The sequence below is a fragment of the Felis catus genome, chromosome C1, assembly GCF_018350175.1.
Source record: "Felis catus isolate Fca126 chromosome C1, F.catus_Fca126_mat1.0, whole genome shotgun sequence".
Classification (NCBI taxonomy): domain Eukaryota; kingdom Metazoa; phylum Chordata; class Mammalia; order Carnivora; family Felidae; genus Felis; species Felis catus.
In genome coordinates this window covers 109,707,317-109,779,405 of record NC_058375.1, presented here as the reverse complement: position 1 = coordinate 109,779,405, position 72,089 = coordinate 109,707,317, and positions in this window count along the sequence as shown.

Below are 72,089 nucleotides of genomic sequence, written 5' to 3'. Positions count from 1 at the left end.
ACAGGAACTGTTTCCCTTTGGGATTTTGTCCAGGGGATGGGCAAGGGAGACAGGGCTTCCCAGCACCTTTGTTCCCCACCAATCTGAGCTCTGTCCTCCGTGGCTCAACAACTCTCCCTCCCACTCTCTGAGCAGAGCTGTTAACTTATAACATTCCAGATATTAAGTCCCACCGGCTGTCAGAACACATTCGATCTGTCCCCTCCACTTTTGCAAGCCAGACTTGGGGGCTCTGCCTTGCCAGGTGGGCTGGCTGCCCCTCCACTGCCTTGGCTCCCTCCTGCCAGTCCATGTAGCACACACTGCTTCTCCGCCCTTCCTACCGTCTTCCGTGGGCCTCTAGTCTATGCTTGGCTCCGGAGAGTCCATTCTGCTAGTCTTCTGTTGGTTATTGGGGTAAAGTGGGCAGATGTGGGTGGAATCTAAGCGATCAGCAGGATGCGGTGAGCCCAGCGTCCTCCTACACTGCCATCTTCTCCCTCTTCCCACACTTCTCAATTTCAAAATTTACTACAAATCTACAATGATCATGATAGTACAATGTGGCATAAGGATAAACCAATAGATCAGCACAATATTTGAGGGTCCAGAAATAAACCCTTACATTTATGGTCAATAGATTTTTGACAAGAGTACCAAAAAAATACCAAAAAGAAATATAATAGTCTTTTCAACAAATGGTACTGAGATAATGAGATATCTAATTGCAAATTCACACCTTACTTAAAAATTAGTTCACTCATATGTGGATCCTGAGAAACTTAATGAAGACCATGGAGGAGGGGATGGGGGAAAATTACAGAGAGGGAGGGAGGCAAACCATAAGAGACTCTTAAATACTGAAAACAAACTGAAGGTTGTTGGGGGATGGGAGAGAGGGGAAAGTGGGTGATGGGCATTGAGGAGGGCACCTGTTGGGATGAACACTCAGTGTTGTATGGAAACCAATTTGACAATAAATTGTTATAAAAAATTAGATTGTGAAACTTGGTGTCATATGTAGGTGATGAATCACTGGGTTCTAATACTGAAATCAAAACTACAGTGTATGTAAACTAAAATGTATTTAAATAAATAAATTTTTTAAATAGCTAATGGAACTAAATATTCCAATATTTTATTCCAAAAAAAAGATAAAACAACTCAATTTCAAAATGGACTTGAATAGAAATTTGTCCCAAAAGGATATACTAATGGCAAGCAAGCATATGGAAAAATAGGAGGCTTCAGATATTCCTAGTGGGGGGTACAAAATGATGCAGCCACTGTGGAAGACATTGTGACAGTTCTCCAAGAAGTCAAACAGAATTACCATATGACCAATAATATTACAATATATTCAGGATAAATAAAAATATTTGTACACACAAAAACCTTGTACATGAATTTTCATAACACCATTATCATAATAGCCAGAAGGTCAAAGCAACCCAAATATCCTTCAACTGATGAATGGATAAATGAAATGTGGTGTATATCCATGTAATGGATTATTGAAGTTCTGAGGCAGATAAACATGGGTGAACCTTGAGAACATATGTTAGTGGATGGAGGCAGTCACAAATGACCACATATTATATGATTTCATGAATATAAGATGTTCAAAACAGACAGAGCCATAGAGGCAGAATGCAGATTGCTATTTGCTTAGGTATGGGGAGATGTGGAAGTGACTACCAATGGGTTTCTTTTTTGGATGCTGAAAATGTTTTAAGTAAGTTGTGGTGAGGTTGCACAGTTCTGTAGATATACTAAAACCACTAAATGTACACTTACCTAGGTGAATTTTATGGTATGCGAATTATATATCAATAAAGCTGTTAAGACAGAAAGAAAAGAAGGGGAGGGGATAAGGGAAGGGAAGGGAATGGAAGGGAAAGGAAGGGAAGGGGAGGGGAGGGGAGGGGAGGGGAGGAGAGGAGAGGAGAGGAGAGGAGAGGAGAGGAGGACCCAGGTGTCAGTGGTTATGCCCAGAGTGGCAACTTTGCAGATGGTGCCCCAATGCCTATCTTTAACACCTCCTGTTGACTTGCAATGATCATTCCTCTTTGCTTTCTCACCACCTCAAGAAATGGGTATGTGAGGATAATCAGAGTGCCCTTCCTGCAACAGCACCATTGGTGACATTTCATTTCAGGATGCATCTGGAAATCCATTAATTAAATCTGCTGGTGCCCTCTGGGACACCCCCCACCCCCCACCACCGCTGCCAGCTTCCTAAAGGCAGCCCTTCACTGATTTTCAACTCTCTAAAGTGCCTTAATATTTCCTCTTCCTTGATTGGCACATACCTAACCAAACTTATCCCAGTCAGTGTTTAGTTTTTACTCTTACATTTTAGCAGCAAATACATTTATTAAATTTTAACAAATTCCTGAGTGACACAATGTGAAATTTACTGATGAGGTTATAAATTTAAGTACACAAACTGTAGAAACAGGATGACTTTTCTCATAATGAAACATGTTTGATATTGAAAAAGACATGAATTTCGTAACTAGTACCTATTTCAGTAAATTTTTGCAAATGAAATTATATTATTATGAGTGGGGCTATGTTACCAGAGAATTCTGTTTCCCAAATCCTAGTTTTGTGTGTATAATTAGGTGGCTTTGTTATAACATCTTTGTGGCCCTTTATGTCTTCATTTTACATACAATATTAATTACAGTGCAGGCACACAGGCTTGCTAAAGAGACACTTTTCAGCTGTCTTTGGGGGAAATTAGGGAATATCTTTGAGGCAATGATCATGTTTAGTTACTAAATTATAATCCTTACCAGATTAAGCATTTTGCCAAATAGCTTTTTTTACAATTATTTATTTATTTTAAAATGTTTATTCATTTTTTAAACTTGTTTTATTTTTTATTGTTTTAAATTTACATCCAAATTAGCATATAGTGCAACAATGATTTCAGGAGTAGATTCCTTAATGTTCCTTACCCATTTAGCTCATCACCCCTCCCAAAACCCCTCCTGTAACCCTCAGTTTCTTCTCCATATTTATGAGTCTCTTCTATTTTGTCCCCCTCCCTGTTTTTATATTATTTTTGTTTCCCTTCCAAATAGCTTTTTAATGTTTCTAAAGTTTTACTTTATTTTTAAAAAAATATTCTGGTCATCAAACAGTTGAATGCTTTATCACATATATGCAGGATATCACTGTTTCGAAAACACTTTCATATTGATGGTCCATTTCACACCTTGTCTGAGGGCCTCCAGGGCAGTGGCGGGGCATGTGTCTCATACCTGGACCCTTCCTCTTTCCCTGAAGCACCTGACTTTTCAGCCTGGCTGACCATTCGAGCTGCCTTCTCCAAAATCATCCTGCTGGTCTATGGCTGAGAAGGACTCCAAGCTGGGGAGTGGCACAAGCTAAGCTACTTTGAAGAAGAGGACAATTATAAAATAATTTGCAATATCCAGTGCCCAAATTGGGAGTTACAATTTTATTTCCTCCCTTCTTTACTTTCCTCCTCCCACCAACAAATACATTTTGAGCAGCTGTGCTATGCCAGGAAGAGTGCTGGGTGCTGGGGAAATTGTCTGGCTCATCTTCTTTAAACTAGCTTCAGCTTTATGGTGGGCACACCACCAGAGGCTAGGTGCCAGATCACTCAGCAAAAGCCTGGGCCCCTCCAGCTTCCGTCTAGTACAGTTTATACAACTACTAACCCTGCTCTGTCCTAACCTTGGGGGTTGCTAACAGCCTTGATTGTGACCCCTAATCCTTCCATGCATGAACTCCCTTATTTGGGCTTCAACCTCAACTCCATTAAAGTAGCATGTTCCTGGGTTCCAGGTCATACCTAAACACTGAGGATATCTGTAGGTGAGAACTATGAATCTGCGTTTTTCATAAACTCAGCAGGTACATTATGGTTTGAGAACCACTGGCTTAGACAGGAAAGAAAAATATAAAAATAAATAGAAACACTGCTTATAAGTCTGTTGTGAGAAATATATGGCTCTGTCTCTTCATTGTGGCTCAGTAAACTATAATGTATATAGCACCTGTATATCCTGGTGCTTGAGAAATATGCACTCATTTAATCCTCAAAGTGCCCCTAAGGGGATGGATTGTACCTGTGCACTGCCAGAATGTGGTGTGTGAGAAGCCACTGTTATCCATAGTGCCCAGGAAGGCCAGAATTCTACCCCAGAACAATTTTCTTTCCCCCAGAGCCACAAAAGCACAAGGCACCAAGGAAAGACTAAGGGACCCTGGATCCTTACCTGGAACTTTGATACCCAGTCAGCTGGGGGACAGGTGTGTGTATGTGTGTGTGTGTGTGTGTGTGTGTGTGTAGAAAATGCCATTTTTTCCTAAGCTAATTAGGCTTAAATAACTTTAGGCCAAAAAAGTGTGTCAGACCTGCTGCTCTGGCAGTGACCACCACCACTGACCCACACGCCTGCTAGACACAAATTTCACCTGGAGGTGGAGAAAGCTGAAGGGTAGATGCACAGAGCCAGGTGTTAAGCTGGCCTAAGACAAGACAGCCTTTAACTACCCAGCCCTAGCTCTAGTTGGTGTCATTGAGGCAAGATAGAGACCACAGACAGGTACCATCTTGCAAGGAAGTGGCTCCTGGCCCTTACAGTTCTAGCTGAAGAAGGAGAGGATGGAAGAAGAGCCGTATTTCTACCTGAATGCAATGACTTCCATTGCACATCTGCTTCCGTCCATAGGTGCACAGCCCTCTCAAGGCCCGGGACATGAACCAGCTTTCTGATAATCAGAGTCACCTAAAATCCTTGTTAAGACCCTGGGCCACTTTTCTGGAAAGTCTTATTTGCTCTATCTGTAAGATGTTCTGGAATTTGATAGGGACCAGCAAGTTCCTACCATCAGGGAGATGTGGCTTGGGAAAAGGGTGAAGAGGGTGATGAGGACAAGAGCAGAGAATGGCTTCAAATCCCTGTGACACAGGGCCCACTTGGATTTACTCCCCTCTCTCCCAAATCCCTGCTTCTGTATTTCCCTTTCTGCCAGCCTCCACTGTGCTGGAAGAAGCTCCAGTCCCTCCTACACAGTAGTTTGGATGAGCAGACACTCAGCAGTGCTCAGGAAAATGTTGGAAATGCAAATCCAGAGGGTCAAGGGTATGGAGATGATGTGGGAAGCATGGGGCCAGGGCGCAGACATGCCATCTGTGTCTGTAACGAGCATCCCAGGAGAGGCCCAAGGCAGGCCCTGGCATGTCTTCTTTCTGAAGAATAGGGTGGATCTACTCTTCTTCCCTGGGTCTGTGGGATGATTCCTTCTCAGGAATACAGAATAAATCACTCTGAAGTTTTAAGTAGCTCCTTCCCAGCCAAAAACCCCTGGCAGTACTTTGTCCACTGCCCTGTGGGGGTGGGCAGAACATGACAACATGGGTTCAAACACAGTTCAAGACATTGACATTTCCAGTCACCTGAGGCTTATCTGTGCCTTCATCTCCCTCCTTCCTGAAGGCATTAACCTGCATCCTTCCTAAGGCCTGTTTTGGAGACCTCATGCTTGCTTACAGGGAGATTGGAGTATGTCTCTGAACCACACTGTCCTCTGCACATCATTTCAGGGCCCATGCAGCTCTGGGTGAAACACTCAGGATGGAAATATTTGTGGTAACTGGGATCCCTGCCCCATGTCACTCACTGGCCCTGAAGCCATGGAGAACACCTGAGCATCTGGGTCTGTGCTCACCTTCTGCAACCTTGGGCAGTCCCCAAGCCTCTCTGAGCCTCAGTTTCATTATCTGTAAATGGAGCATACTGGGTGCATGCTGGCAGTCCCTCATGCCTTCAGGCATGCCATCAGGGGTTTGGGGACACTCAGCCTGATTTTCTCATGTCCTCCTTCACTGCCGGTGTTGGATGGCTATTGCTCAAGGAAGCTACTACTGCTCAAAGTGATTCTCCTCGCTGTAAATCATGGTGACGCTTGCAGTTTATGTTGTACGGTGTTTATTTTTTCTTAACAAATAATCCGTTTAAGAAATCGAACTAGAAGTCAAAAGAGGACAGGGGAAAAAAAAAGAAGCGGTGTCTCATGAAAAGTCATAATAAAAGTAATTGTTCAGAGGACTTTGATCAATGATTTTCCATTTTTTTACAGAACAAAAGGCCCTATGGTGAATTAGAAAGAGGCTGAAGTGTGGGGAAGCCTGGGTGTGCCCCCCTCCCCCCCGCCTGGGACTTGCATGTGACTCAGGGTCAGTCCTGTCCCATCTCTGCAGCTGCAAGACTGCCTTCTCTGAACCCCATTGTTCTTGATCATAGGGCTGGAGAAGATGAGCTCAAGCCATGGCATAGGGAACTCAGCTGGAGATTCCAGTTAGCAAGGACTTATTGGACGCCTGTCATGGCTAGGGCACTCTGTGCATGGTGGGGCTGGCTGACCTGCACATGTCTCCATGGCAGCCTCCCAAAGCACACACAAAGGGAAAGGTGCAGCATTAGCAATGTATGGTGAGTGACTGGTTAGGTGTATGCTTACGGGTGTGAAGAACATGCAAACAAAGAAATTCACCTCAGCGGAAGACAGCAGCATGCAGACCAAGCATTTGAGGATACAGGGGGCTTGTTTCCAGTGTGGAAGAGAAAAGGCCCTGTGCAGGAGGTCATGTAAGCCAAGAGAAAGGATGGAAAGCCAGGATCTGTAGATCCGGTGCCTGATGGTTTGCATCAAGCTATCTTCTAAGCAACAGAAAGCTACAGAAGATTTGGTGGTAGTGTGAGGGGGACAGATAGTATGCTTCTTTATGTTACCTTGGGGCAAATCAAGTCAGATTTTCCTCACTTTTTACAGCTGAGGTCTGGAAAGTGTAAATGATTTTTTTTAAAGCTGTACAGCTCCTAAGTAATAAAGAAAATCCTTCAGCCCTCTTTTTCTGACTGGTAATGCTAGGCGATATTCTGCTCATGAGATCAAGATGATTTCGGCATAAGGAAGGGGTTTCAGAATGAGATGGGCTTGAGATGCAAACAGCAGAGTGTGCATTCCTAACTCAGGTTCAGGTGTCATGCAATTCAGCAGGTTGCACATTCTGTCTTAGATGCTTGTATGAGTGCTGGGGACAAAAAGAAGAGATAAATGGCTCCAGCCCTCTGAAGGACAGAAGACACAAAGAAATACTCATTGATTCATCCACTCAACAAGATTTTGCTCTTCTTTTCCCATGTTGCAGACCCTCTGTGAGATTTGGAGGACAGTGACATGACAAGTTAAACAGTGGGGTCCCTCCATATATGTGTTACACCTAACAGGGATGAGTCCCATGAAGGGGAGACTCTGAGTTCACAGTGAGGGAGACCCAACCCCAACAATGACAAGCTGGGAAGAGTTGAGGATAAGGACCTCCAAGGACACTTAGCTAGGTGATGAGTGGGAAGGGTTGCTTTAGGGTGAATGAAGAATAAGACCTAATGGAACATAATCTGTGCACGTAAAGACCATGGCAGACTATGTACTCCTGCTTCTGGTGTGGACACTGGTAAGCTATGGTTACGTGTGTTCTGGAGAGGAGGAGCCACAGTCTCCAGGAGGCAAGACCACCAACAAGAAGCAAAATCTTATAAATGCAGGAAAGTTGACTTAAAGTTCCCTTTAAGCAGGATAAACCTATAATTTATCATCCAAACCAGGGCATTTTTGAGCATAAAAGGATATGCGGTTAATAATTTTGATGGATCAACTATCAGGCAAATGGGAATGCTTGGAGCCCTACTTATAAGGCACCCCCAGGGCTGCTATGGAGTGATGGGCAGCTGTGCAGCTGGCAAAGGCTGAGCAGCTGTGATTCCTGAGATTGGAATTTCTAAGGTCATTTGCCCCAGGGGATTTGGTGAGTGGATTAGGCAAGGTTCTTATTCCTTGCAGCTAGAGATTGAATTTTAGTTCCAATCTTCTCTCCTCTTTACCTGGATTGTCCTTTCCCTCTGCTTGGCCCTGTGTGGATGTCCCTGTTGTCAGTAATGGGAGCTGATGAGGGAGGAACAGATATTCAAAGTTAGCATTCAAACCACAGCTCTATCTTTACCTCCTGTGTGATCTTAGACACATTGTCTGATGGACTAAACCTTCTTACCTTTGAAATGGGGTGTTAGAATGCCCACCTCAAAGAGACATTGGAAACATTTACCATGGGCAGACTCCAGTCAGTTACCTCATTTGGCCTTTTATGTGAAATTGCTTTTCCTCCAACAAAATTCTGATGTCTCTGCAAGAAGAAAGTCTGATATTTTGTCTTCAAGTCATTAAGAGAGGGCATGAGAACTCTGCATTGGAGCTGGTGGGGAGGAAGGCACAGGTTTAATGGTGAAGGCATTTTAAGGATGTTCCACTAAGTCAGGCTGATTTGGAAGTCCATAGTACTGGGTGTGTTGTTATGCACAGGCTGTAAAGAAGACCTGATGAATTTGAGCCTCCTAAAAAGGGGTGAGAGAGAGAACTGCTGGCCATCATGTCACAAGACCTGTCCAAGAAAGGAGTGTGGGAGTTCATTGGAGAACATTCCTGGGGCCCATACCAGGACTCCTTCAAACAGAAATCGTGTTGCAAGGGGTTTGCATGAAAAATGTGCTCACTGGTGAAACCCAACACCACTGTCTAAGGCCATCATAATGGTAGGTGTCCTTGCATAAGAGCAGACATATTGAAGAAAAGGGTAAATTTAAAAATCCCAGAGGGAGGATTTCTAGGAAGAATGCTGGCATTGAGAAATTCATACATGAGCTCTCTGCTTCTCAAGGTTTGTAGCAGGAGCCTTGGCGAGCACAAGCCCCCTTAGAAGATCTCACATGAGGAGGCCCCAGTTGGACTTTCTTTTCCTCAGCCCTGCTCACAGTACCTCTGCTCTTGGTCCCTGATGCAACCTGCAGCTGTGCTACCCTCCTCTACAAGATGCCCTGGTTCATCTCTCCTCAAGAAAACAGTTTATTCAGAACTCTGGATGTGGAAGGAGATATAGTATCCCCAATTCCCATTTGCTCTTAAGCATATAGATTTGTCATGCTTCAAGGGTTTTACTGCTTATCCCTGAAGAAAAATGGACAAGGACTTAACAAAACACAGACACAGAAAAGAAAATAAGAAAATTTTTGACTCAAAAGACTTTCTCCTCTTGGGATCTGAGATTTGACTCCTTACGAAAGTTCATAAGAATTGAAGGGTCCCAACTTTGAGAGTTTAAACCTAAGGGCAGAAATCATCCAATGTCCCTCAGTTTTTCCTCCCTTAGCTTACCCCAGCCCCTGAGATTCTGCCATTTTGAGAAGTGCTTTTGGAGATGTGGACCATTAACATTGTTAGACATGCATGTTTTCCAGGACCCTTCAGGCCTGCTTTGGTATGGGCCCCTATCATGTGTGTGGCTCTTACATGTACAGAGTTTGAGACGTTTTGACTTAGCTTATTTCTTTGTGTTGAGAGTGTACAAGTTGCTGTTGGCCAAATAATGTCTGCTAATTTATGCAGACAACCAAAATGTTGCTTAGCAGGTGACAGACCATTGGATGTGAGGGAGCAATAGAAAACATAGACCTGCATCATTATCCCACAAAGAAGGAAAGAAGCTTAGGGAGGGAAGGGTTCCCTAATTTCTCCTCCATCCTCATTATATCTTCCAGTTGATTACAGTCCCACTGACTCCCTAGTGATAGTACCAATGCCCACTCCCCATTTCTATTGTCAGTGTCATTTCACCACTTCTTCTCTTTAGTCATCAACTCAATAACAATTGTTATGTGTCAGGCTCCGTGCCAGATCTGGAACATGACCCTCGTGCTGCCTATTCTAGACAGCAGCCATGGGTACTCTTGGGCCTTCTGGCTCCAGTGCCACCCTCCATGATTCCTTCTTCCATTCTGTGAGTAAGGATGCTCTCTAAGACAAGATATGACTGCACTGTGCCATTCAAGATGAAGTTGCACACTCTGAGCAAGGGGCAAGGTGCTTGCAGGTGTGACTTTGCCTACCTCTCCAGGCTCTCCTCTATTTCACTGCAGCTCATAACTAGCAGTAAGCTGAAACAAAACTATGTGCAAGATGGCACACACCTGATGCATTTCCTCACCTCTGGACCTTTGCTTAAACCTCTCTTCCTACTGACTGTGTCCTTCCTTCCTGGAGAGTACCAATTCTACCTTTTATGATGCTATTTGACAAACTACTCTTGAATACAATCCCCACCCTGTCCGTGGGCAAGAGTGCCTCCAATTCTGCATCTCACTATGCCTCACCACTGACACCTCCAGGAACACCTCCTTGCTTTCCCACTCTAAGCCCTGGAAGGTCAGGGTGCTGTCTGCTGTACTTTGGGTCTGCCACTCCTGGTCTTAGTGTCTGACCCATGCTGTTCCATGATATGTTCCTGCTGAGAGAATGCAGATACCTAGATTTCCTCCTGGGGCACCTAAGTGAAAATGTAAATAGTTATTGGTAAGAAGAATAAAAATAAAATCAGCCCAGCCGTTATTTGAAGTCAGGACTATGTCTTACTGTCTACATTCATGTCTGACACATCACATGCTCACAAAGCTGTTGCTGAATAAAATAAAAAGATGAAGGAATGATAATTCAGGCCTTCTAGCTCCCATCCCAGGGCTCCTCTTCCCCCTGGAAGGAAGGCATATTTAGCATTGTCTTGGCACCGTTTGAGACAATCCTACCCTTTAATCACAGTTGTGACCTGGCATAGGTCCTAATAGTACATAGGAGCAGGCTCATTGTTCTCTATCAGGTCATGTTTTTCTATATTTCTGCTTTCATGTGGTGCAGACTAGGAAATGTCTAGTCTGTCTTCCTGTATCAGGGAAGGCAAATTCAGGGCTGAGATGTATGTGTGCCTTGACTCCCCACTCCTTTACCCTTGGTCCCACGTGGCTCTTTTTTTTTTTTTTCTGCTGAGCACAGAGGAAGTACAGAATCCTTCTTAACACAATGATATAGTCAATCACTCCAAGTCAACTACATGTAAGGTGAAGTTTGTTTAACATCCTTGTCCAAGAGCTTCCCAGCCCCCCCTTTTTTTTGATAGATTTCTCCTTCTCCAGCCTCAGACATCCCTGTGAAAGTTCATGAACACCTTGAAATACCTTAATATGGCTTCACTGTAGTCTACAAGGTATTGAAGAAAGCAAAGCACATCTTGTAGGACCACCAAGCTGCTGCCTGCCTGGGAGACAGGAGACCTGGCACGGTGAGCAGCTCAGCTTTGGCTTCGAGCTTCTCCACCCAAGGTTTCAGAGTTGTCCTGGCTACTGAAATTGCAAACCTGGGATAACATTAGCAATGTTAATATGCTGTAAAACTTTCTATGTGTGAAAATCTCACCTAAGAAGAAAAGGAGATGAACCCACAATGGCTGGCTTTTCATCTTCTCGATGGATTTTATTATAGTAGTAACAAGAGCAATTCCACTTAAAAGACTCTTGTCAGATAACAGTTACAGTAGATTATAAATCAGAATGGGGAACAATCTCTACCCTGTACACATTTGGAATGGCCAGAGGGAAAAAAAGAGCATCAGGAAATAAAGCTCACTGGTACACCCATGAAACTTTTTCGGGATTCTGGGGATGGGCATGAACTGGGGGTCAGTTAATTAAGGAGGCAAATCACATGACTCCATTGTCAGGCATCAGCAGAAAACAAAATGGACTTTTAAGAGGAGTCTGGAATTATAATTTTTATTACTCAAAAAAATTCCACCTAAGACTAAGGCAAAGAACCTGCCAGGCTTTTTATAAAAGCAAATTTGGCACTGGTAATTGTCAGTAGTCAGGACAGCATACTTACCTTGGAAGGGGAAAGGGGATTTTCATCACCAAGCAAATGACCAAACAATGTTATGGAGGTGTCTCAACAAGAGAGATAGTGTCATATTCCTGGACTTCTCTGTTGCCTGGCTGATGCACATCACCTGTATTCCCTGTGACATGTCATGTCCTCTCTTGATGCCAATCGAAGTCCAGTGGCATTAGTCCTGTGGTCTGAGTCCAGCCATTGGCTGTTTTTATCTTTTACCTGGTTTTCCAGATATTTGAAGACTTGTTTTATCCTGTTTTTGCAGTGGGCAGTTACCAAAACCTCATTGAGTGGCCTCCTTACATGTGGGAGCCATTTGTCAGAGCCATACAGATAACCTGGTTGGAGTCTTGGGGCTCAAGCTCATCTCTCAGCAGAGCTTTGGTCTCTGATTCCTTTTCTCAGCTGTCTGTGGATGCTGATGACAATTTCCAGATCCACTGTATTAGGAGACAATGTAGTATCTGGGACCATGTCTGGGCTTAATTGAGGTAATACAGCAGATGTAAAAAAAGAATGCCTTGTTGGGGCGCCTGGGTGGCGCAGTCGGTTAAGCGTCCGACTTCAGCCAAGTCACGATCTCGTGCTCCGTGAGTTCGAGCCCGGCGTCAGGCTCTGGGCTGATGGCTCAGAGCCTGGAGCCTGTTTCCGATTCTGTGTCTCCCTCTCTCTCTCTGCCCCTCCCCCATTCATGCTCTGTCTCTCTCTGTCCCAAAAAAGAAATAAACGTTGAAAAAAAATTAAAAAAAAAAAAAGAATGCCTTGTTTATGGGATAGACAAAAACTTCTGAGTACTGCTGTCAGAGGGATGCCAGATCACAGAACTTTTCATCCAAACATTATTAAGAAATTAGCCCCAACAGTAAAAAAAAAAAAAAATACAAATTTAGTCAGTAAACTAACCCAGAAAGGTCATGCACCTCAAAGCTGTAGCAAGGAAGGAATAGAAGATTCTGGCACATAGTGACTCTCTATATAACCAAAGTTCTCCCAGAAATTACTGCTAGTGTTTTTTTTAAGTGTTGAACTTAGGGAAGTGTATAATTAAACTATTATATATCTGTTTAATTATGATCAAGTCATTAACAATAACATTTGCAAATAGTTTATAACAACATGAAATGTTTACATTAGTATAGGACTCAAAATTTTATATGTGACATTATTCAAATTTTGATAAGTGAAAAAATATGTCTTAAAAATCCCAAGAGAAAATAAATTAAGACTATTTTAAATAAACTTTTAAAGACATTTTATAATTTTAGATTTATAAAAAATGTGCAAAGATACTTCAATTTCTTTTTTTTAAATTTTTTTTAACGTTTATTTATTTTTGAGACAGAGAGAGACAGAGCATGAACGTGGGAGGGTCAGAGAGAGGGAGACACAGAATCTGAAACAGGCTCCAGGATCTGAGCTGTCAGCACAGAGCCCGACATGGGGCTCGAACTCACGGACCGTGAGATCATGACCTGAGCCGAAGTCGGCCACCTAACTGACTGAGCCACCCAGGCGCCCAAGATACTGCAATTTCTATATACCCCACCCAAGTACCCCCTACTGTTCACATCTTACATTACTATGGTACATTTTTCACAGCTAATGAATCTATATAACACTGTTTTTAAGTAGAGAAGATGACTCAAAATCTCTTATGGTAGAGTGATCAATTTTACTTTTGCATGAAATCCACAAGCCTTATCCCCATTGTTCTGTCATGTCTACTCATATGTCCCACAACAGAATAACCAAACATCACGTAGAAAAGCAAAGGTTGCATCTTGGTAGCTGAAGGCCCTTCCTAAAGCACAGGAATTATCCTGAGTACTGGGATGAGTGAAATAAACTTGGCCCCCACAGAGAAGTTTCAGAGATTCCTGGAGGTTGGAGTGGAGTAAACTGGCAGGTTTGTCTTCCAATTCTTTTTCAGGGTTGCTTGCAGAGGTGGGAAGGACTTACACTTGCCCTTGCAGGATCTAGGCACATATGAGGGCAGGGACTCAGCCTAATTGTACCAGCTGACCTCACCTGCTGGCCCATGTTCAAGATGGTCACTAGAGTGGCTACTACCTTTTCATCTGCTTTGCTAGGAAATAGTACTTTCAGTCCCAGCTTCATGGTAGACACAACTATAGATGAGTATGGAAATGCCAAGAGGCTAGATTCAGGGGCCTTGAGTTTGGGACAAGATAAGGTAAGTATGAGGCTAATGAAATGCACTATGTTGGACTTGAAATTTAATTCATAGAACTGAGGCAGAAAGAAGTTTGCCATTTATTCTCTGGTTGACTCATCAAAATGTTTGATTAGATAGTACGTGCTTAGAATTATACAAAGATGGATTTTAAAGCCAAATTGCTTGGCCCTCCCTCTCACATTGAATAATTTAGAAGTCTGTCCACATTTGATCAAATTTTTAAACATTTTTATATTTCCACTTTCTTGGTGAAGATATAATCCTAAAAGTGCCCTTATAATATATTTAGGATCTATCATACAGATATGCCCCAAATAAAGGCTGAAACATATGAAGGTCTTACATTATATAGCAGGTGATCTAGGAGACAGGGGTATTCTTCAAAAGAATATCACCTTTCCAAGCCAAGTGTGGCAACAACTATGTCCACAAAAACCCATGCAGCAAAATCGTGTCTTGTCTGTCCTTCAACCTGGCTTCCAAAACTTAAATGTAGTTTGCTTCATCCTTGCTTTATGGGCTGGTCATGAGAAATCCAAACAGGCCTGAAGGCCTAAACTGAAACTCAGGCTTTGTACCCAACAAACACACAAAGGTAAGTCTAATTTGATGCTGACTCATGGATTTTTCCCAGAAAGCTGTGACTTATACCACCAAAGAGGTCTGCTGGGGACCTGAAGCTTCACTCAGTGAGGACTGATATGACCAAGGGAAGACAGAAATCCAGAATTTGGGTGTTTAAAGGGAGTCCAGGAAGAAGTTTTGAAAAGTAGATGAAATCACCAGAAATGATAATGATTTTACTAGATAAAAATACCAAGATGCTTTGCATAGAAGTTTTGAAGTCTAGGCCAGAGAAAAGTAGAATATAACATATTCATTATAGTAACAATAATTATGGTGATTGATTAACAGCAGCCCACATGCCCCAAAGTGCCTGGGATGAGCCAGGCTCAGTGTTAGTGTTTCCCATGCATGCATTATCTTGTTGAATTGGCTAGTCTGTGATGCAGGAATTACAAGCCATTTCTTCTGGAGGAGGCTGCGTATTAAGCACAGAGGTGAAAGTTGGCTTGTCTAAAGTCAAGTTGTTTCCCTTACTTCAAAGCCCCAGGTTCTGAGTACTGCACTCATCCATCCATCCATCCATCCCTCCATCCAAACATGTGGAAGGCTGATAGTACCAGCTGGTAGTGAGCACTGGGTGTTTCAGAGTCAGATCTGGGAGCCATCTGCTTGTCTGGATTATGAAGTGGCGCCCACAGGACCATCACATGGACAAAGTTTAAATAGGAGATTAATTACTTCTTGAGAATAAGTATGAAAATTTAGAACTTTGACAGAAAATGGGTAAAGTTTTTTTTCTCTCTCTGAATGATTTAAAACTAGATTTTCACTTCACTTGACTAAGTAATATTTTTATCCAACCAAGAGCAAGGAAATGAATGAGAACATTTCTGTTCTCACTCAATTCTAAGATTAAGTATTTTTTTTTCCTAAGAGTGACTTAGAACATATCTACGTGGAGGGGATACTGGGAGGGTTGATTTTGCTATTTCATTCCTTATTTTTGCTAAAGGAGAGATGGTTTAGAACAGTGTAACAGTGTAATCTAATGAACCAAATATTTTTTAGGAATCCCCAAATATTGTCACTTTTCAAATGGCTATATGAAAACATTCAATTTTGAAATATGTATCTTAGCACTAGTTTCATTCTAAAATAACTTTTTTATAGCCAATTTATAAACTCCTGCGGTACTGGTACCCAATAAAATTGCCAGGGGACCTTTAACTATAGTGGCACAAATGTTGCCACTGCAATAAGGGAAGGAATAAAAGCATCATCAGACCTGTCTTTTTACATATACTTTGATGTCTTCAGTCTGTAATAGGACAGAGGACTCCTTATATTCATGGAGTTCTCAGAGTTATAAAAATATTGACAAATATATGGCTGTGTACAGAGTGTCCCAAATGAAACATTTTTACTCCCCAGTTCAGTCCTGGCTGGTGACAGGGAGATCAGGGGATGCCAAGCCTCTACATTATTTATTATGGATGTTGATGCTCTTATAAAAGTGTGAGAAATATCATAAAGCATCTGAGTGGAAAAACTGATTATTTTGTTATTTTGTGCCTTTGTTACATGGCATCCTTCATGTTGGTTATCTGAGACATTTCATGCTGTTAGCAAAGACTATTTTTCCACATTGACAAGACTTCTGTATAGCAAGATAGTAATCTTATTAAACATTATGAAGCTGGGTTCATTAAAAAGAGGGCAAGCATTCCATGAGGCATTCATAGTGGCCCCCCTCACACTGGGTGTTCAGTCTGTGTAAAGAATCACATTCTATCATGATGATAGATCAGGCAGATAAATGTGGGGATCCAAAAGATGAGGTGTGCAGTGAACTGGAAGGCATGTAATGTGGAGATGAAGTTGACAGGGAATTCTACCGCGGAGAAAATTTGATAGTGGATCTTGTTCTCGGGGCTGAGAAAAGCTAATATGTCCTGGTGTCTGCCAGACCAGGAGGTCATTTTGTTTATTGAGCCTAACTAGACTTCACAGGTGAAGAAATATTTCAAACTGTACTTAAGAAGAGTAGTTAAGATAATACTTAGGAATGTTGGATCCTGCCTCAGCGGAAGGGAGGGCAAGCCCCTGGACAGAATGTAGATCATTTGAACCCTAAGAGCAACAGGCTGGGGGGATCCATATTTGGAGTATTGGGGCAGGTGTTCAGGATAAGTCCTGAGAAGAGGAAGAGGAAGGTGAATGCCAGCTCCAGTGGGTGCTGACTTGGGGTGAAGGTGGCCTGTGGTATATTTGTCACTTATAAGTCCTGCCTTTCCTTATAGTGAGTGCGTGATCTGCCCCACACATGGGCTCTCCTCCAGCAGAAGCCGAAGCACCTGCCTCAGCTCTGAGGAAGGACAGAACTGCTGCCTTTGCCAGCTGGCACTCCTGCCCCACTGGACTCTGGTCACTTGGAAGTCAAAGACTGTGTAGTACATGTCAGTTTCTCGGGCACTGAGCAAAGCATCCCTCACAAAGTAGTGCTCCTAATTGCTGAGACACTAAGTAATGAAAAATCTAATGTTATAGAGGCTCAATCACTTCCTGCTTTGTCCTAAATTCCCAAAGGACAAGAATGTCCCTTCTCTTTTAATGTGGCCCTGTTCCTGGTGTACACATAGCTGCATTTATATATACATGAAGTAGTGCATCTGTAAATTAAAGAAACTTAAACTGTTTCCCAATGCACATTAAGCTTCTTAAAGGTAAGGCCTATTTATATTTATATATGACCCATTACCTAGCATAGTGCCCCACATACAAGGATTTAGTAAATGTTGGCAGACTGGAGAGAGGAAAATCTGACAAATACTGCACTCTCTGCATTAGACCCTTTTAATCTAAATTAAGGTGTAGTGAACATACAATATTAGTTTCGGGTGTAAAATTTAGTGATTCAATACTTCCATAAAACACCCAGTGCTCATCACAGCAAATGCACGCCTTAATCCCCATCACCTATTTAACCCATCCCCCACCAGCCTCCTCTCTGGTAAATATTAGTTGTTCTCTAAACTTAAGTACACACACACACACACACACACACACACACTACATATTATTTATCCATTTATCCGTTAATGGACATTTGGGCTTTTTCTAAAACTTGACTGTTGTGGATAATGCTGCTATGAACATTGGAGGGAATATATTCTTTTGATTTATTATTTTTGTATTCTTTGGGTAAACACCTAACAGTGCAATTTCTGGATCATAGGGTAATTCTATTTTTAACTTTTTGAATAACCTCAATACTGTTCTCCAGAGTGGCTGCACAAGTTTGCATTTCCACCAACAGTACATGAGGGCTCCTCTTTCTCCACATCCTTGCCAACACCTGTTGTTTCTTGTGTTATTCATTTTAGCCATTCTAACAGGTGTGAGGTGATATGCCATTATAGTTTTGATTTGTATTTCACTGATGATGAGTGATGTTAAACATCTTTTCATGTATCTGTTGGCAATATGTGTATCTTCTTTGGAAAATATCTATTCATATCTTCTGCTCATTTTTCAATTGGATTATTCATTTTTGGGTATTGAGTTTTATAATTTTTTATGTATTTTTGATACTAACCCTTTATCAGATATATCATTTGCAAATATCTTCTCCCATTCTGTAGATTGCTTTTTACTTTTATTAATTGTTTCCTTAGCGGTTCAGAAGCTTTTTATTTTGGTGTAGTCCGATAGTTTATTTTTGCTTTTGTTTGCCTTGCCTTGGGAGACATATGTAGAAAGAAGTTGCTATGGCTGATATCAGAAGAATTACTGCTTGTGTTCTCTTCTAGGATTTTTATGGTTTCAAGTCTCACATTCAGGTCTTTAATCAATTTTGAACTTATTTTTGTGTATGATATAAGAAAGCGGTCCCTTTAAACCTGGGCAATGACTGAAACCATTCTTTTAACTTTCTGTATAGGGGTATATAATAAGATCTTACCTGACAGAGCCAAAAGCCTGAAAAGACTATAGTAGAGCTTCTAAAATAAAAATGGGAAGACTCTAGGATTCATATTGGGTGATGTCCTACCTTCACATTGATCAGCCCTCTTGTGTCCATCTTGAAGCCTTATACTCAACTGTGAGCATCAGGATTTGATGCTTAGGACAAGATCCACACCTTAGAGATGTATATTGTTAAGTAATGGCAGTATGTGGTGTACAAATCCCAGGCCACAAAGCTAGCATCCTGGAATTGTGGTCCTAGCCTTATAATCTCAGGTAAGTTTCTTTAACCCTGTGAGCCTCAGATTCCTCACATGAGGAATGGGATGTCAATTCTTACTTTTCCTGATTATTTATGGAAATAAGCAATAACATATTCAATTCCTCACATGCAATTGATACTCAATAATTGGTAACTTAAAAATATTGATTTATGACATTGTGAAGTTTTTACCTACAGTAAATGATTTCTTCTTTTTATAATTTACAGAAGTAAATTGTAAGTGAATTCTAATTCTAACAGTTCAAAACACATAAAAAATGTGAAAATTATCCTCTTCACTACAAACTCCCAGTGCAAATTTACCCAAAGGGGTTTAGATTGGCATTAAATATATACACGCAATTTGTGTGTGTTATTTACAAATAGGGTCTTTCTTCACTTATGATTCTACCTATTGCTTATTTCTGTCAATAATCAGTTGGAGATCACTCTAAGACATATCTTCATAATGGTTGCATAGTATTCCCCTGTATGCAATCATACTTCATTAACTACTCTCCAGCATTGAAGAAGGTTGTTTGTAGGATATGGAAGTGAACGTCCTTGTTCATGCCACTCTGAGCTCTGTGAGAGCATTTTTCTAGGAGATACAATGATTTCCCCAGTTCACTGTGTCTCAGCATCCTTATGTCACAAGGCCAACCTCCTTCCTTGGCTTTGTTGTGCCTAGCTTCACGGCGGGGGAGAGGAGTTACCCTCCATGCACAGGTTTTCTTCTTTATAAACTAGAGAGTACCAGCTGACATGAATTCTAGTACTAGCTGAATAATTTGTGTACCTTTCCAGCCGTGGTTTCAATCACATTTTTTTAAATAGACTATGTTTTAGAGCAGTTTTTGTTTTACCTCAAAATTAAGTGGAAGGTACAAGATTTCCCATGTACCTCCTCCCCTCACATATGCATAGTCTCCCCATTATCAATACATCCCATCACAGTGGGACATTGTTATAATTGATGATCCTACATTGACATATTATTTTCACCTAGAGTCCATAGTTTATATTAGAGTTCATCTGTTGTGTGGGTTTAGATAAATATATCCACCATGGCTTCAATTAAAAAAAAAGTTACAGAGAGGGAGGGAAGCAAACCATAAGAGACTCTTAAGGGCTGAGAACAAACTGAGGGTTGATGTGGGGTGGGGGAGGGGGAAAGTGACTAATGGGCATGGAGGAGGGCACTTGTTGGGATGAGCACTGGGTGTTGTATGGGAAAAAAATCTGACAATAAATTATATTTAAAATAAAATAAAATAAAATAAAAAAGAGGCCTCGTGCGAATGAAAAAAAAAAACAGATTGATTTTTTTCCCCTAGATACACAGCAATACCTTTTTGTTGACTCTGATCCTGAATTTCTGTTAAAGGCAATGCCACAAAGGGAAATTTCAGGAGGATTTCTCAGAAGGATGGCCATGAGAGGAATGAACATGTCTTATTGGAGGTGGGCCTGTGCAGGTGTATGTGTGAGCACTGCGTGGGCCACTGAGCTGCACAGTCTGCCCTGGAAATTTGGCTGTTCTGGAAATGAAATGTAATGGACTTGATCATCACTTTGCACCTACTGTACTCTTGGCTTCATACTAGGTTCTTGGTACATTATGAGAGCTGGACACAGGTACATCAAAATCAAGGAACTGGGGATGTATGTGTATGTGTATGTGTATGTATTTGTGGGTGTGTATACATGTATGTGTGTATATGTGTGTGGGGCTGTTTGTGTGTATGGACATACGTGTGTATGTCTAGCTGTATATATGTATGGGTATGCATGTGTGTTTGTGTGTATGTGTGGGCATGTATATATGTGTGTATCTAGGTATGAATGTGGGTATGTGTGGTATCTGTGTATGTGTTCCTGTGCATGTGTGTATGTGCATATGAGTGTGTTTGGAGATTGACATGTGTCTCAAAGGCCACCATTACAGCAGTAGGTGTCCCCATAGAAGATTTCTATGTTATTGTGTGGGGCCCATAGGTGATAGAAAAGGTGTTCTGGTGGTTGCTGGGTCAGACAAGAGTGGGAAGGGAATCAGACAAGAGTGGGAGCACGAGACTCTCAGGGAGACAGCACTGGGCACTCGTGTTGGAGGCATCCAGAGCCTGAGCTCCTGAGAGTGACTTCAGCTTCCCCTTAGGGCATTGAAGTCACAAGATTATCTAGAAGCTTAAACCAAATGATAAACACACAGTGTTTTATAAGCTATAAAGTACTGTATAACGTGGTTATTAGTGAAATTAAAATGTGAAGCAGAGGATTAGAGGTTGAGGTAGGGTGGGAAGACAGAGGAATTGGGCTAAGCAAAGCATAGGATAGAATATGATTCTACATATAATCAAGCCCAGGGATTTGGTCTGTGTGGCCAGCCTGGCTGGCTAGTCATAAAAGTACCAGCCCTGGAGGTACAGAGATGAACCAGGCTTTGTGTGGGAAATAGAGAAAAAAAAAAAGAGAACTTCCATGCAACAGTCTCTGCAAGGGCCATGGGGAGGCTGAGGACAGGCCTTGAGGCCAAAATGGGGTGGAGATGATCCCACAGGGAAGGTTGTACTTCCACTAGGGCCCAGGCAAATTAGAGGGGGCACCAGGGCTGGGAATTGGGTAGCAGGAACAACCACATGGTATCTGTCAAGGATGTAGGTAAGCCTGAGCTCCCCTGAGCAGCCATGGGCTTCCTGTATTTCCAGCTTCTGCATACCTAGAGCCCAGAACAGCTCCTGGCTTAGTGTTCAGTGAGTGTTGCCAAATATTCACATCTGTCAGTGGGGCACAGAGATGAGCTCCGACTAGGCTTTGTCATCCAAGTTCCCTCGTCAGCATCTGATCATGATTCTTCTGCATCACCCCTTTCTGCAGGTGTGGGAGCAGTATCAGTCAAGCTGCCAGGCACTCACAAGAGGGAAAGGTTGTAGATGTGTCCTTGGAGGGCTGTGGTCCGACTCCTACTTTTCTAAGTCTCCGTGATAGAAATGTCAAGTTGGCAAACAAAAATCAAAAATTACTGTTGCACTAATTCTTAAAAAAGCAAACCCTCCAAACCCTGTCTGAAAAAAGATTGCTTGCTATGCCAATGTCCTTATTTATTTTTATTTCAGATAAACTGTTTCAAAAAAGTACATAGTTCAAATGATGATACTCAATTGAAAACAGAACAGATTATATTTATTTTAATACATACAAAATGAGTTATATTTCATTTGTGAGTCATTTTCTATTTCCTTCTCTTTCAGATAATTTATTTTTGACAATAATCACCATTGGTATCTAGTGACATTGATATATCTGGTAAGATGAGTACACACACACACACACACACACACACACACACTGCTCCCTAAGCAGTCAGCTGAAAGATTACAAATCAGTCAAAGATCTGAATGTATACCAAGATCTTGCAGCTTTATTTATCTTCCCTCTAGGGTTTGACAAGCCTCTTACTTGTTTTCTTACTTTTACTTGAGGCTCTGAAGCCTTGAGCCCCCACTGTTATGGGCATCATTTATACTGTATTTGAAATGACCACTGCTGTGTCTGTCTTGATGAGCTATTCTGAGGATACATGCTATAAAAATGGAGGCACGTGATCTGGGACTGCTCTTCAAAGAGGATGATGAATCTTTCTGATGTAAGTATGAATCTTTGAAGCCTCCCAAACAGACTAGTCAGTGAGAGCTTCCCAGAGCTTGTGAAACTGAAACTATGATAAAGTTTCTTATCAATGGAACACCCTTGATTAACTGATTTTCACTAAGGTGCTAATAATAACTGATGTGGAAAGTGGCATTTCCCCAAAGAGAAACAGTCTTATTCATATTTCTGGACCCCACCCCCACTCCGAGAATACATTTCTACTGATCAGCCTTTTTTTTTTTTTTTTTTTTGAATTCTGAGAGAATACTGAAGTTTTAAGGAGTGGACTTTCTGGTCACCTTTAAGTCAGTCTGCACAGGCAGCCTCTTTCTGATACTAAAGGAGAATCCAGGGAAAACAGTGAGATCCACAGGTTTTGCGGTGACCTTCAGCACACGTGTGGTGCTGGAGGCATTGTGCACCAACATGGTGTTTCCTCTGCTCAGAGCCTTGCCTATCTCTGTACCCTAGGACAACTTGCAGCATGCAAGCACCCATTTTCCTGGACTGTGGATTAGAAGTTCCTTGAAAGTTGGAGCTTTTCTTAACCATGTTTGGTTTCTCAGCACCTACCTTAGGAACTGGAATATTGGTATTGATGAGAAAAGGTCAGTTGTGTGAAGGAGAGCTACTGAATGTTGTCTATGTCTGCCATATTCTGGACCTTCATCATCTCACCTGCACCTCAAGATGCATATGCGGGTGGGGACCATTAGCCCATTTCATACATGAGGAAACTAACAGCATCACTGCTGCCAGCTCTGCCACCCACTTGCCTGCCCGTAGCATTTAGAAATGTCTTAATTTTTTACATATGGAAATATGAATGACTTTGGAAAAAAAATTCTCTGCCATGTGTGCCCTGGAGTTTCTCACAGATTATACTCATCTTACAAGTCAAAGCCAAGTCACATGCTTAAAGAGAGTTTAAATAATTGATCATGCCCATTTCTCAGTCGACTTGTCTCTGCTCCCCTGCCTGATTTCCTATCACCTTTTCTCATGCTGTACTCAGTGACATTAACCAGAGCTTTAAACTTCAAATCATTCAGTGTCAAGAGACCCCAGAGCTATGAAATTCATCCCAAATTTTCTAGCAAGAGACAGAGGACTCCTTGAGCAGTGTAATGTGACAAATAGCCAGACTTTTCCTGACCATGAAGAGAGGAGGGAGTCTGAGCCTGAGGTGGACATGTGTGTAGGGCAGAAAGGAGGGCTCTCCAGGGTATGCAGATTCCAGAAAACATCCCCTGGGTACTGACTCTGGACTTGCAGCTGACTTCAGAGAGAGGGAGGGAGGGAGGGAGGGAGGGAGGGAGGGAGAGAGAGGGGGAGAGAGAGAGAGAGAGAGAATTTTAAGGATTTTCCACTGGTTTTTAAAGCTAGCCACATTCCATCAAGGAATGGGTTGATGAGTGCACTTTACCCTCCAGGCAGCCTTGACTCAGAGGCAGTGTAGCCCAATGCTTGACACCATTGTGATGTGAATCCTGGCCCTGTCATTTGTTAGCTATATTGCCTTGGACAAATTGCATAACTTCTCTCATGTTCCATTAAAAATAATGGAATAACTTGCCTTCCTAGGTTGGTATAAACTAATGTTCAAGTTCTTTTTTATTCCAAATCTATGTGTCCTTGAGGAGGTTTTGTGCCTTTCTGGTAACATCCTCAATTTGCAAATATACTATAAAATGTGTGAGGGAATTTAACTAAATTTGTAAAAAAATGTTAATCATTTATGGAAATTTAATCTGAAACCCTATGAATGAATGTACACTTAATAAACAGATGTTATACTAATAAAAACAAAAAATAATGAAAAGGATGGAATAGATACTTCTGTCCCATCTAGTTACACAGTAAGGTAGCACTACTTCCTTCATGTAACCTTCTCAGTAAAGTCAATTCAACTGTAAAGAACTCATTGTTGTTTAAATTTGAATAAAGTCATGGAGCACTTGTGAGAAATGCTTTCACTGACATAATCTCACATCATTGTCTCAACAACCCAGGTCTGGCCACTGAGGAGTTGCCTAAACTGGACACTGTGATATTTGGTCACATAGGAGGTCTAGTTATCAAGGAATGAAAAACATTCTCTTCAGTGTGTTTTAATCTGGCTCTAAAGGCATCCCCAAGGAATAAACCCATTGTTCAGTAACCTACATGTTAGCATCTTTCTTCCCCTTTGAACTTTAGCCCAAGAACAGGTCTGACACAGGAAAAGATAAGGCTGAGTCCCCAGGGGTCACTGGGGGCCGACTACTGTCTGACAGGGATTTTGGTGGGAAGATTGAAAGCATCAGGGGGCGCCTGGGTGGCTCTGTCGGTTAAGTGTCCGACTTCAGCTCAGGTCATGATCTCATGGTTTGTGAGTTCAAGCCCTGTGTTGGGCTCTGTGATCACAGCTTAGAGCCTGGAGCCTGCTGCTGATTCTGTGTCTCCCTGTCTCTCGGTCCCTCCTCTGCTCATGCTCTGTCTCTCTCTGTCTCACAGTAATAAATAAATGTTAAAAAAAATTTAAAAAAGAATTGAAAGCATCAGAACCTTCCTCCTGGTATTATCAGTCACTGTTTATTACATGGCTCTGTGTTGTATCAAGCATTTAGAAACACTATCTAAATTGATTTTGACGTGAGCCTGCAATAAAGATGCTGTTGTCACATGTACCAGTGAAGAAAGGTTGCCCAGAGAGGTTTTAGTTACTTGGTCATTTGTTGGGTATGGCAGTAAGGTGGCAGAGATCTGTGTAGGCACAGCTATCTCCAGAACCTGGCTCCTTCTCTTTGTATTCCCTCTCCCTCCCACTGAGAGTGCTTACATGCTTCCCACTGTTATGCCTCTGGCTTTTAATCCCTTGGGAATTAAACTGAGCTCAGAGGCCTCACTTCCTGGTTGGCCTGTACATCCAGGAAGGCCCAAAGACAGACTGTTATTGTAATGAGTGTGCGGCACCCTGAAAGTACCATTTTTGGGTGGAACCCATGCATGCATGTATGCCCAAGATGAGATATATGTATAACGTATTACCCATTCTGAAACATATTCACCTCACCCCTGGACAGCCCTTGAGAGTTGATCAACCACTTACATGTGTATTTCACATTTGATCCCTACCACTGCTCCAGAAGATAGGCATTCTAGCCCCATGTCCAGACCAGGGAAGTGCCAGACCCAGGCGGTCATGGTCCTTACTCACATCCCAGGGTGCAGGAGTGAAGGCCATACCCTGTTACACATTGCATCTTTGAACCAGATGCCAGGCTTTTTCCTCCTATCAGGTTTTCTTCTCCTGCTCTCAGTGCCCTGAGGGACAGAATGAACTTTCCAAGACCACAGAGTAAGGGGCAATGCCTGGGCTGAGGCCAAGTCTCTTGATGCTAGGTTGACTTTAAATTAAAAATTGGAAGGGTGCCTGGGTGACTCAGTCAGTTGAACCCAACTCTGGATTTCCACCCAGGTCATGATCTTGCTGTTTGTGAGTTCGAGCCCAGAGTCAGGTTCTGTGCTGGCAGCATGGCCTATTTGGGATTCTCTCTCTCTCTCTCTCTCTCTCTCTCTCTCTCTCTCTCTCTCTCTCTCTGTCTCTTTCTCCCTCTCTCTCTCTTACTCTCCCTGCTCATGTCCTCTCTCTCTCTCTCTCCCCCTCTCAAAATAAATAAATAAACTTTTAAAACACTGGAATACTGTTGGAAGGAAACTGACCAAGTTATCTTCCCAGTTTTGCTATACTCTAGGATACACACATAGAAAGAGCAATGTGTGGGTAGTGGCCAGAAGAGGGCTGAGGATAGATGTTCAGGACTCCCCAACCTCCATGCTCTGGCCATCTATTTAATGCTTCAGGGTCTCCATTTTCAAGGAGATGGTGGGGCTGTTGTGAGCAGCAATTGAAGTGACATATGTGAAGTGGCTAGTGGGTGACCTAGGCCCAAGCAATTTCTCAGTAGGTTGCCTGTTACTGTCTCTGCCCTTACTTGCCCTGGACTCCCTCAAAGCCCCTCCCTGACATGAGCACATTCTTGGTTTGTTGTGCTTATGCATAGTTGTATGTAATTTTTCTATTTCACTGTAAGGACACACTGTGTTCATCTGAATTGTGCATGAGTGTTCTGCAACTCCCTGCAGCTATCCACTATCAGGGCATCTATTAGGGTGGTGACCTCCCAAGAGAGCTGAACAGCCCTTCTGAGGCCAGATTAGGAAGCTGAGAATATAGATATAGTTGTGGCCGTGTTGAGGTGGTACCAAGGTGGTCCCCGCACCTCCCAAAAGAGTTGGTACTCTATACCCTCATGAAGAATCATCACAGTGATGCCTACAGTAGGGTCATGCAAGTGCCTAATCGTTGTAACATACTGGTATGGTTGCTAAACACCTCTGGCAAGGATCCGTATGTGTATTTCTCCTCTGAACCTTTCTCAGTTCTTAATGCTTTAGTCCTTTGTTCTCTGTTTCCCTCTGAGATTTCCAGACGACTTGCTGTTTAGATGGGTTCTCCTAGGCTCCACAGATCGTTAGTGATCCTGGAGGAAACTTTGCTTCCTGTCCTCCATCTTGTTTGACACGGAAGCTTGTGGGCACTGAATGGAAAACCATAATGGAGTGCATTTCTTATAGCTTGGGATGCTTTAGCAGGAGAAAGACTTTTTGTTGGTTTGTTTTTAGGTTACATTAGTCTTTCTTTTTATGATAGATATCTTTAATCCTTATCAGTAGCAAATTAAACCCTCTTGTTTGCAGTCACTATCCTCATGATAATCAGTTGTGCAAACATCCTATGACTTATGCCATTGTTTCTTTTTGTTTCCTTTTGATCCTTAAAAAAAAAAATTCACAAATGTAATTAGACCTCAGCTCTCCTGCATCCATTATTAAGCAAAATCTGTCACTTTCTGGATATTCACCTATAGCTCTTCCCTAGACGATCCCCAAATCCTTGGGTCTATTTCTAATCTCTCTTGAGATCCAGATGCCAGCTGCCCACATAACATCAATGTCACTGTCACTGGGCTCCAAACTAGCTTGCTTCCGGGACCAGCCATTCATCTAGAAAGGATTCCCTGCTGTGGATGAAGTTGCTGAGGTTCCTCCCACTATCCCTTCCCATGTCCAATAAGTTATCAATCCCAGGTTTATTTCTTCACAACCTCTTTTCCATCCCCAACTCATATTCTTACTTTACATCTAGATCATTGACATAGCCTAAGGGAGAATCATGAGTCATACAAGCTCTAACCACAGCTTCATTGGCTTGCTGCTGGCCTTGTCCAGCCCTCTCACAGCTAACCTGAGGGTTATTTGCAAAATTCATTACTCTCATCATATTGTTTTCCTTGCAAACTTCTTTTGTGACTCCCTTTGGTGTATGGATTTAAAGTCCAAACCCTCCGCTGTGGTATTTGAGGTGTGTCACTATCGACTCCAAACTTCTCCATGGTATTGTTCAAAAATTTCATCCCCTCCAAAAGAATATTCCATTCTACCTTTCCCAACATGTCAACAGTTCTTCAGCTTTGCAGCTTTCCTTTATTCATCAGATAATTACTGGGCAAATGCTCTGTGCCCGAACTGTGCTGGGTCTTGCTGGTGATCCCGCCTCATCCCCCTGAGAAACCCACTTATTCATGCTGTTTCTGCATCAGGGTGGCCTCCCCTCTCCCTTGTGGTCCCCTTCTCTTGAAACTCTGCAGTGAGACAGGGTATGCCTGACCTGTGAAAAACATTTCCCAGGACATACTGAGCACTTTGAAGATTATTTTGCCCTTCAAACAAGGAATCTCACGTTTGGGAAATCCAAGATGTCATCCAAACTTCGGAGGAATAGTTTTTGTGCAAAGATACACATTACCACCTTATTTACCAGCTTTAATAAAAATATTGAAAATATGGGAACAGTATAAATCATAGAAGATACAAAGAACATAATAACTTGATATGTTAACACTGAAGAAGGATATTACACATCTTTTCAATTTCTAAATATTAGAGATCCTGATAATATGGGCAAATAAAACCTATCATAAAGTATTTGAGAAAATCATACTGAAACCACATATATGTGTGTATATATATATTTATATATTTATAAATGTATATTTATTTTTATATTTTTATTTTATATACTTAAATATTATTCATTTAACAAAACTATAACTGCTGAACACAGAATTTAAAAATTATATATATCAAAGAAAGACTGAGAGTAAATATATCAAAATATTACTAGTGATTATTTATAAAATGTGGATTATAGGTAATTTCTTTTCTTGCTTTTCTGGTGTCTTCCAAAAATTTCATTGGATATATATAACAAGCATGAATTATTTTCACAATGATTTTTAAAAAACTGTACTTGTAACTTTTAGCCAATTCTATGTGTGCTTTAGCACGCAGATAGAGCTCCATCCAGCCACACATCACTGTTAGGTTACCACACAAATCTGTGTCCCTTCCTGTGAACTACAGTAACACTCATCACCTTTGTCACAAGTTAGGCCTATCCTATGACATCATCTTCTTTATTTGTGTAGGTGATGACTTTCTCCCCACTTAAATTGTGAATGGGGGGGCAGGATATGCGGATGCAAACTGTGCCACTTTGGCATATCAATTATTTTGAGCTGAAGGTAATCAGTCCCAAGAGACTCAGGAAGAGGTTTTTGTGTGCATGCGTGTGTGTGTGTGTGTGTGTGTGTTCCTTACCTCCCCTTTAACTGCTTAAAATAATTTAGATAGTGGGACTATATCAGGAAAAGAATTATTACCAGAAATAAATTTTTACATCAGATCAGTTTCTCTGCATAGCATGGAAAACAATTGTTTACCAAACATTTGCTCTCCCCATCTTCTTGTGAATTGTGGTCTTTCCCTGGGAGTTCTAGAACCCTACCCCCTTCTCTCAGCTTAGGGTGACATATAAGCCTCAATTGCCTCACTTTTTGAAAACCTCATATCTTTGGAGCTCCTGTACATAGAAAATTCTATTTTTTTTTCTGTCAATATGTCTTATGTCAATTTAATTATTAGATCAGCCAAAGAATCTAGAAGCCAAGAAGAGGAAAGTTTTTCTCCCTTACATGAACAAGAAGGGGACATGGCTTACCCATCACTGTGCACCTTGAACACCTAGCCAAATGTCTTGTAGAAACAGTCCTGAGTTAATAAATTGTGTTAACGTTAAGACCCTTTAGTATTAAAGAGCCATATGAGGGACGCTTGGGTGGCTCAGTCAGCTGAGTGTCCAACTCTTGATTTTGGCTCTGGTTTCAATCCCAGGGTCTTGGGATTGATCCCGACTTCAGGCTCCACAATAAGTGCAGAGCCTATCTAAGATTTTCTCTCTCTCCTTCCCCCCCACTTGTACACTCTCCCTCTCTCTCAAATAAAAAGAATAAAAACTATAAAAAAAAGAGCCACATGAATGGCAAGTCGCCCTTTAATTTGAAATTAATAAATGATAACAAAGCAAGCTCATATCAGGTACTTGTTTACATATACATTTTTGTATTTATAGATATATTCTAGGAAGGGAAGACTATAGAGGGACAGCATTGTTTAGGCACCTGCTGTGGCAAGCATACTGATGACCACTTGATTTTTTGACTGTGTTGATTCTTCCCAACAGCCCTATGGAATAAGTCATTCTCTTCTCCTTTGAATAAGTGAGGAGATGCATGCTCAGCGGTGTAAGTCCATAGTTAGCAGGTGCCAGGGCTAGCTCATTATTCAGGTTTGTCTGGCTCTATTTTTCACACAATAACATTTAGTTGCAGCAGAGATTTCTAGATATAGTGGGCATTGTCTCCTACTCCTTCTCCTTGTCCAGCCAGGCTTCGGGCCACTTAAGAGGATGCTAAGAGTCAGGATGGGAAAACACAAGTCCCAGAGTGTACTAAGATCACGTGTATTATTAACATTGTGGCTGTGGTTCTTTAAAATCATTGTTTAAAATTTTTTTTTCAACGTTTATTTATTTTTGGGACAGAGAGAGACAGAGCATGAACGGGGGAGGGGCAGAGAGAGAGGGAGACACAGAATGGGAAACAGGCTCCAGGCTCTGAGCCATCAGCCCAGAGCCTGACGCAGGGCTCGAACTCACGGACCGCAAGATCGTGACCTGGCTGAAGTCGGATGCTTAACCGACTGCGCCACCCAGGCGCCCCTAAAATCATTGTTTAAGCAAAGACCATCCAAATGAGAGCTGAGTGTTTATTCAAGGCTTGCTACATAGCAAGGGAGTTAGCCCCGCCACTTGCATCTGGCAGAGACTCAATCAATGGCAGGCAGAGTGGGAATACTTTATAATGGAAACAGGGAAGGCTTCAGGTGTTGCCTGACTAGAGATTGCTGGCATGAAGAAGCTCAGGTGGACTAACCAAGAGAATTTGGAATTTGTTGGTCATAAATTGAAGGCAGGAACAAAAATTAGGGAAGTTGTCAGCTATTAATCAGGTCCTGACTGCTCTGGACTACTTACTGCAGAAGTTGTGTGTTAGAATTCTACTGTCAAATATGGTTTGGCCATTGTCCTTTGATGTATGCACTTTGTCATCACAAAACTCTATAGATTAATGAAAAAACATAAATAGGTAGATGGATAAACAAAGACTTCTGTCAGAAGGTAGGGGATGAAATAGATCTTTAAACATACCACATTTGGGCTGAGTGGAGTCCGGGGCATATGTTTGAAAATGCAGAAATAATTTGTAGTTATTTGTTTATACCAAAAGTGTAGAAAACTTTGTGAATCTTGAATCTGATCATTTTGTAGGTGCCCTCACACTTGCAGAGAAAATTGGAAATGTGAGAGTCCAAACTTCTTGTGTTACTAGTTGCAGAAAATGTTTGTATTTATTTAAATAATATACCAAGTCTCAAAGATATGGTTTTCCTGTTCTGTGATTAGAATGTCATGCAACAGAGCTGAAAAGGCATCCACTTTGAAACTAAACAGAGCTGTTTTTGAATCCTTACTTCAGAACATTTACCCACAGAATCTTCAACAATTTAATTCATCTTCCTCAACAGAGATCAAACTGTCTACCTTCTGGGCTAATACTTGCAAAGATTAGCAGAAAAAAATACATAGGTATTTAGTGGAGAGCCAGTGCACTTGCTTTTTTATAGGTCTGAGATATCCAATGAGGTAAAATTCAAGAGAAAGTTGTATAATGGCTGCTGGTGCCCTTTTTCCCTGAGCATGGTGAAATTCATTGTCCTAACCTTTCCTGCAAGGTGATAAATTCTGTGTATGTCACCTCTTTTTCCGACCCCATTCAATATGGCTCCCTGTTGCCAGTCCTCCAGCAGTGGCACAAACTACTAATATTGATTAAACAAATTTATGTCACACAGGTGAACACTGAGGCTGCACGGATTCTGCCATTTACCTTCCCAGAAGGAACCTTGGAAACCTTAAAGCTGTGGTTCCCATTAGTGTGGCTACAGTATGGAATCTCCCATCAGTTCAGGCTGCTATGACCGAATACCACAGACTGGGTGGCTTAAACAACAAACATTTGTTTTTCACATTTCTGGAGGCTGGGAGGTCCAATATCAAGGTGTGGCAGACCCAGTGCCTAGCGAGAACCTGGTTCCATTTCAGGTATGTCTGCTAGATGTGTCTTCACATGGAAGAGAAAAAGAGTGAGAGAGATAAAGAGAGAGAGAGAGAGAGAGAGAGAGAGAGAGAGAGAGAGAGAGAGAGGGCACCCTGGTGCATTGGTATATTTTTCTATTTTTATAAGAGCACCAGTCTCATTGTTATGGCCCTACCCTCATGACCTCATCTTAATCTAATTATCTCCTAAAAACTCCACTTCCTAAAACCATCACATTGGGAGTTAAGGCTTCAACATTGATTTTTGTGGACACAAACCTTCACTTCATAGCAGAGCCCTGATGCTAGAGCAATTAAATCAGAATTCTGGAGGTAGAGCCCAGACATCTGTACGTATCAACAGCCCCCAGGTGGTTCTAAGGTGCAGCCTGCAGAGAGAACCTCTTCTTTATATGATAGAAGAAATGATTCATTCCAGCATGTGCTCAAAAGGAAGCAGTGCAAAGCCAGAGAGGCAGCATGAATGGGTATATGAACCAGAAGGCAGCACACCCAAGGAAAGTCTGCAGAAGCAGAGAATGCAGGGTGTACTGGGGGCAGAACATATAATGGATACTGTGGGAAAATTCTAGACAGAGGCTTTGTTTCATTATCCCAGTCAACACTATGAGGCTTATCCAATTCTCATTCCCAGCTGAGACAGCTGAGACTAAAAGTTACATGAGGCAGGTATGGTGGAGCCAGGACCTGAACTTAGCTCTGATTTCTAAAAGCACATAGTCTTGCTTCAGAAAAAAAAGACAAAAAAAGAGAGAAATCAGTGAAACCAGCTAGTGGGTGAACTTGAACACTTCCCCACTCCAACCCAAAGGGAACTTTAATTTTCAGACAAACTAAATCCTAATTGGGCACCCCTGGATTGGTCTCCTCTCTGGAAAAATTCTTGATGCTGAGATTCATTTAGTGAAGGGAAGATAGCCCTGCCCTTGACCATTTCCTCTCCAGGAGATTCTGCCCTTTCTGGACAGAGTTCTCTGTCCCACGTCGGTGGGAGTGAGTGGGGGGAATATTTTACTCTCCTGCTGTATGGAAGTATGGCTTGGGAAAACCATGAACATCAATTAGTTTGACTCTTCAGGTTAGAAATGAGGAAACTGAGCCCAGCAATTTGAGTGCCTTGTATAAGACCACCCAGGCAATATTGAAAAAAGTCAGTCTTAATTGGTTTCCAACCAACACTGTAATTTGAATGATTCCAAGGCAGTCATTCTAATATAACTGAGCCAACATCTTTCTTTCTTTCAGTGTCAGGTCTTGCTTTGAGCTTGACAAATGGTGCACACGCCTGGGTTGGGAGAGGGAGGAGCTCACTGGTACAGCAGGTGCAGCTTGTGTGAAGTCGGCCTCATTTCTACAACATGTAACATAAAGAGAAGAACAGTTCTGGATTTTGTTTAACCTCTGTGTTCCTGCCAAAGCAAAGGTCTTGCAGGAGAATCAGTGCCTGGCAACTTCAAATGAGGGGTTTTGTTTTCTGCTTCATCAAGTGGTGATCAAGAAACACCCATATATGGGGGGGCAACGTAGGAAAATAAGAAGAGTATGGGCTTTGAAATCAGTCAGGGCTTAGTGTGACCCTTTGCTTTGTCATTTAAAATTTCTGTGACTTCTTGCATATTAATCTATTTATTTTATTTTAACTTTTATCTGATGGGTAGTAGTTAAATAACATAAATCCTTGTAGAAACTAGGTGTTTACTAAATCGTTGTTCCCACTAAAACATATATCTTAGTATTGAGGGTGCTAAAGCTTCCATCGTAAAAACATCAACATTGCTTGTAGAGAAGAGATTGGAATTCACAGAAAAATGGATGAGAGTTTTTTTTAATAGAGTTTACTTTTTTAGAGCAGTTTTAGGTTTACTGCAAAACTGAGAGGAAGGTATAGAGATTTCCCATACACTCCCTACCCTCTCACACACATAGTTTCTTTCATTATTAATATATACTGAAAGAATTTTTACTGTATATTGTTTGTACCTCCTGAATTTTGAAACATGTGAATGTGTTTCCTATTACAGTAATTATTTTAAACAAATAAAATAGAAGCAGAAAACAATTATCTACATCTTATTGGCTATCTCAGATAGGAAGAACTCAGAGCAGAAAAAAGGGGCTAATGTTTGGAATCTATATGTTCACATATTAAGCAAGCACTGTCAGTCTTCATTCCCATCCACCCATGGTGCATTTAAAACTCCCAAATGACTCTGGATAGCAAGAGCCTGTGGGTATTTCTTCCATAGCGCCCCACTATGAGATGCACATTATTTAATGGATAGATTTCTCTGGCATTTTTAGAAATAATAATTTTTATTATGGAAGTTTAAGTATTCTCAAAAATTCAGTTCTACAACAAGTGCTGTATAAAATATTTAAACATGATTTTTCAAAAAAGAACTAGCAGAAAATATGGAAAATGCTTCAAGAAACCATTTCTCCCCTAGAGAGAGACACAGGGAGAGAGAGAGTGAGAGGGAGAGAGTGAGGGAGAAATAGAAAGAAAGAATAGCAGAGAATAAATTCAGAGAGGCAAAGAAGTGAACCTGCTTCTTCCTGTGGGAAGGAGTGATCTCGGCTTCTATTGTATTAGGGCTTCTATTGCACAGTATAGAAGACAAGGTCTGTGGTACTCATGAGTGAGAAAGTTGAGTGGAATATTTCTTCATAAAAATGAGACATTCAAATGAAATGGATGCAGCCATAGTGACTGAACTAAGAAACAAAAGCATCTTTCCCCTTGCAGATATTTTTTTAAATTTTTATTTATTTTTTAGCATTTCTGTGATTTAAAGGTATACAAATTTCCTTTCCTGAAAATTTGATAGTAGAAACTAAAGGGCACAGGGATGTCAGTAAAGAATTAGAATCTTTGTGACTGAAATAAACAAAGAACTTAGTCTAATTTTATTCCATGTTGTTAGTTTTCCTGGCCCTAATAGAAACAAAATGAAATTCTCCCAGAAAGAAAGCAATTTAAACAGAGGCTCCAAAGAATTTACACAAATGATATATTAATAAACATGATGTTATAAAAATAAATATATAAAATAAAATAATCAAAGATATAAGGGAATAAAACACTATGAAGGAGTGTCAATAGAAACAACAAACAGAAGAATCAGACCCACAAACACCCCAGATGTTGGGATTATTTGATATAGAATACAAAATAAGTATATAAAGAATGTACTGAAAATATGTGTAAAGATTAGGAGACTATGAAATTGGCCAGAGAAGTGTGAACAGAATTATAGAAATTAAAAATTATAATAATTAAATAAGTTATTTTTAAGTTAAATAGCAGTTAAGCACAAAAATAAATAAAACAGAAAATGGATTTGAAAAAATTTTACAGAACACAACACAGGCAAACAAAAAGATCAAAAAATTTTAATGGAATTTAAGAAACATGGATGACACAAGGTAAATCTCCAAAATAAGTCTATCTTACTAGGAACCCAGAAGGAGAAACTAAAGAGTGAGGGAAAGGGAAAGGGAAAGTAAAGTTTGAGAAACTGCCAGAAATGATAAAGGGGACCAAGAAACATCCCAAAGCAAGATACATGAAAAATAAATTCATATCTATAGTCAGTGAAATGCTATGTTCAACTTGGTGAGAATGTCAATACAGACCTGTACACAAAGCAATCATATCTTTCTGGAATGAAGGTAAGGTAAAAAAAGTTCTCAAAAAATGAAAACAAAAAACTTCTAAAAAACTGAGTTTATACCAAACAAACGCTCACTAACTGAAATTCCAAATATGTAAAAGAAAGAAAGTGATAGCACAAGGAATATTTGAAATGCAAGGGCAGGAAATGGATGTTAGAAATTTCTTAATAATTTTCTCTCTGAATCAAAACACAGAACGAAAACACAGGACAACAGTAGCATAATGGGTAGGGAGAAAATGATATTTGTACTGTAGAAAAGGAAAGTAATGATATTATCTTTAGTAACTTTTTAAAAGTTTCTATTCTTTTGAAAGTTATTCCTAGACACGGTTAACATCACATAATTCACATAATTATGTGAATCATCACGTGATTCTACAGAGTCGGTTATGGAAAGCACCATTCACTCAATTCCTTCTCCTTCTTACACCCTTCCCAAAGCATATAATCTTTTAACTAATTATTTACTATTCTAGCTAATTATTTTGATAAATACAGAGATATATGATTGAACAGCAAGCTCATGGTTCTATTTTCTTTTATTTTTCCTTTTGTTTAAGGTATTATGCATTAACTTCCTACTATAAAATATTATGATTTTAATATATTTCATCTAATTCCATAAATGGACATTCCTCATCCTCTTATCATCCCAGTATAGTTGTATTATATTTTTCATTACATTAACATTCAGAATTTAGAAAATTATAGCTATAGAAATGGCATACACAGTTGAGTATTATGGCATTCTATTATTTTCATTTCTTACAAATTATTGCTTTTCCTGGATTTGATAATTCTTATTTTCATTTAATTTCTTGGCTTCGATATACTTAGCCCTAAGTCCACCTCAAGTTACCAATTGCCCACATTTTACTTCATCAAAGCATCAGCTGTTCTGGTTTCCATATTTCTTCTTGAAGAAATATCTCCAGGAGTCTTATGATATTCCCCTAAACGGTTTGGTTTTCTTTTAAGGTTATGAATAGCTGTTGCCCTAGAATCTCTCTTCACCATCATCCTGGGGATTCCTTTGATTCTTTTTTTCTTTTCTTTTCTTTTTTGTTTTTTGGAACTCTTGTATTTTCTGTCTCACATATCCCTCTATTTTGGCTTACTTTCTCATTCTGGAGCAGCACACTCTCCGTTAGCTTCCTGGAAAAGGATTATAACAGGTAAAATTTAGAATCTTTGTGGAATGGAATGCAAGGGTCTCAAGGGCAGAGGGGAATTACATGTTTTACATTGAATATTTTTCTACAGGTATACTCCATACTTTTGCTTATATTTATTCTTTTAATTTAAAAAAAGATATAGAACAGTACAAAAATACATTATCATACAACCTTGTGTCCACCACACAGAACTTTTAAAAAAGTTTTGTTATGCAAATTGTCTTTTTAAAAGGAATAAAATAGTAATTAGTACACATTAATTCACTCCCCTGTCTCAAACCTACTTACTTCTCTTCACTCTCATAAACTATTTGCTAAACACCTTTATAGTCTGTTATTTTACTCTTATTCTGTAACCAAAAGTAATATAAAATTGTTGTATATATTTGCTTAAATTTAGCCAAATGACATTATACTACTGTTCGTATTCATAATTGCATTACTGAGATCTGCTCTATATTATTTATACGGTTGACCCTTGAACAACAGGAGGGCTAGGGGCATCAATCCTCATGCAGTCAAAAATCCATACATAACTTTTGACTCCTCCCAAATGTAACGACTAATGTTGACCAGAAGTTTTACCAATAGCATAAATGGTTAATTAACACATATTTTGTATGATATATGTATCAACTATCAACTATACATGTTGTTCAGGTCAACTTTACCTATATTTCATTCATTTACACTGATATATAACATACCATTACATGTATGTGTCTATATATTTATATATAGTATATTATATATAATTATTTTATATATATTATATTATTACCATATATTATATTGTAGTAATATAATATTATATTATATATTATATATTTATATATTATATTATATGTATTATATATTGTATATTATATATTATTTATTATTTATTATATTATATATTATTTATGAATAAAATATATTTTCATATTAAATTTTATATATTATTTATTATATTATATTATTATACAATATTATATATTGTATAAATATATATTATTTATTTATTTATCCCCTTATTGATGAGCAGTTAGATCATTTAAATTCTTTATTTTTCTTTGCTTTATTTTGAATATGTTTTATTTACCTGTGTTTGTATTTACTAGTCTTCTGCTGTGGTTTCTTTTCATTAAATCCATCCAATGAATTCTTAGTTTCAGATACTGTATTTTTGAGTTCCATAATGTATATTTGATATTTATAGACTCAAATTCTCTATATATGCTTATTTTTAATCAATTTTGTCCATATTTTGCTCTATTTTCTTTAATATATTAATTATAATTATTTTGGAGGTTTTGTTAATTTTAATATCTGCATTATATCTAGGTCTGCTTCTATTTACTATTCCAACCACTGATTTCCAATCATTTGCCTACTTAATCAGAACCTAGTGTCTGGTATATTTTTTTATTATAGACCATTCACTGTGGATGATACATTTTAAAAGTTATGAATTATAGGATCTTCCTCCAAAAGGTGCTCATGTTTTTTGTTCTGAAAGCCAATTAAATCTTAATTTTGTTGAGATTTGGCTTGAGATTTTGTTGAGGTAGGCACATTTCAGTTTTTCCTGTATGTCTAATGGGTGTTCCTTGCTTCTACACTGTGGTGTTCCTGGACCCTCTTTTTCTGTTCACTCTATCTTCCCTGAACTCAACAAGACTGAGGTTCTCAGGACTATGTAGTCTCTAAAATCTATGCATAGCTCTTCAGCCTCCAAGTAACTCTTCTCTGCTAAGCCTTCCAGATTACCACCATGGACATGGTCAGCTTATATTGTGGTTATGATTTCAATGGGAATTTTTGCCTGAATTGTGGGAATCCCTGTCTGTGGTGCTCTCTCCTCTGATATCCTGTCCTATATATCCTGGCAGTTTCATCAGCTTGATATTTAGTTTTAATGCCTTACAAAACAGATTGGGCTCTATTTCCTTATTCTCTGTTTAGAAAAATTGCATCAAGAGAAAGATGTAAAAAGAGATTGTGTCCATTATGTCCAGCTGAATGTGGAATTCTTCTCATGTGATTGCTTTCTTTCTCTCAAGGATAATACTCCTGGTTTAGTCATTGTCCAATGTCTACAAGGTGTTGTATTATATATTTTATCCAGTTTTTATAATGGCTTTGAGAAGGAGAATTTGACATCAATGATTCCACCATAGCTATGACTAAATACTCTGTTGACTATTACAAATGGTACTGCTATAACATTCTTGTACATGTCTTTCAGTAAACATATGTGACACATACTTTTGAGTATCCACAAGTAGTGTCTTTTCTGCCCATAAATATATATTCTTCCATGAGGTTGAGCTACCTTCCTATATCCAGGAGCGGGAAATTTCTAGGACATAGGTTTTACCTTTAGTTAGCATTAGTAGGTATTGCTATGCAGTTTTCCAAAGTAGTTGTTCTACATAAATTCATTCCCCTAGCAGAAAGGAGATTTCCAACTCCTCCATATCTTCAATATTATTTGGCATTGACATTTTATGACACATTTTAGTTATTTTATGCATACGTATTCATATCTTATTATAGTTTTAATTTGTATTTCCTTGAAGACTAAAAATATTTAGCAATCTCATATGCCCATTAGACATTTATAAAATATTTGTTCCAAAGCTTTTTCCAATGTTTGTAAAAGGTTGTCTGACCCCTTCTTTTTGTTTTGCAGTTATTTTTATATCCTTTATTTTATAGATGTATCAGTGAGGAGTCTTCAAATATGGCTTCAATTTTTGCTTTTATAATGTTGTTTTAATAAATGGAAACTCTTAATTTTAATGTATTATTTATCAATCTTTTCCTTTGTGGCTAGGGATTTATTTTTCCTGTTTGAAAAATTTTGCTTCCTCTTTGTATATTCTCCTATATGTCCTTATAGGAAATGTATTTACCTATCATATACAGGTCTGTGACCAATCAGAAATGAACTTTTGTTCTTGATGTAAAATAGGTAAACATTTGTTGTTTCCTATTTGAATATTTGATTGGACCATTTGAAAGGACCATAATTCTCCCTTATCTTGCATTACTACTTTTGTCATTAGATGTGATTGTGTGGGAGAACATTTGGTTTTGTACTCTTGCTGTATGTGTAGGTTTGCTCTCTTCATCTATATGTTGTCATGGCACTAATACTGCACTGTTTTAATTACTCTAAGTTACTAAAAGCTTTGAGACATAGTAGTGTAAGTCTTCTAAATGTGTTCTTCTTGAGAACTGTATTTTCTCTTATTGGTATTTTTATTTTTGCATTTTCATATAAATTTTGAATCAGATGAGAGTTTGATTGGGATTGCATTTAGTCCATAAAATACTATGAAAATTGACATCTTTTAATGGTCTTATAATATATTAACATGGTAATATATTAACATGGGTTACTATTCCATTTATTTAGCTCTTCTTTGTTTTTATTTCATTGATATTTTTAGTTTTCTTTTCAGAGGTTTCACACATCTTTTATTAAGCTTATTCCTAGGAACTTGAGTTCTATGCTTTTATAAATGGTATCATGTTTTAAAATATCCTTTTTGAATTGCTTTTCAATGGCATAGAGTATTGCAATGAAATGTTACATATTGACATTGTATCCAACATCTTTTTATTATAATCATAATAGATGATGCTATGTGCTAATAAGTACAAGAATGCTGCATAAGAAATCACCCTAAAATTCAGTGGCAGCAGGTAAATTGGTGAAGCTCTGCATGAAGGTGCATGATTTACAATTATTTGGGATTGCCTTGCTTTGGATGAGAATCCATAAATTGGAACAACTCCAAATATCTCATTCTGGGGCACAAGCTGGATGGACAGACACTACCTAATATGTGCTTTTCTCAAGGAGGAGGAGGAGGAGGAGGAAAGTTCTCAGAAGGCTGGATAAAAACACATGAAATCCTGAAAGCCTAAGCACACTTTCACTTATGCCCATATCCCTTTGACCAATGTAAGTTATATAGCTTTGTTCAACATCTGTAAGGCAGGCAGGTCTACTTCTTCCAGAAGGTGGGCAGAAGAAGCAAATATTTGCTAAATATGTCTAATTTATACAGGTGCTAAATTTGCTTCTTAGAATAATCTATATGCATATCTTTTTTGTATTGTCTGTATGCACAATTGTATCATCTTTAAATAATGACATTTAGTTTTTTCCCTTTCAAAATCGTGTACCTTTTATGTGTCTTCCCTTATTATACTGTATAGAAATATATAATTGTTGAATAGAAGTGGACAACTTTGGGGGCGCCTGGGTGGCTCAGTCAGTTAAGCATCAGACTCTTGATTTTGGCTCAGGTCATGATCTCATGGTTCATGAGGTCGGTCCTGTGCCAATCTCTCTGCTGTCAGCATGGAGCCTGCTTCAGATCCTCTGTCCCCCTCTCTCTCTGCCCCTTCCCTGCTCATTCTCTCTCTCTCTAAAATAAACATTAAAAAAAAAAAAGAAGTGGACAACTTTGTCTTGTGCTTTATCTCAGGGGTAAAGTTTTCAATATTTCACCCATAAGTATAATTTTTGTATTAGATTTCTTGTTTTTCTTGTTAATTATGAAAGGGTGTTAAGTTTTATGAAATACACTTACTGTAGCCTTTACAATGATCGTATATTTTTCTTGTTTTTCTATAAAAGTAATGAGCTACATTAATTATTTTCTTAATGTTAAAACCAAATCACATTTCTGGAATAAACCCTAACTTGATTATATTTTTATATACTATTAGATTCAGCTTCTGCATATTTTGTTTAAGATTTTTGCATCTATGTTAATGAAAAAGTTAAATGAGAAATTCATCTATAATTTTCTTTCTTACGTCTTTGTCAGATTTTGACATCCAATTTTTGATGACTGCATAAATTGAATTTGGCTTCAAAAATCACCTCATAAAGTAATTCTTTTTTTTTCCATTTTCTCACAGACTTTGTGTAAAATTAATATGTTTTCCTTAAGTATTCAGAAGAATTTACCATTCAGCCATCTGTGTCTAAATTTTCTTCATGGAAAAATTTTTTAAATTATTGATTTAATTTATTTAATGCATATAGAACTATTCACATTTTCTATGTCTTCTTGGCTACCATTGGTAAGCCTATTTTTAATGTGTTTCTCCATTTCATCTGAATTTTTAAAGTTTTGGTGCAAACTTTCTCATAATGCCTTCTAATTATTTTTTTATGTCTACAAAATCTATAATGATGTTGTTATATTCATTCCTGATTTTGGTCATTGTATCTTCTCTTTTTTCTCTTTTACCTCTATGTCTGTGTCTTTCTCTTTGGAAATTTATCACTTTATTAGTCTTTGTAGAAATGCCTTTTTGCTTTGTTGTCTTTTTCCATTTGTTTTCCTTTTCATAATTTTCTCTTCTCGTTTTGTTGCTTTCTTCCTTTCACTTTCTCTTTTCTTTTTTTTTCTTCTGGCTTTTGAGATCATTGAGATAAGTACTTAGATCAGGTTTGTTAGGGCCTTGAGATCCTGGCTGTGTTAGTAGCCCTGAACTCTAATCTGTGGTTCTCTATTTCAGTGGGACTGCCTAAAGACAGAGAAACTTGCTCTCTGTGTGGTCTTTATGCCCCCTGAAAATTTGCAAATGCCCTAAGGGTAAAATAACATTGCAAATTTGAGGCCCTCATGTGTTTCCTTTCTCTTGGATTTTGATTGTTCAAACCCTGGGTATTTTGGTAGCTTTAAAAGGAGGGTTTTTTGTTTGTTTTTTGTTTGTATTTTTCTACATTTTTTATTAAAATGATGATTAATCTGAACAAGCTACTATGTCATAGTCAAAATGGAGAATCTTCTCCATCATTAGTGGGTAATGCCAAGCGTTAGTCTACTAAATGGAATTTTTAAAAGCCAGTTCACTATTCCAACAGCAGGATATAAGAACTCCCTTTGCTCTATAATGTCACCAATACTAGGTATTGCCAGACTTTTAATTTGCACAGATCTGGTGAGTGTAAAATGCAAGCTGATTGTAGTTTTACTATGCATGCATTTATCTGATCACTAAAGCAGTTGAGCATCTTTTCATGTTTATTAACCATTCACATTTTGTTCAATTCTTATTCAAATTGTTTGCTCATTTTTCTGTTGGATTGCTTGTCTATTATTATTGATATATAGGAGTTCTTCCGCTTTTGATATTCATCGTGTATTTTTTATGGGTTGTAGATATTCTTTCCCTGTTTGTCTTTTCACTTTGTTTTTCTCCCCGTGGCAGACAGAGGTTTACCTTCATAGTATGTAAGATTTTTTGTTCTTTGTTTGCTTCACCATCTGCATATAATACCTCTTCAATTAAATGAACAAGAATACTTTCTAGTCCATTCCCTTGTTTTTAATTTTATATAAGATGACTCTTGTCAAGAGAGGCAATGCACTAGGATGTGATAAGGAACCATCAAATGGCCTTTCTTGGTAGCCTACCACAAGCTGAGCACAGCTTTCAGTGTTCTGCAATCCCTACCTTAGTTAATTCTCATAACTTCGTGGCATAGGCATTGTTATATCCACTGATGAAAGAATTCCATTTCAGTTCTCCTGCTGACCAGTTAACTGCTCTTTGCTCTTTTCCACAGAAAAGAATTCCCTCTTATTTTTGTCAAGAATTGACATTTCTAAGAGCATTTTCTTGTCATTGCAACATAGTGGGAAAAATTTCCCAATCATAGAATTACTTGCATAAAAGCGAAACAACCCCCCAACAAATGTCTGTGTCCTCCCACCTCTGGATGATCTTAGTAATTGCCCAATGTGTGGCATAATCTGTGGAACTCCCCTGAGGCTGTGGCCAACAGTGTTTACATTCTTATTCCAGCATTTCTCCTGCAAGTTTGATTTCTTCTCCTTTAAAATCTTTATTGTTTTGCTTTAGAGCTCATTTTTAATATTTAGTCTATATTCATTTTACTTTATCATCTTTTGTGTATCTCTGTATATTTTAGATGATTATCCTCATTTCACTTCAAATGCTTTAAGCCCTATTTTCCTTCATAAAACTGTTCATTCCCACTACTGGTTCGTCTTGGGTCTCACTCTGCTCCTACTCACTCATGCCCACCTTCTTTCTTACCTACCATTTCCACCCATTGCCTTAAGGACTGACTGAGTCTTCCTTTCTGAGATTTTTCACCCTGATTGTTTGTATACTAATTACATTTTTCAAGTAGAGTCTCTGGTGTACCTACGTCCTGTGTTCCTTCCAGGACTCAGAATCCTCCCTTGGTCTGTGCACCTGCAGTCTTCAGGTTCTCTGGGTTTCTGTCCATCTCCTCTTAGTTTCTCTATAGGCTCAGCTTCCCCTGCTCCAGCCCCACCAGTGGATAATGCTCTTTGACAGGCCTTGTTCCAAATGGTTGGTTGTCCTATTGATATCCCCCAACACTCCCCAGATAAAGATTCTACCCAAATCATTATCTCCAGCTGAAAGCATTTTCCTGAGCTTCAGACATGAATAACCAACTGAACCCAGTGGGACAATTTATACAAGAGATCTACACCCTGAATTGCTGTTTGTTTCATGACTTAGTATCTTGGTGGATAGTGGGTAAACCCAAACACAAGAATCAGCATTGAGTCTCACCTCGTACTGCTTCAATATGCTATTTCTAGGTTCCCTCACCTCACCTGCTATACCTCTCATCCTACGTTTTCCAGCTGGAGTGGAAAACATTGTGACCTGCCTAATTTGGAAAATCTTAGGCCTACATCAACCAAACAGCCAGAAACAATGTTGGGTCAGACAGCAGCAAGATTCTACTACCTTGATTTTTAAAGATACAATTAGATTTAATAAGAATAGCTATGATCTTTTAAACATTTACTAAATAGTATCTGATGTACAAAACACTTCAGGTTCATTGTGTATTTTTTCATAATAATTTCACAAACTAACTATTTCAGGAGAATGGAAGCTCATAGAATTTTAATAACTCTCCTGGTGATATATACTTAGTAAGAGAAAATCCCAGATTTGGATCTAAGTTAACCTGCTCCCTAAACCTACACTTTTCCACCATGGCACACACCTCACAGTTATGGGCAGTTTGCATGATTATAATTTATAATGCCATTGTTTCTGTTTTTGTGAGTGCCTGCAATGGAAAAGCAGAGCAGAGTGACAACTTTGGAATTGGTTTCCTTGACTCTAACTGCTTGGTTGAGTAGCCATTTTCTTTTTCTTCAACTTCATTGCAGTATGTAAAGCATGATAGTAATGCAACATCATATAGCTCAGTAGTAAGCTTGGTTTTGTTTTGTTTTTCCTTCAAGGAGAAGTAAGGAGATGTGTTTTTTATATAAATTATAAAGTTAATTTTCAAAAACTGGAATAAAATAGAAATCCTTTGTAACTTCAAACTTAATTTCCTGACTTGTACAGATAAGTAACATTGACAGTAGGTGGGAAATGATTATAGCCAATATTGTGCGATAGCTTAATAGCAACCCTATAAAGAATTCCTATTATTATAGATATTTTACTTATAATCTTAGTATCTAATGCACATGGTGGTTATTCTAAGTGCTTTGTGTATGTTCACTCATTTTATACTAACAATAATTCCATGAGGTAGGTAATGTTAATATCCCTATTACAAATGAGGAAATTGAGGCACAAAGAATGTAAATGATTTGCTTAATGTCATTGAGTTATTGGTAGTACAAGATGAGTGAATATATGCAAATTGCTTAGATTAGCCAACAACTAGGAAAGGAATACAAATATGGATGGCTTTATTACAGAATTTATATTCACATGCACTCACTAACTGACTCCACTGCTTCTACTCTTGGTTCTATCTAGGAACATGGGTATTAAAATTCAAAGGGAAGAGACACTCATGTGTAATGACAAAGAGGCACATTAACACAGTACTGTGATACAGCTGGCGATGGGTCTTAAAAGAATGACCAAATTACTCTTGTGGCATTTATTGTTTCTGAGAGTCAAGGGGTCTAACAAACCTGCAGGCTGGGGTCACAGTAGAGTTCCTGGACCTCTTCCCCAGGGTCCACCCATAAATATGCCAGGTGGCTTGCTAGGTGTCCAAGATGTGTAAACACATATGTCCAGGCATGTAAAACAGTTGCTGTTATTTAAAGAATAAATTAAAAGGGGAGATAGTCCAGCAAACACAAATGCAGCAAAGTGCTTTATGTGTTATTATATGATTATGGATGGGTCCAGTAAAGACTCAAGAAGTGGTTAATTTTCCCATGATTGAAGAAGGGCACAAGGAGGATTGGTAATCTGACATGCTGTAGGATAAATTTTGTCCCAAATTGATTGTTAAAATCACTAGGTCTCCTGACTTGAGTGTAGGTTCCTTTGAGCCTGTGATTTGTAGCTATGTTGCCAGCACTATACACAAACTTTCACTACTTTGGATTTAACCTCACTTTAAAAGTCATGGAACCAGCATACTGCCCTATTCAGATCAAGAGTGGCCCTGTTATATCCACTTTGGTCTTATTTGTCCTCTTGGTTATAGAAAGCTGTCAAAAGAGCTTCCCATGTGTTTCCAGCCAGAATGTCATATTCTCTCCCTCTACTTCCTTTATAATTCCGCTAACTCTAATCCTAAAGTGTGGCTGCTCAGACTGCTACACTCAGACTTTAGTGACCCACTTTAGTTTCTGTAATTACTCTCTATTCTATGAGCCCTATCTTTGTGCAACCCAGTGTTTGTACCCTGCTACCTCCCAAGTTATAGCCCAAATAGTATCTGCATCTAGCAAGACATAGACAAAAAATTGTCCTTTATTTTTTTCTTTTTGATGTTAAAGCACATTTTTAAAAAGAGGTTTATTGAGATTCAACTCATAACAATTATCCATTTAAAGAATATAAATCATTTTTTAGTATACTCATAGAATTATATAACCATTGCCACAATCTAATTTTAGAACATTTCTGTCACACCAAAAATAAACCCCTCATTAGTGGTCAATCTTTAATTTTCATTTTGTTTATAAATTCATCAGTTGTTTGAATTTTTGGATTATTAATAATGTTATTTATGTCCAAGTTTTTGTGAGAACATATGTTTTTATTGCTCTTGGGGTATATATATCTAAGATTGGAAATGACCTTGTTTAACATTTTGGGAATTACTGAAATACTTTCTTTCCACAATGGCTTCATTATCTTACATCCCTTTAACAACAATGTGTGAGAGTTCTGACTTCTCCACATCCTTGCCATAATGTTTAATCTTATGTGTCAACTTTACTGGACTATTTACTTGGTAAAACATTATTTCAGAATGTGTCTGTGGGGATGTTTCCAGAAGATATTAACATTTGCATTGGTGAACTAAGTAAAGCAGATGTCTCTCCCCAACATAAATGGGTATCATCCAATACTCTGAGGACCTGACTAGTTTTTAAACTATTTAAAGTAACTATTTAAACCATTTAAAAAATGGAGAAAGGGCATATTTGTATCTCTTTCTGCTAGGGCTGAGACATTTTTCTCTTGCCCTCAGATGAGGGCACTTGTGGTTCTTGGGATTTTGGATTCAGATCAGGGCTTACATCATCATCCCTTTTGATTCTCAGATATTCAAACTCAAACAATTATACCACTGGCTTTCTGGTCCTCCAGCTTGCAGACACCAGATTGTTTTTTCCTGTTGTGGACCATACTTTTTAATTTCATGTCTTGAATTTTTTTCTGTTGTTGAAAAGTGGAATTTCAAATAATATAATGTGACAACTCTAGAAATAATATTCTCCTCCCTCTCCAGAGTATGTTTTTGCTGCCGCTTGTGTAGTGGCTGGTATTTGGTAAATGACTTCTGAATTACTTCTCTATAGTCAGCATACCAGTTTTTACTAGTTAGATTACTACTACTTGTTTCTACTTGATTAGATCACTGATAATCTAATGATGGACAGAAATTTCCTTAAACTCCTAAAACAAACACATCTCTTAGTCTTTCCCAGGAGGCTCTGTGTGTTTATTGGGGTATACTTTTGACACTCAAACAAGCAGTTTATAGTCCTGTCTTAACTTTCACATCCTGTTTGTGCAGAACTTCAAGATCATCTAGAGGTAAGAGCTTAAGGAATTTTTGGGTCCTTCTTGAACAAATGCATGACTCTACATGTGCATTCTAAATTTCCAGGCATTTGTTGAGGTTTTTAAATGCCTTATGAACATCTCACACCTTAGTTTTTCCTTCTTGTTTGGGTTTTTGGTTAGTCCATTGTTTGCCTTGACTATTACCCATCATTTCATTTAGGCATACTTTAAAAATACTTGACAGTAAATATTTAAAAAAAAAACTGCCACTGTCCATCATGAAAATGCTTTTAGCATTGGATGATCAATAAAAAACTTTTCAAGTCAGGTCTTCCAGGAAACCACTAGACAGATCAGGAAGAAAGAAAGACAGGAAGAATGGGAGGAAGGAAGGAAGGAAGGAAGGAAGGAAGGAAGGAAGGAAAAAAGGAAGAAGGAAAGAAAGAAAGAAAGAAAGAAAGAAAGAAAGAAAGAGAAAGACGGAAGAAAGAAAGAAAGAAAGAAAAAGAAAGAAAGAAAGAAAAAGAAAGAAAGAAAGTTCTTTGAAAATAAAGTTTCTTCTGCTCCCTTAAGGCTACCACTGAGCTGGGAATGGGTGATAGGAATGGTGTACCTTAAAATGCTACCAAGATTCAGCAGGTTTTCTTGTCCTACTAGGGTTGCTGTGTCTTTGATTGACTTCCAGAGCTCTGAAAATGTTTATTTCGATCATTTTCTCAACTTCTTAATTGCTTTCATGGAGGGACAAATTTTCCAAGATTTTTAATCTTCCATTTTAAAACATTTTTTTCGAATTTTGTATATTTAAGTGTTTATAAACTTTGCTACAATTAATGTTTGTATGTATATATGTCAGTATCCTCATTATTTCCTATGAAAGACTTTTAAAACTGGAATAACTAGATTACAAGGTCAGCAATCATACTTTGAGAAACACTGCTGTAAAATTATACATTATATTGTATGTACATGTATATATGTATATCTGATCCCACTTCCTGGCACAGAGCTTCTAAAATCTTTGGAATTTCCTAAGCGATAAGAGTTCTGGGGACATTTTTTGTTCTAATATTTGGTCTGTGACCCTGGGATTTTGAATGTCTTGGAATTTCCTGGGTGATAGAAGTTTTCTTCTCTTTCTTCCTCCTCCTCTCTTTCTTCTCCTCCTCTTCCACTTCTGCTTCTACTCCTTCTGCTTCTTTTTAAATGAGGTGATTCTTGGTAGACTCCTGGGAAACTTCAGAATGGGAGCCAGTTTCCAGAAAGATCAAGCCATGGGTAGAAGCTTTGAACTTTCAGCCCCACCTCCTCAACCTCTAGGAAGGAAACATGAGTTGGAGATTGAGTTAATGATTGATTATGCTTATGGGATGAAACTTCCAAACAAATCCCAAAAGTACAGGGTTCAGGGAGCTTCTGAGCTGAACACATGGAGATTCTGGAAGATTGGCATATTAAAGAGGGTACAGAAGCTCTACACTCCTTCCCATACCTCGTCCTGTGTATCTCTTTATCAGGCTATTCATCTGTGTCTTATATAGTATCGTGGAAACCTTCATTTATAGTTGGTCTGTCAGAATTACCAAGCATAGTTGGGACTTGTGACTGACTTGTGAAGTAGGGATAGTTTAGTAGAACTAAGCCTTTAATTTGTGAGGTCTGATGATAATCTAGGCTAGATAGTGTCATAACTGAATTGAACTGTAGGATACCCACCTGGTGTCAGAGAATTGATTGATGTGGAAATAAGCCCACACAAATGGCATCAAAAACGTGTGTGAGCAGAGGAAAGCAGTGATTTTTTTCCTAGACAGCTGCCTTAAATTGACAAGTATGTTTGGGATTAGAAAGGAAAATGAACTGTACAATGAATATTTTCTAATTCTTCATTTTTTTTAGACATGAAATGATTTTGGCTTGGGACTTTGAATATCGAACATCTTTATCCAAAATAATATCATTATTATTTCTTGGAGAACCTTGTGGGAAGTTGGGTGCATCAGATACTTCAGGGACTGCAGTCCAGACCTCATAATGCCCCAGTGGATTTGTGACCTGGTATTAATTGCCCTGAGATTTAATTTTCTACAGGAATACAGAAAGAAGTTTTCCTTGCTCTAATGAAGTGTTAATTTTTAGAAAAATGAAATGCAGACCAAATTTTCCCCCTGGCTTGAGTTGAGTAAGATCATAGATAGCACAGATCTATCACAGATGAACTTTGAAAGGTTAGGGGAGTTAGGATGGCTGCTAATTTTATTAACAAAGCTCTACTGGCTGCTCTATGAATGCAAAAGTAGCCAAAATGTCCTTCCTGAAGCACTTTCCTCCAGCTCTGTGCTTAACACTAACAAAGTAAGACAAGCAGAGATTACTCAGCTAATTGACTGGAAGCTGAGAATAGCTAATCAGGCCAAATGATGCTTTATGGTCTAACCAGGGCATGAATAATTGGGGAAGTCTGTGTTGAATGATTATCTTGTAGTTCGTATATGTGGGTAATGGTAATAATGTTTAGGAAACTCTTCTAATGACAGAAAAAATTGCCTAAAAGAGTAATAAATAAACAGCACGTAATTTCAAGAAGCAGTCAGAGACTCAGACCTTTAGGCTAAGCATTGCCTTTTCCAAATTTTATTTTTTTAATATGCAAATTCTTTGGGGAAATTACATATGAATTTCCTAGTATTTCAATATAAATTAAATGGCTGCCTACTGTAAGAGCAGGCCTATTGGAAAAAGACTGACCTAAACTTGTGTCCAGGCCCTTAATGTCTGTGTGAAGTTGGCCAACTTTGTTATAAAAATCCCTGGATGAGCTCTGTAGTCAAGACTTCAAGATCCAGGGTGAGTGTACTTCCTATGCAGGCAACTACCCAGAGTGCTGGCCATCCATCACTTTTGTCCCTGTCCAGATCTATCACAGGTCACTGAGATCTCATACTTGCTTCCCCTCACTTTCCTACAGCCTCCGTTCACTCAGTATTTTTTTTTTAATTTTTATTTACTCTTGAAGGAGAGAGATAGAACGTGAGTAGGGGAGGGGCAGAGAGAGAGAGGGAGACACAGAATCCGAAGCAGGCTCCAGTCTCTGAGCTGTCAGCACAGAGCTTGATGCATGGCTCAAACTCACTATCTGTGAGATCATGACCTGAGTGAAGCTGATTGCCTAACAGACTGAGCCACCCAGGTTCCCTGTTTACTCAGTCTTTTCAAGGGTGAAGCTCAGAGCTCTTTTCTAATAATGGGAATAAAATTCCAGATAACATGTCCTATCTGGCTATACCTGTGATGAGCTGTGGTGTAGGTGCAGCTGCAAAACCCAGTGGAAGCTAGATAAGATCAAGAAGTTGCTCTCAAAACCCTGCTTTGGCATACTTCCCACCTGTAGGAAATGGTGTAGTGTATGGATTAGAAACTGCTGAGTGGAATGATCTCAGAAGCTGAATTATAAGATAAATCTTGTGGTAGGGTAGAAACATGAAGGGCTTAAAACTTCCTAATTTTCTGGGTTACCTTGGGCAACATTTCCCCTCTGAACTATAATTTTCTTATATGTAAAAAAAAATGTATAGGGTAATTTTTTAAGATTTCTTCTCATTGAACGGCCTAAGGTTCATTCTGACCTCTGATCAATATTGAATTGCCTCATAGTTGTGTTTTGGAGATGTTCCTCCATGATATTCTGTACTTCCTCAGCTTGATGTTCATTACAGAACTTGGCATCACATATCTGTAAGTTTCCCTAGTACAAGTTCTATGTGTGTTTTCTCCACCAGCACTGAGTAATTAGCATCTTTTGATGTGCCTGGTACATACCAGTTCTTTGGACATTCCTGAGGTGAGGGAATGGATGAGTGAAAGTGGTTGCATATGTGTCCTTTAGTTGCTATGGGACTCAGAAGCAGATTTGACCCTATGCCTTCCTTAGCCATATCAGATGGGTGGGAACTGGCATCTTCAGTCATCTGAAGTTTTTCTAAATATTTTGTACTCAGCAGGAGAATGCATTTGATTTCCCCTCTACAAATAGGTTATGAAAACTCTAGTCATTGTCTAATTTGCTCCTACAGGGATAGGGTTCTCAAACCCCTCATATCTGGAGGATATGAGAGGCATGTCAAGGTCAGGCATTTGAGTCAAGTTCAAATCAGGATCATCCTGAGTGGCCAGGAGGAAGACAAAAGCCAAAGCTGTGGGAGTCCTGAGGGGAGGGATGGAAATAGGAAAGGAAAACCCATTGGGGAAATTTCAGGAGACAAGGTTGGTTTTTGTTTGTGCTATTTACATTGCCCTGGTGCATTAGTGTTGGTCCACAGAGCAGGGCCAGCTGTGGCAAAAGGCTGCTTGATCCTTTTTGCTGTCTGCTCCCATTTTTCTGCCCTAGTCTTTCCCATTTTATCTTCCCTTAACTGTAGCCTCTTTCTAGTCCACCATGTCTTCTCCAGATTTCCTACATTGATCTTCATCTGTAGTGTATATCAAATCAATTTCAGAAGTCCAAGGTTCAGATAAACTTTAAACAGTATTTCTTGGGGTACCTGGATGGCTCAGTTGGTTGAGCATCCAACTTCAGCTTAGGTCATGATCTCACGATTTGTGTGTTCGAGTCCTACATCAGACTCTGTATTGACAGCTCAGAGCCTGGAGCCTACTTCAGATTCTGTGTCTCCCTCTCTCTCTGCACCGCACCCCCCCCCCCAACACTCTGTCTCTTTGTGTTTCTGTCTCACTGTCTCTCTGTCTCTCTCTCTAAAAATAAATAAATATTAAAAAAATAAAAAAAAACAGTATTTCTCAACTTTGACTGTACATAAGCATTGCCACCACAGCTTAAAAAAATATCCATCACTGAGCTGCAAGCCAGACCAACTGAATATTAGTTCCTTAAAAGTAGACTATCAACATCAGGGTTGTTGGTTTCTGGGTTTCTTTTAGTTCACCATGTGTGTCTAATTTTCAACCTAAGCTGAGGATTCTACCTTAGAAATCAGCAATTTTATGGGAGAACAGCTAGTTTTGCCTCATCATTGCTTGGACTTATTCTCTATTGCTTTCTGTGAATTCTACACCCACTTTCTGCTTCAGTTCCTATTAACTATACCATTTTTTTTTCCTCTTCATTTGGTCATTACAAACATCAAGTGCCCTAAGAGATTGGGGATAAGATAGAAATATTTTGATGGGTACACTCGTCTTCACTTCATCCAGTAATCACCTCATCAACTGAACTCAAGGACAATGAGTCTCGTGTCCCACTCAATGTTTTAAGAATGTTCTCCACCTCCTATAAATTATCAGCTTGCTTTTGCTTTGATTTTGCTTTTGCTTTGTTTGATCTTCAAACTTTTGGTTGCTATATTAGTTTTCTATTACTTTTGTAACAAATTTTCACCACTATAGCAACTTAAAACAACACAAATTTATTATCTCACAGTTCTGTAGGTCAGGAGTTCAACATGGGTCTCACCAGGGCTGCATCCCTTTCTGAAGGCTCTAGGGGAGTATTGGTTTCCTTGTTCATTTGTGTGGTTGATAGAATTCAGTCCTTGTGGGTATTGAACTGGGGCCTCCATATTCTTCATGGTTGTAAACTGAGGTCCATTCCAAGTTCTAGAAATCATCACCCATATTCCTTGGCTTGTGGCTCCTTTTTACATCTCCAAAGCCATCAATAGAAGGTTAAGTCCTTGTCATATGCCATCTTTCTGACAACAGCCAGAAAAGGCTCTCAGCTTTTAAAGACTCATGTGATTAGACTGGTCCCACTTGCATGATTCAGGATAATTTCCCCATCTTAAGGTCTGCAACTTAATCACATCTACAAAGTCTCTTTTGCTGTGTAAGGTAACACATTCCCAGGTTCTAAAGATTAGGGCATGGATATGTGTAAAGGGGCATTATTTTGCCTACCGACTTCAATCACTATTTCACTCTTTAACTTGTGAGAATTTGCATCTCACATGAATTTAATACCTAGGACAGGCTGAGCACTTAGGTTTTTAGTGAGGGCTTGTGTGGTACATGGATGGATATTGAGTGAGAATATTATCTCCAGTATTTGGGCTGAAGCTTTTGTAACAGATTTTGCTTGGTTTATCCTTCCTGCTATGATAGGTTAAGCATTCTGTTCTTATCTCAGATTTTGGGACCCCAGCCCCCACACAAAGGCTTTCATCTAAGACTGGAATAACCACAACGAAGCCCTTTGGACAGAGACATCATGTTCCTGGCCTTTCCAAACCCAGAGTTGTCGAGGTCTAGGCCTCATGATATGGGTGAGATGGACCATATGAAAAGGGAAAGTGATTCATGTGATTTACTCACTGTTCTCTTTGGCTTCTTTTCTAAATTATGAAACTAGCATTTCAAAGCCCAAGGAACACAGAGTGTAGAAATCCATTGATAACACAATTTTCTTCTTAGATACATCGAGGGTGATGCTATGCAGAAAATTTAGTAGGCTATTTGATTCCGTAAATTATAGAGTGGTGGAATATGGCCCGATTTTGGCAGTTTGTCAAATGCAGCAATTTCAAGCACCCATGGTGGGGCAGCAGGTTTCTGAAAACTGTGAGAGGTCAAGGACAGTAAAGAAGCTGCTTTCCATGAGGATTTGTTTACAAGCTCCAAATAGAAATGATGCAACCTCCCCTAGGCTCCTCTTTCTTTCTCTTTATGATTCATTCCTCAACATATATTGATTTTTCCCTCCAGTCATTTGTTCACTTAACAAATATTTACTGAGAGTGTACTGACTGCCCAGCACTGAAGTTGCATCAGCAAGCCAACAATGATCCCTGCTCTTGTGGATTTTTCATTCTAAACGCTGAATTTATTGGGGACCTTACCTGTGCTAGGTCCTAGTGGTGGAAGGAGACCCAGCCTTGCCTGAGTTGACAGTGGTGGTGGACATGCAGGGAAATAGTATTGGTGAGGATGTCCAGCACCATGATGACTAGAATAGTAGAAGTGGACATCTTTGTTTTATCTCTGGTATTAGGACAAAAGTATTCAGTCTTTCATAATTATGATATTATCTATAGGTTTTCATAGGTAATCTTTTCCAGTTAAGGGAATGCATTACTATTCTTAATTTACTGAAAAACTTTTATCATAAAGAATGCTAAATTTGGTCAAATGTGTTTTTTTAATATGTTGATATGATTGTATGAATTTTCTGTTGAAATGGGGATATTTTTTTATTTCCTGGAATTTGAACAAACTTTTAGTGTTTTGTTGAAGAGTTTTGCAACTGTTTATGAAAGTTACTATTTTATAGATTATTTTTTCTACTAATGTCTCTTCTTGATTTGGGCATCAAGGTAATTCTGTCTTCATAACATAATTTGAAAATTGTTCCCACATTTACTATTTTCTGGAAAAAGTATTTGTAGAAATTGTATTATAGCTTTCTGAGATATTTAATTGAATTCATCAGTGAAGATTTCCGGGTCAGAAATTTTCATTGTGAGAAAGACTTTTGTTATTATTTTTCAAAGATATAGGATTATTAAGGTTACTTAAGGTTATTTTTCCTTACATTTGTATCATTCAAAAAATTTGCCATGACATTTAAGTTTTCTCATTTATTGTAAATAAATTATCCTTTTTTTTTTTTAATTTTTTTTCAACGTTTTTTATTTATTTTTGGGACAGAGAGAGGCAGAGCATGAACGGGGGAGGGGCAGAGAGAGAGGGAGACACAGAATCGGAAACAGGCTCCAGGCTCCGAGCCATCAGCCCAGAGCCTGACGCGGGGCTCGAACTCACGCACCGCGAGATCGTGACCTGGCTGAAGTCGGACGCTTAACCGACTGCGCCACCCAGGCGCCCCAATAAATTATCCTTTTAATGACATATGATTTGTAGTGGTGATATTTATTTCATTACTGCTATAGGTAATTTGTCTTCTTTCTTGGCTTGATCAATACAATATTTATAGTTTATTTTTCTTTATAAAAATCACTTGTTGATTTTATGAATTCTATTTTTTATTTTTAATTTACTCAATTTTACTTTTTTATCATTTCAATTTCCTTTATTTTGCTTATTTTTAGTTTAATTTGCCCTATAATTCAATTTCTTTGATTATTATAGATCTATACAAGATTAGGGTAGTTTCTCTTTTTTGAAGACTTGGTTCATTTCTTCTAAATTGTTAAATTCATGAGTATTATGTTCTTTGTAATATTCCCTTCATTATCTCATTAATGGCTGCAAGATCTATAGTGATGTCTATTATTTTCCTCTTGCTACTAATGTGTTCTCTCTTCTTATTTTTGTCAATCATAGGCAATTATGCTATTTTTTGAAGAACCAGTTTTTGCTTTATAATTTTATGGATTTTCTTTATTGTATTTATTTTATTGTATTTTATTGTATTTATTGTATTTTATTGCATTGTATTTTATTTCTCTTCTTACCTTTGTTATTTCTTTTCTTCCTTTAGATTTGCTTTGCTCTACATTTTCTATTTTTTGATAGATCTTTTTTCATTTCTAAGCTAAGCATTTAGTGCTATAAATTTCCCATTAGCCGCATTCTACAAATGCAATATGTTGTGCTTTTTAAAAAACTTTATTCAGTTCTATGTGTATTTAAAATTTCCTTTGAGACTTCTCTGTATTAAAGAAAATTGCTCAGAATTATGTTCTTTAATCTCTATACTTTTAGAGATTTTCCTTTCTTTTTTTCTGTTTTGATTCCGTTTGATTACATTATGGCGAGAAACATACTCTGTATGCTATCAGTTCTTCAAAAATTTTTAAGGTTGGTTTTATAGCACAGGATATGACCTATCTTGATGAATAATTACATAAGTGCTTTAAAAATGTGTATTGTATTGTTGAGTAAAATGTTCTATATATGTCAGTTAGATACTGATGCTTGATTTTATTGTTCAGATCTTATGTATCCAGTGACTTTATCAGCTTCTGAGGTGGAAGTGTTAAATCCCCAATCATAATTGTGAATTTTTTGTATGTTTACTTTTAGCTTTGCCAGTTTTTGTTTATGTATTTTGAGGCTCTGCTCTTTGGGGCATAAACCAAATTTAGTATTATCATATCTTTCTGGTGGATTGATCCTTTTATACTTATATAATGCCTCCCTATTGTTCCTAGTAATGTTCTTTTTTAAAAAGTTTAACTTATCAAACATTAATATAATCCATTCTTGCTACTTTTGATTAATGTTAGAATGGTATGGCTTTTCTCATTGTTTTATTGTCAATCTGTGTCATTGAATGTAAAGTATTTTTTATCAGCAAATATAAGCTTATATTTCTTGTAGACTTCCTATAAGTTACATGTGTGTATGTGTGTGTATATATATATATGTGTATATATATATATATATATACACATTTCATGTAGATTTATTTACAATTCCATATTGATTTATTTATACTGCTTTCAATTTTATATATTTAATAGGTTTTTGTACTGGTTGTTCTCTATGTTATGTTGTGTATATACATATATATATTATAAATGTATAAATATATAATATATGTGTATCAAATATACAGTAGTAACCAGTGTATACATACACACACACAAACACACACACACACACACACACACACTTATTTCACCAATTTGGTAAGTTTTCTCTTCTTTTTCTGGAACTTTGACAATAGAAATGCTCAATCTTTTGTTATTGTTTCATATGTCACTTACAGTTTTTTCTTCCAATCTCTTTTCTCATTGTCATTCATATTGGGTGAGTTATATTGTTCTCTATTCAAGTTAACTAATTCTATCCTTTGTCATCTTTACTCTACTATTGAGATCATCCAGTGAGGTTTCTTTGTTTTTAATTCTCTTGTATTTTTCAGTTCTATGATTTCTATTTGATTCTTTTAAAAACAACCATTTCTTTCCTGTGGTTTATTTGTTTCAAAACAGTTTATAATTGAATGTTGAAGCAGTTTTATGATGGTTGCTTAAACCCTTTTTCAAATAATTCCAACATATGATTCCTCCTGATGTACCTCATAGAGGTACAATCATGGTTCTTTTTCAGATTGGTAAATCTTTATTGTATTCTGGAAATTGTTTTCTATTATCTTAGAGAGCTATAAGATTTATTATTATTTTCACTTTATCAAGCATTCATTCTGTTTGGTTTAGTGTACATATTTCCCTTTCCATTTATTGTCTTTATTTCCAAAGGCAGTTTTATTCCCAGAGACTTTGCTGTGTTCTTTTAGTGGTATATTAGTTTTTATGGTACCATTAGGACTTCCACTGGTTTCTTTTTTGTGTGTGTGTTTATTTATTTTTGAGGGAGAGAGACACAGAGATAGGGACAGAGAGCAGGGAGGGGCAGAGAGAGTGAGAGACACAGAATCTGAAGCAGGCTCCAGGATCAGCTGTCAGCTGATGTGAACCTCTAACCAAGGAACTCTGAGATCATGACCGGAGCCAAAGCTGAACGCTTAATCAACTGAGCCACCCAGGCAGCCCGTGGACTCCCACTTGTTTCTACTGCTGCTGCCTGCATGGGTGGGGGGAGATTCTACAGGCTGGACCACTGGTTGTATCTCAGTAGTGGAGGGGTGTGATGAGATCTCTCTAACTTGGTGCCTGCTTGCCCAGGTGTCTCTGGGACCAGAAGAAGACAGAGAGTATGGTCTCATAAGGCTAAAGATCCTTTGCTGTGGGTGGTTCCACCTGATTACCCTGATGTCTCTTAGTAGGGTATTAGTACCTCTGACCAGTGGAAACAAAGAGATTTGCTGAACATAACTACCTGCCGTAGCTAAATGCTTTATACTGACTCTGCCCACTGGCCTTGGTATCACTTGGTACAAAAGGGGACTATCAGGTCTATCAGTAAAGGAGAATGCTTCTGCTGGTTACTTATTCCATTCCATTCCCCTTCCAAATAATTCCAGATTGTCAATAAAGGAGAATGCTTCTGCTGGTTACTTATTCCATTCCATTACCCTTCCAAATAATTCTGGATTGCCTGATATTTTCAGGGGAAACTTCATTTGATCCATGAATGGAATGAACATATTTGTGTTGCCTTCTATTGATGGCTTAGTAGTCAGGAAATGCCAGATCAGGGTAGCTATCCTGAGTGGATGTTCAGTGGATAAGACAAAATATCTTACCAGTATGGAGTTTATCCAGTCCTTAGGATACAGACCGGTTTGTCTTTCCCTTACAATCACTCAGAGTTTGTTGGTTGCCCTTTGCATTACTTCATCTGAATTCATTAAACATTTGGGAATGTTTGGTTATTACCAATTATTATTACTTTAAATAGTTTCCTTTCCCATTCTCTCTTTTTGTACACCAGGAATTATAATTTTGTATATGTTAGTCCAATAGTTACTGGGGGGTTATTTTAAAATATTTTTTTGTGTTTTTTGAGTTTTTAACTCCAGTTAGTTAACATACAGTGTTATATTAGTTTTAGCTGTACACTATAGTGATTTAACACTTCCATACATCACACAGTGCTCATTAACATGTACTCCTTAATCACCATCACCTATTTAACTCATCCCCCTACCAATATTCCCTCTGATAACCATCAGTTTGTTCTGTATAATTAAGAGTCTGTTTCTTGGTTGTCTCCCTCTCTCTCCCTCCCTCTCCCTCCCTCTCCCTCTCTGTCTCTTCTCTCTCTCTCTTCCCCCTCCTCTTTGCTGATTTGTTTTATTAAATTCCACTTACGAGTGAAATCATATGGTATTTGTCTTTCTGTGACTTACTTATTACACTTAGCATAATACTCTCTAGCTCCACCCATGTCGTTGCAAATAGCAAGATTTCATGATTTTTCACGTCTAATATTTCATTATATATATATATATATATATATATATATATATATATACTACTTCTTCTTTGTCCCTTCATCAGTGATAGGCACTTGGGCTGCTTCCATAATTTGACTATTATAGATAATGCTGCTATGAACATCAGTGTGTATGTATCCTTTTGAATTAGTATTTATATATTCTTTGGGTAAATACCTAAAAGTGCAACTGCTGGATCATAGGGTAGTTCTATTTTTAACTTTTTGAGGAACCTCCATACTGTCCCAGACAATTTTTAGATCTCTGTTTTCACACTGTCTGCCTCTGGATTGCTTGTCTTCCTAGAACAGTGCAGTGCAGTTGGGGCTGTATCCCAGCCAAGCCTGTTGACTTTTATAACTTCAAACTGTAGGGACCTGGTGTGGTGGGGATCTGCACTGGTCTTTTGGAGGAGGGTCTCCCCACCCTGGGACTAATGCATGTTTGTTGAAGAAGGGCAGTTGCACCAGAGAGCAGGGATGTGGGATTTGGACAAAGAATGTGAAAGAGAGAATGTCTGGGTTAACTCCCCTCAGCAGGCATTTCTGGGTCTATGCTGAGGGGAAGAGACAGAAATGATGCCTGCTGGCTCTTTTGTCCGAAGAGAGGCATCTCTACAAATGCCACTTCTCACAGATGCACTCTAAGAAGTGCACTCCTGTACATGTTGGGCAATCCTCAGATTGCATCTTCTGCCCTGGGGTTGCTGGCCCACCTTCTCTCCAGGAGTAGGGAAGTACCCTCAGAGCTGTATCCCAGCCAAGCCTGCCAACCTCTAAAACTCATCTTTGAGCCCTGCTGGTTGAAAAAACTCACAAAAATAAGTCCTTCTTGTTTTACCAGCCAGTGGATTTGGGGAAATGTTGTCCTTGCACATATCCCTGTGTGATCCACTCTATTTCGCCTTTCTCATTGACCAAATCTCCCTCTCTTCCTATGCACACGTGATCATTTTATTCCTCAAATCCCGCCTCCACACTTCCTACCTTTCTCAGTGTGGCTTATTCTTTCCCTGTATTTGTGCAGTTTGTTCTCTCAGTCCTCAGGTTGATTTCTTGGTTTCAGAATGATTTGATAGTATCTAGCTGTGTTAAGGGATGAGGCAAGCCTAGGATTCTCCTACTATGCCACCATCTTAACACCCCTCCCCATTTCAATGTATTTTTCATTTATTCTTTTATTTCCTGATTGACCCATTTATTGTTTAATGACATGTTATTTAACCTCCATATATTTGTGCTCTTTCCAGAATTTTTCTTGCAGTTGACTTTTAGTTCCATAGTGTTGTGGTCAGAAAAGATGCATGGTATGACATAGATCTTGAATTTGTTGAGGCTTATTTTGTGGGCCAATATGTGATCTCTTCTGGATAATGTGCCATGTGAACTTGAAAATAATGTGTATTCTGCTGCTTTAGGATGAAATGTTCTGAATATATGTGTTAAGTTTGGTCCAGTGTGTCATTTAAAACCATTCTTTACTGGGGTGCCTGGGTGGCTCAGTCGGTTAAGCGGCAGACTTCGGCTCAGGTCATGATCTCGCTGTCCGTGCTGACAGCTCAGAGCCTGGAGCCTGTTTCAGATTCTGTGTCTCCCTCTCTCTGACCCACCCCCATTCATGCTCTGTCTCTCTCTGTCTCAAAAATAAATAAACGTTAAAACCATTCTTTCCTTATTGATTTTCTGTGTACATGGTCTGTCCATTGATGCAAGTGGGGTGTTAAAGTTCCCTACTATTATTATATTAATATCTGTTAATTCCTTTAAATTTGTTATTAACTGTTTTCTGTATTTGGATGCTTCTATATTGGATGGATATTTACAATTGTTACATCTTCTTGTTGGATTGTCCTTTTTATTATTATGTACTGTTCTTTTTTGTCTCTTGTTACACTCTTTGTTTTAAAGTCTATTTTGCCCAATATAAGTATTGCTGCTCCAGCTTTCTTTGACATGCATTTTCATAATAGATGTTTCTCCATCCCCTCACTTTCAATCTGCATGTGTCTTTAGGTCTGAAATGAGTCTCTTGTAGGCAGCATATTGATGGGTCTTGTTTTTTCATCTATTCTATCACCCTAAGTCTTTTGATTGGAATGTTTAGTCCATTTACAATTAAGTAATTATTGATAGATTTTTTTATTTTAATTTTATTATTTCTTTCATGGTTGTTTCTGAAGATTTTTCTCTAATCCTTTCTTGTCATTCTTTTTCATGTTTTGCTGATTTTCTTTAGTGACATATTTGGATTTCTTTCTCTTTATTCTTTGTATGTTTATTGGTGGTTCTGAATATATGGCTACTATTGGGTTTTTATATAACCTCTCCTGCATATTGCAGTCTGTATTGTTGATGGTCATTTAAGTTTGAACCCATTCTTTACTCCTCTCCTTCTCACTTTTTAGATAGATGTTGCTATATTTTATATCTTTTTATTCTGTGCGTTTACTGATTTTTACAGTAATATTCATTTCTACTGCTTTTGTGCGTCTTACCTCTATACTGTCACTTTTAGTCTCTCATTTCAACTCAAAGGATTCCTTTAATATTTCTTGCAGGGCTGGTTTAGTGTTCATGAAGTCCTTTAGTTTTTGTTTGTCTGGGAAACCTTTATTTCTTCTATTCTGATGCTACCTTTGCTAGATAGAGTATTCTTGGCTGCAGGTTTTTCCCAGTCAGCACACTGAATATCATGCCACTCCCTTCTGGCTCAGAATATTTTTATTGAAAAGTTCCCTGCTAGCCTTATGTGTTTTTCCCTTGTAAGATACTGACCTCTTTTGTCTTGCTGCTTTTTTTTTCTTTATCACTATATTTCGCCTATTTACTTATAATATGTCTTGGTGTGGATCTGCTTTTGTTGATTTTTATGTGAGTTCTTTGTGCCTCCTGGGTCTGGATATCTGTTTTCTTCCCTGGATTAGGGAAGTTTCCAGCTATTATTTCTTCAAATGATTTTTTTTACCCCATTTTCTCTCTTTTCTTTTGGGACTCCTATAATACAAATGTATTCCTATACTCCTATAATACAAATACATTTGTGGAATTACTGAGTTTCCGAGTCTATTATCATTTTGTGTAATTCTTTTCTCTCTCTTGTTCAGCTTGATTACTCCCCATTACTCTGTCTTCTAAGTCACTAATTCATTCCTTTGCTTTTTCCAGCCTCCTGTTCATTCCACCATGCATGCTTCTCATTTCATTTTTTGTACCCTTTATCTCTGCAATGTTATTCCTTATCTCTGTGTTAAGTCTTTCATTCATATCTTCCATTCTTCTCATGTCCAATGATTATTCTTATGACTACTATTTTAAATTATCTTCAGTCATGTTACTTATATTTGTTTTCCTTAAATCTTTGTCCATGGCATTGCCCTGTTCTTTCATTTGGGATAAATTTCTCTGTCATCTCATTTGTGTAAATTTCTGTGCCTGTTTCTCTGTAATAGAAAAGTCAGCTACATTTTGGTACTTGAGGGTAATGGCTTTATGAAGAAGAGGTCCTGTAGTGTCCTGCCATGTGGTGTCCTCTCTTTCCCAGGACCTAAGCTTCCAGGAATGTCTCTAATGTGTGCTGCATATGCTCTGCTTTTTTGTCCTGGTCTATTTATCCTTTAGGCCAGCCATCTGCAGACTCTCTTTGCCTATTGTGGGCAATGTTTGGTACCTGGCCTTAATGTGGTGCATTTTAACTAGGTGTGCTCAGGTCTGTTTGTGAATTAAAACCTACCACCACTGCTGCCAGAACCAAGGCTCTGCAAAACCTTCTATGTTGGGAGACACAGTGTGAGCAGGGGTTTGGGCTGAGCTTCTGGGGTAGGAGGCCAGCCACATTGGGATTGAGGCAAGGGTTACAGTTCCACCAGAACATCGAAGAGGTGGGGCTTGGTGAACGCAAGTTAAATAGCAAGTGTCTGAGCTATGCTGGTTTCTACAGGTGCTCTCTACTTATTCTGAGGTATGAAGAAGTGAAATGATGCTGGCCAGTTCCTTTGTTCCTAACAGGATCTGTCCATGAATGCTGTCTCTTGGGATGTGCTCCAATATTAACAACCAACTTCCCCACTGTATGCCCCAGTCACTCTTCAAATTCCTATTTCCATGTTGTGTGCCCCTGGATTATTTGCCTGCCTTCTCCCCAAGAGCAACTCAATGCCCTTCAGGACTATCTCAGTCAAGCTCGCTGACCTTTAAAACTCCAGGCTTTAAGGCTGGGTGGTTGCCAGAAGTCACGACACTCAGCTACTCTTGCTTTCCAAGCCAATTTCTATGGGGATTTGTTTTCCCATTCTCTTTTGTGTGTTATTCTATGTCTCACCCTTCTCAGTGACCTCAGCTCCTTCCCCACTATAACAATCACAATCTGTTTCTCTCCTAACCCACATCTCTGCACTTCCCACCCTCTTCAATGTGGCCTCTCCTCTCCTTTTAATTGTGGAGTTTGTTTTGCCAGTTTTCGGGTCAATTTCTGGGAATATTTAGATAATCTTATAGTTATATAGTTGTAATCCTGGGATGAGGTGAGTCTAGGGTCCTCCTGCTCTGCCACCATCTTCCAAACCCTCTATTTTGAAAATATATTTTTTAAATCTCTTCTTTACATTATATAATTTCATTGTTGTATTTTGAAGTTTCTTTTTTGGTTTTTCATCTGTCATTTCCATTCTGCTCTAAATACATACAGTGATTGTGTGTGTGTGTGTGTGTGTGTGTGTGTGTATTCTGTATTATTCAGTTTGGGGATTATAATTTGTTTAATTTCTATATTTTCCTTGTGTCTACTGAGATATCTTGTCCTCATGCATTGTGGGGCTAATATAATTTTTTTTCTTGAGACTGAATCACAATTATCTGGTTCTTTTTGTTTATTTGTTTTGTTTGTTGGTTGGTTGGTTTGTGTGTTTTAACTTAGAAGAGCCTATATCAAGAAAATGAAGAGCCTGGGGGCGCCTGGGTGGCGCAGTCGGTTAAGCGTCCGACTTCAGCCAGGTCACGATCTCACAGTCCAGGAGTTCGAGCCCCGCGTCAGGCTCTGGGCTGATGGCTCAGAGCCTGGAGCCTGTTTCCCATTCTGTGTCTCCCTCTCTCTCTGCCCCTCCCCCGTTCATGCTCTGTCTCTCTCTGTCCAAAAATAAATAAACGTTGAAAAAAATATGTAAGAAAATGAAGAGCCTATATCAAGAAAATAATAGAATTTTACTAATATATATGTGAAGAAATATCTTTCTGGAAGGGAGTATTCAATATTACATATATTTCAGGTTTCATTAAGTAATATTATATATCCTTTTCTTTTTTTATTGAGGTATAGTTGACTTACAATATTATGTTAATCTCAGGTGTACAACATAATTATTTGACATTTATATAGATTACAAAATGATCATGATGTCTAAGTCTCACCTGTCACCACACAAAATTGTTAGAATAATATTTAAATTATTTCCTATGCAGTACTTTATATCCCTGTGATTTAGTTTTTAGTACTAGGAGATAGTACCTCTTAATCCTTTTTACCTATTTCACCTTCTACCCCCAACGTCTTCCTACTCTAGTAACCAGCAGTTTTTTTTCTGTATCTAGAAGTCAATTTCTTTTTTTTGTGTTGTTTTGTTTTTTGTTTCGCTGTTTAGATTCCACATAAAAGTGGCAATATATGTTATTTGTCTTTCTCTGTCTGACTTATTTTACTGAGCTTAATACTATCTAGGCCAATTTATGTTCTCCCAAACGACAAGATTTTATTATTTTTTATGGTTAAATAATATTTCATTCTGTCTATATCTATATCTATATCTATCTATATCTATCTATAATCTATATATCTATCATCTATATCTATTTATCTATCATCTATTTACCTAATCATCTATTATCTATCATCTATCTATCTATCATCTATCTATCTATCTATCTAATCTATCACCTATCTTCTTTATCCATTCATCTATCATGTGACACATATAATGCTTCCATATCTTGTCTATTGTAAATAATGCTGCAATAAACATGCATAAATATATATTTTTCAATTAGTGTTTTTGTTTTATTTAAATAAATACCCAGAAATGAAATTGCTAGACTATACGGTAGCTCTATTCTTAAATTTTTGAGGAACTTCCATAATATTTTCCACAGTGGCTGCATCAGTTTACATTCCCACCAAAAGTGCATGAGGGTTCCCTTGTCTTTGCATTCTCACCAACTCCCTTTCTTTCTTTTTCCTTTTCTTTCCTTGTCATTCTGTCAGATGTGAGTTGATGTCTCATTGTGGTTTTGATTTGCATTTCCATGGGGATTAGTGATGCTGAGGATCTTTTCATGTTCTGTTGGCCATTCATGAGCCTTCATTGGAAAATCATCTATTCAGATCCTCTGACAATTTTTAAATCAGATTTTTGTTTTTCTAGAGTTGTATGAATTCTTTATATATTTTGGATATTAACCTCTTATTAAATATATTACTTGCAAATATCTTCTCCCATTCAGTATGTTGCCTTTTCATTTTGTTGATGTATATATATATATATATATATATACGCGATATATACGCAATATATATATATATACGCAATATATATATACGCAATATATATATATATATTGCTAAGGCCTATGTCAAAGAGTTTACTGCCTATATTTTTCTTTTAGGAGTTTTATGGTTTAAGGTCTTATATTTAGGCTTTTAATACATTTTGAGTTTATTTGTGTATATGATGTAAGAAAGTTATCCAGTTTTATTCTTTTCCACGTTGCTGTCAAATTTTTCCAGCACCATTTATTGAAGAGACTGTCTTTTCCCATTCTTGCCTCCTTTGTTCTAGATTAATTGACCATATGAGCTTGAATTTATCTCTGAATTTTCTATTCTGTTCCATTTGTTTATATGGCTATTTTTGTGGCAATAGCATACTGTTTTGATTATGGTAATATTATAACATGGTATGAAATCTGGGGACATAACACCTACAGCTTTCTTCTTTTTTATCAAATTGATTTGGCTATCCTGGGTCTTTTGTATTTCCATACAAATTTTAAGACTATTTGTTCTAGTTCTGTAAAAACTGCTTTTGGTAATTTAGCAGTGATTGTATTTAATCTGTAAATTGTTTTGGTTAGTATGGACATTTTAACACTTTTTTTTTTCAAACTATGAACCTGGTATTTCTTTCCATTTATTTATGCCATCTTCAATTTCTTTCATCAATGTCTTGTTTTTACAGTATAGATATGTACCTTCCTTAGTTAAATTTATTTGTAGATATTTTATTTGTTTTAATGGAATTTTAAATGATATTATTTTCTTAATTTCTTTCTGTGGTGTTTTGTTATTAGTGTATTGAAATACAATGGATTTCTTTGCATTAATTTTGTATCCTGTAACTTTACTGAATTAATTTATTAGTTTTAATTTTTCTGGAGTATTTAGAGTTTTCTATTCATATATTATATTATCTGAAAATAGTGAAAGTTTTACTTATTTCTTACCAACTTGGGTGACTTTGTTTATTTTTCTTGTCTGATTGGCATGCTTAATCTTCCAATACTATGTTGAATTAAAGTGGTGAGAATGAAGTATTATTGTCTCATTCCTGATCTTACAGGAAAAGTTTTGGCTTTTCACCATTGAGTATGATGTCAGATGTGGGTTTGTCATATATGAACTTTATTATGTTGAGGTTATGTCCCCTCTATGCTCACTTTGCTAAGGGTTTTTATTATGAATCCATATTAAATTTTGTCAAATTCTTTTTCTGTATCTTTTGAGATGATCATATAACCCTTATATTCATTTTGTAATGTGGTATATCATGTTTATTGATTTATGGATATTGAATCATCCCTGCATCCATGGACTAAAGGCCACTATTCTTTATGTATTTTCTGTTTGGATGATTTGTCCATTGATGTAAGTGGGTGTTAACATCCACTACTGTTATTGTATTACTGTCAATTTCTCTTTTTATGTCTGATAATAAATATGTATTATATTTATGTATTTAGGTGCTCCCATGTTAGATGCATAGATATTTATAATTATTATATACTTTCATTGGGTTGAAATCTTTATCACTATGTATTATCTTTCTTTGTCTCTTGCTACAGACTTTGTTTTAAAGTGCATTTTGTTTTATGTAAGTATTGCTACCCCAATTTTCTTTCACTTTCATTTTCAGGGAATATATATATTTTTTATTCCTTCACTTTCAGGTATGTGTATTTAGACAAGTGTTTATTTTTTTCTCCATCTAATCATCTTATGTCTTGATTGTGAAATCAAAAATTATTTATAGATAAGTAATCATTGCCATTTTGTTAATTGCTTTCTGATTTTTTTTTTTTTTGGTAATCTCTTTTCCTTTCTTCTTCTCTTGCTCTAGTTCCTTGTGACCTGATGGTTTTCTTTAGTGTTATGTTTAGATTTTTTTCTCTTTATTTTTTGTTTCTCTGTTGTAAGTTTTGTTTTGTGGTTCCCATGAAGTTAATTTACGATGCACTATGTATATAGCAGTCTATGTTAAGTTATGGTCACTTAAGTTTTAACACATTTTAAAACTAATACATTTTTACTCTCCTATTCACATTTTATGTGATATTTACATTTTTTCATTTTATGTGTTTCTTAACTAATTATTGCAGATATGATTGATTTTACCACTTTTGTCTTTAACCTTCATAGTAGCTTAATAAGCTACTAGGTCTCTAGGTGGGGTGAAACCAAAGCAATACCTTTGTGTGGTGCCCCAAAAGGATGAGGAAACTGGTTGTTCACCCTGATTCCATTTCCTGGTGAGGAGAATTCTTTCTAATTGGGGATTTGTTCTCCATGCTGAACAATGTCAGCATGTTGGAGGGGGGAGGGGTGTAATGCAGACAAAATGAAGTTGTTATTCCTTCTTTTTTTGTGTATAGTTACTCATATATATATATATATATATATATATATCTTTATATCTATATCTGTCTATCTATCATCTATCTATCATCTATCAATCTGTATATTTGTTTGTTTCACTGTGTTGCTAAAATTTGTGAAGTGGACTCCAGAACATTTATAAGGTAACTGTTCATGTATAGCTATCTGTTGTCAATTGTTGTCAGGGGATGGAGGCTGTGACCTCCTAGTCTGCCATTTTGGTATGGCCACATTGCATTCATCCCTAAATAGATACTTGGGCTGCTTCCACATTTTGGGTATTATGAATAATGCCTCTAGGAACACAGAGGTACCAATATCTCTTTGAGACCCTGTCTTCAGTTCTTTTGAGTATATATAACCATGGTGGGATTCTTGGGTCACATGGTAATTCTATTTTTAATTTTTTTGAGAAACAGCCATACTCTTTTGCATAGCACCTGTACCAATTTACATTTCCACCAACAATGCTCATGTGTTCCAATTTGTCCACATCTCCATATTTTCACCAACACATATTTTGTTGTTGTTGCTACTGTTATTGTTTTGTTTTTTATATTAGCCATCCTAAGAGATATGCCGTGACATCTCATTGTAGTTTTAATTTGTATTTCCCTAATAATTATGATATTGAACGCCTTTTCATGTGATTATTTGTATATCTTCTTTGGAGAAATTTATATGCAAGTCCATGACCATTTTTGAATGGAGATGTTTGAAATATTTTGTTGTTGAGTTTTAAGAGTTCTTTCTAGAATTTTAACCTCTCATCAGATATATGGTTTGTGAATATTTCTCCCATTCTGTGCATCACCTTTTTATTCTGTTGAGAGTGGTTTTGATGAAAATATTTAAAATTTTACATAAAGTCCAATTTATCCATTTTGTCTTTTGTTGTCTGTACCTTTAGTATCATTAGCAAAAAATTATTGCCAAACCCAAAATCATGGTTTTTCCTTTATGTTTTCTTCTAACAGTTTTATAGTTTTAAGTCTAAGATTTAGGGTTTTGACCCATTTTCCATTAATTTCTTATGTAACATTAGGTAGTAGTCCACTTTCATTTTTTACATGTGGATATAAAGTTTCCCAGCATGATTTGTTGAAAAGACTGGCCATTCACCATCAAATTGTCTTGGTGGCCTTGTAAAAAGTTACTTGACCGCGTATGCAAGGGTTTATTTCTGCACTCTCTGCTCTATTCCATTGATCTATATGTCTGTTTTTATGCTGGTACCACACTATTTTTATTACTTTAGCTTTGCTGTAAGTTTGAAAAAAAGGAAGTGTGAATTCTTTAGGTTTGTTTTTGTTTCTCAAGATTGTTTTGCCTATTTGGAATGACTTGAAATTCCACATGAATTTTAAGATGAGTTTTCTTATTTCTGTAAAACCAAATCATAGAGATATTGATAATTATTGCATTAAATCTGTAGGTCATTTTGTGTATATTGATATTTTAATATTAAGTCTTATCTGTGAATATAAGATGTTTTTGCATTTATTTATATATATTTTTAATATCTTTCTGCAGTGTTTTGTAGTGGTCATTGCACAAGAATTTCATCTCCTTGATTAAATCCTTAAGTATTTTGTTCTTTTTATTGCTATTATAGAAGGAATTGTTTTATTTTTTATTTATTTTTTATTTAAAAAAAAAATTTTTTTTTCAACGTTTATTTATTTTTGGGACAGAGAGAGACAGAGCATGAACGGGGGACGGGCAGAGAGAGAGGGAGACACAGAATCGGAAACAGGCTCCAGGCTCTGAGTCATCAGCCCAGAGCCCGACGCGGGGCTCGAACTCACGGACCGCAAGATCGTGACCTGGCTGAAGTCGGACGCTTAACCGACTGCGCCACCCAGGCGCCCCAGGAATTGTTTTATTAATTTAAAATTTAATTTTGGAAACATTCATTGTTAGTGTAGAGAGATTAAGCTGATTTTCATGTGTTAATTTTGTATTCAGCTACATTGATGAATTAACTTATCAGTTCTAAAAGTTTTTTTGTGTGTGTGAAACATGATTTTCTACTATAAATTATATTATCTGTGAACAGAAATAATTTTACTCTTTCTCCCCTATTTGGATGCCTTTTATTTATTTTTCTTGGCTGGTGGCTCTGGCTAGGACTTAGTGTGTTAAATAGAAATGGTGAATTTGAGCATACTTGATTTGTTTTTATATGAAAAGCTTTCAGTCTTTCACGTTTGAAGATAATGTTCACTGTGGATTTTTCATTTATGTTTTTCAGTTTCTTTCTACTCCCGGTTTGTTGAGTGTTTTTATCATGAAAGGGTATTGAATTTTGTCAGAAGCTTTTTCTGCATCAACTGATGTGATCATTTGTTTTTAAATTTCATTTTCTTGATGTGGTGCTTTACAGCGATCAATTTTCCTGTGTTGTATCATACCTGAATTGTAGGAATTAATTCAGTTTTGTAGAATTTTGTTGAGGACTTTTGAATTACTGTTTATAAAGGGTATTGGTCTGTAGTTTCTGTTACCTGTTGTGTCTTTCATGGCTTTGATATCAGTGTAATACTGGTCTCTAAATGAGTCAGATAATGTTCTCTTTTATTTTTTAAAGAAAAGTTTTATGAGCACTGGGTGCTGTATGGAAACCAATTTGACAATAAATTTCATATACTTAAAAAAATAATAAAATAAAATAAAATAAAATAAAATAAAATAAAATAAAATAAAAAAGTTTTAAAAGGATTTGTGGTAGCTCTTTACATGTTTAATAAAACTTACCAGTGAAGCCATTGTTTCCAAAACTTCATTAGGTTTTTCATCACTGACTCAATTTGTACTATCAATATACAACTGTTTATTTTTCGTTTGATTCTGCAAATTTTGCTTCATGTTTTTATTTCATATTATTAAGTGCGTAAATGTTTACAATGGCTGTATATTCTTGCTCTACTGAAATTTTTATTGTAATATACTGTCTTTCTTTGTCTCGTGTATTTTTTTTTTTTTAATTTAAAGTCCATGTAGTTGGATTTTAGTATAGCCACTATGCTCTCTTCTGGTTACTATTTGCAAGAAATATTCCTTCATTCCTTAAAATTTACTCTAGATTTCTTTGGCTCTAACATGAGTTTCTTTTAGATAACATATTTTATACAACAGTTAGATCAAGTGTTTTATTGATTCTACAATTTCTGTCTTTTTATTGGATAGTTTAATTTATTTAAAGTTAAAGTGATTATTGATAAGGAGGGACTTCTGTCATTTTGCTATTTGTTTTCTATATATCTTATAGCTTTTCTCCTTGCATGTTTTGTATAACTGTCACCTTTTGTGTTTTGTGATTAAAAATTATTTTTGCATATTTATCTAGTTATTTTCCATGTAGTTACCATGGGGATTATATTTAACATTCTAAAGTTATAACACTCTATT